Source organism: Physeter macrocephalus, chromosome 4 (assembly GCF_002837175.3).
Source record: "Physeter macrocephalus isolate SW-GA chromosome 4, ASM283717v5, whole genome shotgun sequence".
In the NCBI taxonomy this organism is placed as follows: Eukaryota; Metazoa; Chordata; class Mammalia; order Artiodactyla; family Physeteridae; genus Physeter; species Physeter macrocephalus.
In genome coordinates, this window is record NC_041217.1 from 119,050,401 (window position 1) to 119,122,489 (window position 72,089).

Genomic DNA, 72,089 nt, shown 5'->3' on the forward strand with positions numbered 1-72,089 from the left:
TATTTCAACTCACTAGGTAAACTGATGAATAGGCAAATCATTCACCATCTATAACATGAAACCTGAAACATCAGTGTGTTTTTGGTAGGTGGGGTCAAGAGAAATCAAACAAGTAAAAGATTTTAGGAATTATACAGTTATGCTCTTTTTTATATGGTTTGCTTGGAGCATCAGGCTATTTTCAGATTGCTAACTTAGCATTATGTGATAGAAAGAGATAGAGAATATCTGAGCACAAAATATGTTTCCCACCTTATACAAAAAGTAGATGTTAAGATAAAGAAACAAAAAACCTGGTACAAAATATACTAAACTTTAACAATGTTCCTGTGTTTTCCTAATTTATTATGTTTAAATTATTTCTTGAATTTTTAAAGTTAAACTTTTTTTGAAAAACAGAGTTATTTTATTTTTGCTGCTATTCAGAACTTAAAAAAATAATAATTTTGGTTTGCTCCTGATGCAATTTGTTGTTCTTGTTGTTTTGCATATGTTAGTCTTGGGCATGTAAATTGCTCTTGAACTGGTTTTACCAAGTGTGGGCTATTATGAAACAGTCACTCTCAAATGGTACTTAATGGAACTTAAAAGCAGAAAATAAACCACAAGTAGGGAGGACCCTTGATGGGCCTTGATTGCCTCAAAGCACTGTGCCTGCAGTGTGTTTGTCTGCACCAGTACAAGAGGTACAAATGCATGTGTTTGAGGAAGGTGGTATGGTGTGTGTGCCCGGCACACAGCAGAGTACACGAGTAGTGCTCATCTATTGCTACTATCTTAGGAATACAGAAACAATCTCTTTCTATCTCTTTATAAGACCCTTAGCCAGATACCAAAATTACCTTAATGTTAAGAACAGAAATAAGAACTGATCAAAAATGTTTCCCATTACATTCTACTATACATTCCCAAACCACTGAACAGCCTCATTAGGTTTATAACATGGTGATATTGGAGGGAAGACCTCTACTGATGCAATCTTCAAAGGGAAGATTAGCAACTATGGCAGTGCAAGCTATTTGGCTGTCATTTGTTCCCCAGCCAGCTTTTAGCTGAATTTACATTAAAGTGTGCCATGTGTATCTCATTCAAGTTCCAGAGAATTGGAATTCCTGCCAGTACCACCCAGTCAGCCCTTGAAGAAGTAGCTGCTTGAGCCAGGCTGTGCTTACATCTGTGCAGAACTGCTCCAAGAATTTTTCCCACTTGATTCCAACCATTTGACTATCAGCCACCTATGAGGTGTCCCAGTCCCCCAAGACCCCAGAGTACTGGTAATGGTACTCACAGATGCAAAGGCATGCTAACAGATTCTGCCACCGGATCTTCTCTCAGATTTGAAAAAAAATCAGCTTGATAGTTACTAAACTCTTTCTGGATGGGTGGCAATGTTAAAGATTTAAAAGTATAATAACTTGCCCCGGCCCTATACTTTCTCTTCAGCGTGATCATTACAAATGCTCAGTTACTTACTTATACCCCCATTAGACTGTAAGCACCATGAGAACACAGACTCTGTCTCATTCTCTACTCTATCCGGGGCCTGTCATATGGTAGGTGCTCATAAATGCTTCTTTAATAAGTGAATGAGATGAGGAAAGTCTTCACGGAGAGGGTAGGATTTACATTGTCTTTGGAAGGACAGTGAAGGTAGGTATAAGATATTAAAAAAAAGAAAGATATTAAGGATATCAGGAAGAAAATGGGAATTACAAAAGGGAGGTGGAGAGGGAGAAACAAGTCCCATGTTTTGAACATCGGTTGGTGCACTGTTGAGGCAGGAGCAGCAGGCAGGTTTTTGATGAGTGACTATAGCTGAGGCTTAAAATACAGCATAACAAGTGTCTGAGGCAGGGGAACAATGGAAGCCCCAGGAGTTGATACCACCTCAGAGAAAGGGTGTGAACCAGGAGGTAGGAGGGCTGGGGAAGGTTCTTGGTGTGGAGTCCTTAAGGACTGAGCAATAAGATTCAGAGATCAGAAGAGAGAGACAGAGACACACAGAGAAACGGAGACACACCAAAAGGTGGAATAAGAATATTCTTATCATCTAAGGATAAAGACCAATTTCTTTTTCTCCCTCTCATTCTACCAGCTGGCGGGGCCCCTTGCTGTTCGCCACCAGGTAAAGTCTTCCCTTGAGAAAGGGCTCAGTGGCGTGGTGCATTATCCACACCCTTGCTGCGTGCTCCTGCTACTTCACCTCTCTAAGACTCACCTTTCTCATCTGTAAAATTGGGGTGACACTTGCCTCTTGCAGTTGGGGTGGTAATGTCAAAATTTAATGCGATGTCATCTAAAGCACAAAACATACAGTACCTGACACATCACAGAAGAGATACATATATATATATATATATATATATATATACACTTTTTTTTTTCTTCCTCCCATTTAACACTTAGCCCTAGACTCAGAAGACTTAAGTTTAAGGCCTCACTCTGGAACTAAGCTAATGTGTGATCATGGACCTCAGTTTTCTCACTGAGGAAGACATGAAGGAATGGGCTGGTCAATCTCTAAACTACCTTCAAGTGCTAAAATTCTCTAATTCTCAGATTATAAAGAAGAATGTTTGGGAATCCCATATTTAACGATGTAATTTCTCATAAGAGGCAGAAGTCATGAACCAACTTGTCTTCATTTAGCTTCGTCAATTAGCTTTAAGGACTTCATGACAATGCTTTCAGATCTTCCTCCTCACACAGGCAGCGGATGTGTCTGTGAGACTTAATTCTTAAAAGAGTCACTCACGAGTGAATAGAGGGCTTTAAGTCCGTGAGAGAAACTCCCTGTTTTCCTTTGAGGCACTGTAAAGTTAAGTGTGACAGCCTCAGACAGAGACGCTGGAGTGAATAATGAAAGCACAGGTGGTGGCTATAAATGTTGGAAAGGGAGGCTATCAAATGCAGAGATGGAATTACATTGAAAGCACATTTCTAGACAAATCCTCATGGTGTTTGTTATTAAACTATGCTATCTCCAGAGCCATAGGCTTTCAGAACATAATAATTATGTCACAGACCAGACCCACAGCCCCTCTGGTCCCAGACTCTGCCTCAGGCAGGGACCCAAGCAACTGATGGTAGAAGCCCTCAGCAGCCACCCAGTGCCCACACCCCAACCTCACTACCACCAGATGGCTAGGACCTTCAGGATACTTCCTTATTCTTTGGATCCTGCCACAGCCCTCAACATGTGGTTTTACATAGAGGCAGCCCTCAGCAAATGCTGGATAAATGAATGAAAGGTGGGAGGTATCCCCCCAAAGTCCTCATCACTCTCAATAATGGCTAACAGATCAATGCCGTACGAAGTTATTTAACCCTTTTTTTGAATTTGTTTCATATTTTCAGCCTGTATGAGTTTGGATAATTAATGATGGAATGCTTCTGTTCATTTGTTCTCAACAGTTCTTTCCTGCTATGAGGCATTTCCCTAAAGGAGCCCTGGGTCATATGGGAGAAGTGGCAGATGCATAGAGATAAATTATAAAGCAGATTGTGAATCGACATAAAAAAAAAAGTAAACAAAGCATCACGGACATTTAAAGGCGAGGATGACTTTCAGGGAAATAGAAATGTTTTGAGGACTGAGTGGTATTTGTGTCAGGTCTTTAAGGAGTTAGAAGACTGAGTAACAGAAAAAATGAAAAGGAGGAAGATGGCGAAGTATAAAGCCTGAGCAAGGCATGAAGGTAGGGAGCAAAATCACATCCCCAAAGCAACTAGTTAGATTAAATGTAAGCTAGTTAGATAAATTAGATTAAATGTAGGCTAGCGATCATAGGAGTTAAGGCAGAAACACAGGTTGAGGTTTTATTATGAAGAGTTTTATTTACTATTGAATTATATAAATCATAATATTTTAGCAGGTAAGACTAGGATCAAAGCCTAGGAATACTAATCTGAAAATTGCATTAAAAAGGAAAACATCTGGACTTCAGGGCTCTCACTAGAAGACTACATGCCTTGCTCTGGAAAGTGTGGTAGGGGACCAGCAGCTTTGGCACCACCTGGGAGCTTGTTACAAATGTGGAATCTCTGGCTGTCCCGGACCTACAGAATCAAAATCTGCATGTGCATTAAAATATAAAAGGAGAGCAGAGAAGAGCCTGAACATAGGTGGCTGCTCAAAGATGACAGGGAGGAGATAGAGAAGAGAGATGTGGAGAGGCAATGCAGCACATCAGGGCATCCAGTGCATCTGAAGCTTTGCGCTGGGACCAAGAGAAATGGTGGTGTCATTCTCAGGAATGTCAGGAGAGGAAGGAGGTAGGGTGCATGGGATGACAGGTAAGCTGAAAATCTGCCTTCACATACAGAAGTCAAGGAGTCTGCAGGGAGCATCCAGGTAGACATGCCCAGAAGGCATTTGGAGAAACATATTAGATCACATGCAAAGTCCTCAGTAATAAAAACATTCAAATGAAAAATGTAAAAACATCACCTAAAGTGCTGGAATCGAATAGGAAGATGCCACAACTCAAAGGAAACACAGACATTATGTAGTCCAACCCTCTCCTGTGATAGTAGGACTCTTAAGCCCAGGAAGGGAAAGTGACTTGACAGATGACTCAGAGAAAAGAAACTCAGCTAAATACTGGTCACCTGACTGCCAACACAGGGTTATCCCACTTCATTGTTATTCTAACAATAGAGGCCTTGGGAACTAGGAATACTGTAATTGGGCTCAATGAGTTATGCTAGAAATCACAAAAGAATCAATGGAAGTCTTAGCAAATGGCTCAGCAAGTAAACTTCAGGAATTTCAGGGTTGTTTCAGAATACACTTAGTATTGACATACCAATTCTAATCTGGAATGTTTTTTATATGACAACCACATTAACTAGCATTTTTATAGACTTACTGTGTGCCAGGCACTTTTCCAAGTGCCTTATATATATTAACTCACTTATTAAAACAACTATATGAAAGAGGCACTAATGCACTCCTCATTTTACACATGGAGAAACTGAGGCATAAATACAGTCAATAACCCACCCGAGGTCACACTGCTAGTAAGTGGTAGAGCTAGGATTCAAACATGCAATGATTTTTTATTTTTGTATTAGAAGATTAGCCATATGTATTTTTCCTCCTTTTTATGTAAAACTATAAATCTTCCTGTGAGAATCAGTTCTAACCCTGCAGAGACTGTTGAGCTAACAGAAGTGCTTGGCTTAGGGTAATGCACTAGTCTGTATCCTCTTTGGCTAATCCTTGTGCAGTTTTGATCTAACACTGGCTTCTATCCAATGATGTTCATCTACTTCCATATCCTTTTTAATGCTTTTCAGTCTCATTATCTTTAGGTCATTTCCAATAAGCATCCTAATATGTTTGCCTCTCAATTTGTTTCAGTAACAGGAGGCAAGAAAAGACACTGCTTCTATTGTTTTCAAAGGATGAAGCCTTCTTAGTGGGTTTTCCTTTGTTCAGCCTTGGGTCTGGGTTATTTGTTCAATGGAGTTGAGTTTCCTTAGATAGAAACCAAGGGCACTGGCTGAGGTTGGCTCCCTTTCTCCACCCAGAGGAAGATGCTTCCAGCATGCCACCTGCACCTCCTTGTAGCATTGCTTGGTAAAAAGTGCTCTGACTGTGTTTCCCTTGGAAGATGCTGGCACAGCTCCTCTGAAATAAATCCTCCCAGCTGGAAAGAGCATGGGCTGAGGGCGGGGTACAGAGGTCGAGGCTGTCTTATGGGGACCTTCATTAATGGCCTGTGAGTTGTCTTGATTTTCCACATGTCTGACCAAGTCAACTTCCTGCCTTGGATGTCTTTCCTTCTTGTCAAATCCCAACTTTTCTGCTCTTCATTCTTGGCCTGGCTGTGTGGGTGACTGATTTTAATTTTTTTTGCTTGAAATGTACCAAGTGTTTGCCTTCTGGAAAGAAGTCCAGAGCAGTGTCAGGGAAGGGCTCAAAGTTTAATTTTCTCCAAATGATAAAACTGAAAGTCTGTTTTCTGCCCTTCATCCCTCTCATTTCTTTTCTTCTGTAAAAAGATTTTTTAATTTAATTTTTAAATTTTACATGCAATAAAATCAACCATTTAAATGTATGATTCTATGAATTTTAACAAATGTATAAAGTCATGTAACTGCCACCATAATCATTCTTTCCTTTTTTTTTAAACTCCAACTCTGGAGTTTAAGTATTAAGTAAACATGTTAATACTTTGTATAACGCAATAGAACTATTATTAGCACAAGACTTGGTGACTTTATTTTTCCTAAAGAGGACTGTGTTATTCATTAAGACATTGTAAACATTGCAGTGTTTTGTTTATCTCTAAGAGAAATTTCCAGTTCTTGAATATACAAATATAAATGAACAAGATCAACATTTTCATGGTCTAACCCATTGATTCTACCAAGTGTAACTTTAAATTTCTTTTTCCCTTTGGGCTATCATGAATAATGTTTTAATGGTTTGTTTTATAAAGAATCCTGATTTTATTACTTCATTTGAGCAGTATTTATTTAGGACAGGATAAATAAATGATATCTGGTTGAGAAATGATATTTACATCTCATAATGTGGAAAGCAATGTTGTGAAAACAAAATAAGCAGAGGTACACAAATGGAGTCAAGCTTGACTATCACTTCAAATCACAGTTTCCAGATTTGGGAAAAAGTAATGATCATGTGAGAATGTGGTTAAAGGGAACAATCTGTCTGCAGCTTTGTATTCAAAGCCAAAAAGATAGGGAGAAAAAAAGAATCTAATTAATGGAGAATAATCTGTATGATCCTAAAAGGCAAAACAAAGCAAAAGCCCAAAAGTCAATTTAGATACCTTGACTTTTAAATTTTTGAGTAAAAAAATTTTTTTTCGTTATTTATTGAAGAGTCTTTTCATACACCATCCATTTTTCTGTCTGGCCTCTCATTCTTCAAGACCCAGCTAAAAGGAATCCTTCCCTGAAAACTTTTTCTGATTCCCCATTCTCACCTGTGTTCAGCTAAACATCTCCTAGAGCACTGACATTTTATGTCACAAACATCTGTTGATAAGTCTGTCTTCCTCCTTGGGCTGTGAACTCCTTAAGGAAGGGGCCATGTCTATTCACCCTTATTTTGACAGAGGCCTAGCAAAGAGCCCAAATGTTAATGAATGAAAAGTAAATGGATAAGTATCACTGAGCAGTTGGTTAAATGGTCAATACCCACACCCGTTCAGTTGTGTTAGCTAGGCACAGCAAGGCGCTGGAGATACAGTCATGAACAAAATGGCTCTGGTCTTTGCCCTCAGAGAGCTTACAATCTGGTGAGGGAGAATAATAATAATAAATATCATCAATTTTAGAGAGGGTGTTTTTTTCTTAACTGATAGAATGCATTTTAAATTAAGTCATTAATATAGTTCCATTATTAATTTTTTATGACACTACTTATATTAGATATTACTCCAATGAGATTTTAGTTTCAGCAAAGGACTATTAACTGTGACATCAACATAACCAGAAAATATATGAGTGTTTTTATTTCTTGGGTTTTCTTGTTTAAGTTACTAAAGTTATACAAATAGTTATATATACAGCTCTATATAATTTTATTTATATATATATAGATATAATATTAGTGGAATCTAGTAAAGAGAGCAACGATTTGAATTCATAGATGATAGTTCTAACTCCAGATATGCCAATAAGCAACTCTGTATCTTTAAATGTTAACAGATCTTTCTCTTCTCAGCATAAAGAGCTCTAAAAGGGACGCTGTGAAGCCTAGATAATAACTGTAAAACCTAACAAATTTTAAAATACAATGATGTTACGAACTTTAGACACGTTACACAATTCCAGTAAAGGAGGATTTACTGAGTACTTCCTCTGTTAGGCACACTGGTCCAATTAACATAAATATGGGATTGGGGAAGAACAGCTACTTTGCAGAGAGGATAATGAGTTTGTTCTAGATTTTTCTATCCATTATTACTTGTTTAACTGCAACTTATTTGGGAGAAAGAGAGGGGAGGGAAGGTCCAAATGACATTTAGCTTTCTACTTTATTCTTTGAATTTTTGTAGGAGAATTTTGAGATACCTCTTGACATTATCCACAGCATCCACAGTTGAAGGGACTGCCCAATTAGAGTTAGGAATCTCCACCGCAGTTACATTTAGGGAAATTATAACTTATTCTTCAAGGTTTGAAGAAACTTTCATCTTGAGAACACATCATATAGAAAAGTTCTCAGCAAGAGTGGATAAATGAGGCCTTCAAACAGGTCATTTGGTGAAGAAGGTAGGCCTCTCAGGGGAGCCGCAGGAGGGAGAAAAAACAAACTTTAACTACCAGAGGGCCTTTAACTTGTATTTTTGTTACATACTGGAATTTAGCACTAAATTAAACTTACATGAAAATAATTTTAAAAATGAAACTACTACATCAACCTCATACCATTTACTCTACAAATTCCAGTGAAATTTGAAAATCTCTGGAAGGTTGGAGTATGATGGCCTTGACAACGAACACTTGCCTTTGACACCCAATCCATAAATTACATTGTACACACCAGCTGCATGTGCCACTTGTACTGAAATCAATAGAATGAGCTGCTAGTTCATGTCTCTTCACTTTAAGGCTTGAATTATATTTATGATGATATTTCTATAAATTAATGGTTTTCTTGGCTGCTCTAGTAACTTGCATTCAGATTATTCAAATTTTGATGGCAAATTCTCTCTTTAGAAAATGGTTTGATTAAATACAAGAAAACAAGAGGAAAGAAAAAGCATCATAATTTGTTAACTCATTGGTATTTTGTTTTCCTTCATCCCAAGAAAGAAGAAACCTGCTTATGTTTTGATAATGCCATTTATCTGTCAGATGGTGCAGGCAGGAGCCAGCTGTTTCCTATAAAGATATCTTGGGAAATAGGAATGGTGCTTTCTCCAATGGCAGATGCTATCTGACACCATTTCTAGAGGATAGTTCCTGTTGAAATGTTGTGGGAGGGTTTTCTAAAGAACACACAAAGATGTCAAAAATGGTTAGTGCTGATACATGCCAAAGTCAATGCAAAATAAGTAGAGAGGAAAGTAAAATCCTCTTTGAAGGAGGAAGGAAAGGTTCAGAAGATATTTAAAAGCAGGCAATGTTCACAATGTGCTGAGAGGGGGATTGGTAAAACTGTCTGGTACCGGCGTTGAAAGTTGAAACCTGTGGCCACAAGCACTGGTACCCAGATCTTAGCCAGTGTTTCCATAACAGAGGTTAGGGATCTGAGCTTGGTGATGGAAGGAAGAGAAAGCAAAGCTCAGAAGTCCTCACACGCTTGGACCTGGGTCATTTTACCTAGGTTGATCTTCCACTGGAGAACATTAAGAATTCTCCTCACACTCAAAGAGAAATAAAACCTCCACATATGGAGTGCTAGACCTAGGCCTGGGCTCCACAGATGAGCGGCAAGTCAAATGGCAGCAGTTCCAGGGGAGGGGGCCCAGGGTGGAGGGAACTGTGAAGGTCCATGAGAAATGATCATGGCGACAAGGAGTTCAGGGGACACAGGACAAGCCTCCATCAAACGTTTTAAGAGCTGTCATGTAGAGTCTTGGTCTGTGAGTTCCTGAAGGCTGGGCTAGAATACATAGGAAAAAAAGTCACAGAGTGTATAATTCATCTGAAGATAAGCAAAACCAATATGTTGGATAAGCAAAGTGCGTGGGTATAAGCATAAATAAAAGTTGACATTTTCTCACAGTCTCTTTAAACCTGCTCTTTGAAAGTAGTCTTTCCCTATCCTGGATGAAACCTTGGGCGAGCCCATGACTTTCTGTTCTCTTTTAGGTAAAAGAAAGTTTTACAGGGGCTTCCCTGGTGGCGCAGTGGTTAAGAATCCGCCTGTCAATGTAGGAGACATGGGTTCGAGCCCTGGTCCGGGAAGATCCCACATGCCGCGGAGCAACTAAGCCCGTGCGCCACGACTACTGAGCCTGTGCCCTAGAGCCTTCGAGCCACAGCTACTGAAGCCTGCACGCCTAGAGCCCGTGCTCCGCAACAACAGAAGCCACCGCAACGAGAACCCGCGCACAGCAATGAAGACCCAACACAGCCATAAATAAATTAAATTAAATTAAATTAAATTAAATACTTAAGAAAGGGACTTCCCTGGTGGTGCAGCGGTTAAGAATCCACCTGCCAATGCAGGGGACATGGGTTCAAGCCCTGGTCTGGGAAGATCCCACAAAAAAAAAAAAAAAAAAAAAAAAGAAAAGAAAGTTTTACAGCTACTTAAAGTCATGCCGCGGAGCAACTAAGCCCGTGCGCCACGACTACTGAGCCTGTGCCCTAGAGCCTTCGAGCCACAGCTACTGAAGCCTGCACGCCTAGAGCCCGTGCTCCGCAACAACAGAAGCCACCGCAACGAGAACCCGCGCACAGCAATGAAGACCCAACACAGCCATAAATAAATTAAATTAAATTAAATTAAATTAAATACTTAAGAAAGGGACTTCCCTGGTGGTGCAGCGGTTAAGAATCCACCTGCCAATGCAGGGGACATGGGTTCAAGCCCTGGTCTGGGAAGATCCCACAAAAAAAAAAAAAAAAAAAAAAAGAAAAGAAAGTTTTACAGCTACTTAAAGTCAGAAACATAGCCTCAAACCAGTAATTAAAGGTGACAGGGATGTGGAAGGGGATGGCCCTTCTCTGTTTCCCTGCCTCTTGTTGCTTCTCCTCCCCCAGCTTGCTCACTGTGATTTCTGACCTTTCCGGGTAGAAGCAAAGGAAGGAAGAAGAGATGAGCTGGGGAGGCTGGAGGGGGGGACGGCCGTACTTAGCTGCTCTGCTGTATGGTCTCATGTCCACAGTTCTCTCGATCTGGATGAATGTAATCTAGTCTGACAGTTGCTCCTTTCCCCTCTGACCCTAGAAATCTTCCTCCAGCTTCTCTTCTCCTGAGGCTTTAGTGCCCTGTGGGTGGCCACTGAACAAGATTTAAGAAACCCCCCACGATGGCTTGCTTTTACACATACATAATTTAGAAGTGCAGGCCCTGGCAAAGCAGCTGTTCAAGCAGTTCTTTCTCTCTTCATCCTCCCTTGGTTCCTGTGCCCACCAAGGAGAGGAGGTGAGTATCCAGCTTTCCAAGTGGACCCCCAAAGCCCGTTTCCCTCGAATTGAGATGATCATAAATCGTAAATATCATCAACCTTCCCCCACAGATCATTTCCAGTCTCCAACAGCTTGACTCTTTCATATCCTGTATGTTGCAGATAAGTCTTCTATTTCTCAGCCATAGTGGTCTGTCTCTTAATCCATTTTGGAATTTGGTGTTTATTGTCAACAGAAACCACAATGAGAAGAGTTCCGTGTTAACACCTTATGATCCAAGGGAGGACTTTTTCACCTAAATAGTATACTATTTCTCATGCTAAGTTGGGGACCGGAGTCAGTAGGCAGTTTCCAAGTGTCCAAGACTTTGGACTTGTTTTACACTTTTACGGCGGTGCCTCGGGGGCCACAGGTGGAGACAAGAGGGACATCTCGAGTGGTGATCAGCCTCCTCCACCCTTCAAGCATCAGCTGCAGAAGCTTCACTACTATGTTCCTTACATGCTGAGTTTTTGTGTAAGATTTCATTGATTTCAGTCAAATAAAAGGTGGCTTACCCAGTAAAAACATCTTGACTGGTGACATTCACTCATTTGCCTACTCTAAGCAAGACACCAATCTAGGCAGGTTTATCCCGATCCTAGGCGTCCAGAACTACTATCACGGTTAATCAGCAGCTTCTAATTCCAATTCAAAACACCTCTTTTTAGTTCAGCCATTTACTCATTGGAGGAACTTGGGGGAGTAACTGAAATTCTATGTATCTCAATTTTCTCATCTGTTAAATACCTGTTAGTATTGTTTTTAATCCTGTATGTCAAGTGCCTAATGTGATATCGCAATCATTGTTGGTACGCAGGAAATCACAGCTGTACAGCCTTTCAAAGCTTCCTTGGAAGATAATGTGCAATTGTCCCCCACAACCATCCTCTACTACGTCATCAGTTTGAAGAACTTTGCTCTGTGCCAAAAGGACACAATGTCCTCTCAATCCATTTCCTTCTCCTACTCCCTAAGTAAAAGGTTTAAACCTCTCAGAGAGTTTCCTTGAAGCCTTTATTATGGGTACAGGCATAAAGAGCCCATCTGGGAAGCTGTACCTAAACAGAAACCTGAGCAAACCTCATTACTGGATAGCCCCATAAATGTCCTCCCCACCTTGAATGGAGACCCGCCACAAGGCACTGGAAAGAAGCTTTATAAAAATAAAAGAATGAATAACTGTTGTATAATTCTGCTTGGAACTTGCAGTCACCTCTAGTCTACTAACTTCCAACATCTCTCAGGGCCCACAGGGAGTAATTTTCAATATCATGATTTCCAGATGAAGAATGGATCCTGTGACGGTTAATTTTATGCATCAACTTGGCTAGGCTATGGTGCCCGGTTGTTTGGCTTAGGTGTTGCTGTGAAAGTATTTTTACATGTAACTAATATTTAATCAGTAGACTTTGAATAAAGCAGATAACCCTCCATAATGTGGTGGGCCTCACCCAATAAATTGAAGGCCTTATGAGCAAAAACTGAAGTTTCCTGAAAAAGAAGAAATTCAGTCTCAAGACTGCAACACAGAAACCCTGCCTCAGTTTCCAGCCTGCCTGCCCTGCCCTGCAGATTTCAGACTCCAGTCTGCAACATCAACTCTTATTTGAATTTCCAAACTGCTGGCCTCCCCTATAGATTTCAGGCTTGCCAGCCCACACAATCATGTGTGCCAATTCCTTAAAATAAATCTCTCTATATATCCCACTGGTTGTTTCTCTGAAGAACCCTGACTGATAAAGATCCCATCTTGGTACTCTTCAGTACCCAGCACAGTGTTGAAGTCAATTTTCTTGAATGGCGTTGGTTATTCCTTGAACATGAACTAGAGCATAAGTGGCCACAGATTGGGCTGTACTGGGAAAAGCACTACCCTGGATTTGATTCTGCCCTGCCACTTACTACTGTACCAGGCTCATCTTCTGTACTCAGCCCTGCAACCTTCTCAGCAACTCAGCCACATAAAGTCCAGGTCATTCCCTCTGACACCACCTGTGGTCTCTGCCTGCATTGAGCCCTTTGTGGTAGAAGTCACAACGACTGCAGCACTGAGCTCCAGCTGACGAGACCCATGAGACTCTGTCTTTTCCAAATGGGTGCCCAGAGGGAACAGGTGATAAACTGGAAGTACAGGAAAATTAATGCCACATGGGACAGATGTTGATAAAAAGAAAGGAGCCAGCAGATAAATTGCGTGCTCTCCCTCTCCATGATGGGATTTGGGACTCAGTGGTTCTGCATGGAAAACCATGGGGTTCTTTCTCTCCAAAGAACCCCATGTGACCAAGCAGAATGCTCTGAATAAAAGCCCACAGTAAAGTACCACTTTGAATTTGCTTTCCCTCTGTCCTTGCCTCATTTCTTCTTTTCCTACATTTACGATTCACTGGAAGTGTACCCCACTCCCCAACAGTGTTGGCATGTAAGTTTTGTTTAAGTTTTGTTTTCTCAAGACCTGGGTGAAGACACTAGCTGTGTGACTTTGGTAAATCACTTGACCAATCTAAGCTCCAATCCCCTCATCTTTAATGTGGAAACAGGAAAAGTATTTTCTTCAAAGATGTTTTGAGGACTGGATAAGACAATGCACAGGTCTTGGGGACACTTTTGATAAATGACAACTATAGCTTTTGCTGCCCCTCGCAGTAAACGTACAGGAGCAGCCCCACATGGAGGAGGGCTAAAGCTTTCCAGTGATGCCTGTGACTGAGGGGCCCAATCTGTCTAATTCTGGGGCCTATTACTAGGAAGCCTGTTGCTGTTGCACATATAACCCAAGTTCTCTAATGATAGCAGAGCAGAATGCCTGTTCCATAAGGGCAGTTGGCTCCCAAGTGAAAACCATTCCCAGCACTCCTAACATCATTCACCTAGTATCCCTATTTCTGTAGGGAGGAGTAAAGGGTGGGGCAATTGGTCAGAAGAATATAGAAAAAGTTCCTTCACATGAAAACCAGGAATGGTGAAAAAGAAAAAAGAAAGAAAGGGAGGGAGGGAGGAAGGAAGGAAAAGAAAACCAGGAATGGTGAAGACACAGTCTATCTGCTACCATGTACTGTAGCACTTTATCATGTCCCACTTTGAATAAGGAGTTGTTGGGGTAGAGTTGGGAGGATTTCTCTAGAGGAAATGTCATTTATCCTGAAACAAGAAATAGGATGGATTTTGAATCTGAGATTTCAGGGCTAGAGTGCAGAGTTAGGGGAAGGAGCTGGCTCTAGGCTCCAGCATGTTGCAGACATGTCAGACATGTTGGGGAAAATGGCTATAGGGTATGTATGTATATATATATATATATATATATATATATATATATATATACACACACATACATGTGTATATATGTTCCTATTTTCTATTGACTGAAATATTTATGTTCATACTTTATAAAAACTAAGTGTACAAGTAATACACATATGTAACCACGTCATAAAATAATCTAACAGAAACAGTGTGTGTGTGTAAAATAGAGAAGCTATTGAACCAGGCATATAAAATGATTTAGAACCTGGCTTTATGGGGGCAGGGAGATTCTATAACTGAGTACCCCCAGAGTGGGGGATCAGAAGAGAGGCATCCTCTTCTCCTCTATACTGGGAGAACCCCCAGCGGCACCAGGGACAGGAGCAGGGGCCTGTTGTCACCGCCCTTCGTCAGCGCACAGGGGTTGTGCGGGGCTCCAGGACTACCAGGCTGGGGGTGGGAGTTCACGACCAAATCACCAGGCTTCAGTGTTTCAGTGATGTCATGTGGCACAGCAGCCAAAAGAATGGGAGTTTTCAACAGAACAAAAAGTGTTCTCTCTCCAGAGCCATACTAATAGAGAACTCCTTAGACTGAGGAAGTGTAACTGAGATTCTAGAAGTTACCATGATAGGAAGGAAGAAGGACACACTTGTAGTTAGGATGAGGTATCAGAGTTATTTCATTTCGATACTTAAAAGATCAGATCCTTTTTTTAAGTTCCCTGAGTTGGTAACTTAGGATGGTTTCTTATCTACACCTCAGTATTTTGGAGACAGGATAGCATAATGATTAAAAATATATATTCTGGAGCTAAACTGCCTGGATTTACAAGCATTGTGACTTGTGCTTCAGTCTCCTCAAATGTGAAATCAGGCTGGTAATAATGAACTCATGGGATGTAGGGAGGAGTGAAGAAAGCTAATGTATATAGTGCCTGACACATAATAAGTGCTCACTAAATGTCAGATAGTAATATTGCCTTGGTTTTTTTTTTCCCCTAGAGATCTTGCTTTCCCCAGTGGAAACGGAGGCTCCCAAAAGGTTCCCAGAACAGGCTGAGTATGCTTACAATCAACTCTTAATGATGGAGCCCTTTCTTCAAAAGAAAGAGACAGAGATGAAAAGAAACAGAATGCCAGAATTCAGAGTTTGATATTAGTGTTTCCAGCTGAGGGTTATTTTGAAGTACAAGCAGATAGTGTCACAAGGACTTGGGAGCAGCTCAGTGATCTCACAGAGACATCACTGGCAAGCACATTATTTAGCAGAACCTGGGTGTTTCTCCGAGATCCAGCAGGGGCCCCAAGCTAGATTATTTTTGTTTCCATTTCTAAGGTGAAGCTGGAAGGGAGGGGAACTTGGATTCAGAGAGTAAAATGAGGGCACTGAATGGGATGATCTCTAAAGACTGTTCCAGAATTCTGCAAGGCACTGAGTCTGCAATCATGACTAAAAGAAGGGAGATGAAAAAATATTCAAGGCAGAATTCAGGCAAATGCTCAGGAAAATATGTCCCTACCAAATTCCTGCTGAGCCTCAGAATACCCTTGTAAGGGAAATGATGGGACTTTCATACTCGGCGTTACGGAAAATAAAGTGAAGCACATAAAGTTAGGGGAAAAACTTACACTGGTAAAGATAAGCTTTTTTATCCAGCTAGTCTCTCCTCATTTCACCATGGCTTAAAGTTATGTTCTATCAAAGGAAGCTTTAAAAGAATTTGGATGGACACGCTCAACAGTGGCTATAATCAAATTATTCTTATTGTCTTTTCAAATCCCCTGTTCGAGCAATAGCTATTAGGCCTAGACTTACAAGGGTAAAATAATTCATGAAATATATTCAAGTGTGACTGTCAGAAGATCTTAGGACTAATGTAATGGTCCCACATGTCTCTAAAAAGCAGTCCAAATAGTTGTGATATGCAATATAGTTTGTGTGCTATAAGGTAATGAAATTAGACTGTAAAACTCCAGTTGATGGATAAGGATATTAAAATGGAATTAAAGTGTTGTTGCAAGAGAGGAATTCTTGGGCTTCAGGAGATGAAAGATGGGGGAGGCTTTGGCAAGTCCAGGGGTGAGACAAGCAGCTGCTGTACAAATCTCTTTGCTATTAATCTATCAGAGCAACCCTAAAGTTTCCAGTTCAGGATCTCTTGCCCTACACAAACACCAACAATTCTGCCAAGATGTTGGCTCAACATTCAATGTAAGAGCTGAAGCCTCTCAATTCGGTCCATTAGCAAAGCCTCAGATTCATCACGCTTCTTCTCTCTTAGCCATTCTGTGTCCCTAAGATGGTCTTTGTCACCCTGCTTATCATTCTTTCTTTGGAGGAAAGGAGGGAAAGGAAGAGAAATCTTATAAGGTATCCACTGAAATCTGAGATAAGATAGCAGTCTTTTCCTAGTGCTGGCTCTCTACTCACACCAAACTTCAGCATTTTAAAGCACAGCACAATTTTAAAAAGCAAAGTAAAATTGTTAATTGTTGAGCATTAATGCTATAACTCTAGCTTGGGCAATCATGGGGCACAGAGGACATCCCCGTTAACACTGATTCCCTTTATCTCCAGCTATCAGCCTCTTCGGGAAAGGGATTCTCATGTGAGAATGACCTCTGACAAGACCAACTATACTGGTTCCTTACCATTTTGGAAGAAGTGGTTACACGCATGCAGGTTAGCACACCAGCTAGAGAAAATATACATTAAAAACAAGAATGGGCCCCACATCACAGTCACTTAGTGACTCAGATTTCCTACCTGAAACTTATAAAACTGGCATGAGCCAGTGTCTCTGACTCACCAAAATGTCTGAATACTTGAAAATATGTGGATGTGGGGTACCAAGTACACTCATCCAGAGGACTGACTCACATTTTTGGCAGCTGGGTAATGCCAAATAGCATCTCGGTCAAAGATTTCATGGAATTTAAAAAAAAGTCAGCAAAAGTAATTTTTGGCGTAAACAAAACAGACCCAACTGTTTGTTATAATTTTGTGGACCCCCGGGGCTGATTTAGTTCTGAGTGTGCCTTGATTGGTTTGCTTCCAGGACACCTGCCTCACTTCCTCAACCTTTACTATAACATTGTGCAGTAAAAAAAAAAAAAAAAAAAAAAACATCTAAAAGCTGGGTTCAATTCCAGCCTACTAGGAAAGTTTTTTGGCCACCCTGAACCTCAACTGTATCATCTGTAAAGTGGGAATGAGAATAACTTACCCTGTGGTATTGTCGTGAGGAGTAAACACACAACACAGCTTTCCCCCTCACAGCAGACCCTCAATAAATAAATAGTAGCTAAATGAGGGCAAACACAGTGTGAATTAGCACCTGCAGAGGCAGAATCAGTTATCAGGAACCCGCTGTTTAAAGTCCTTCCTACTGTCCCAGGGCTTGTCAAAAGTGTGATCTCTGACCATTTGCTGCAGAAACCCTCAGGGTACGTATAAGAGAGACTTCCAGTCCCCATCCCAGATGTGGCAAATCAGAATCCCTGGGAATAACCATTTCTAATGTCTCCCTAGTCTTCAGATGATTGTTTAGTATCTTAAAATTTGAGAACCACTGAATTAGAGTGCTAGTTAAAATGTATTACTCTTTTTAGTCATTGGTTGGTAAAGAAATAGACGATTTATAAGTTTCAATGATTTTAAAGCACTCTCTGCAGTTCCTGAGTCCTGAGGTCCACAGATCCTCTGAAAGATTAGATAATATGGTCAACTGGGGGATGTTAAAAGCTAGTCAAGGTAGTTCGTAGGGAAGCTTTTTATTTTTCCTTGACTTGCTGGTCAACTGAGTAATTCTGGGCTATTATTTAGGCCCAATGGGCAGCACTTACCCAATTTCCTGGACTATTAAACACAGTTTTATATTATTTGCTCATTTAGCTTGCTTAATAAAACTCCAACTACTGTAGAAGATGCCTGGTCTAAAATCCACTTACTCTTAGACTCAATAGTCCTAAAGAAACTCTTGACCCAGAATCACTGAAGTCTTGAACTTACAGTTGAACAGAGAAAAATTGTTGAGCAGCCATGAGACAGTGGGCTAGTGCAGATACACGTTAGCACAAAGGTGAGAGTCTGAACAGCAAACACGAGCCATTTGGTTGGCAATGGATAAGTGTGGCCCTGGAGTATCTGCTGAAAAAGTAAAAACAGAGTTGGCAGAGCTGTCAGGCTACCACTGTTCATCTAGCAGTGAAACCAGGGAAGCACCATGAAGCCTGAAAAGTGAGCCAGTTTCACTGGCAAAGACTAGGAGCTCCCCCTCAGCATTAGTGGAGCCTTTATTAAATGGGCCCCACAGCTGAGTAGTGATATGGAGAATTTGGAGAAGGGCCATGAAGAGCAATCAAGATCAATCAGGCATCAGAGGAATAAATTCTTTGAGGGTTTGTCTTCCTTTAGACCACAGTGAAGGAGTCGTGGGCTGGGAGGGTGAGTGCAAGGGGGAGATTAACAGTGCATTTAGACGGCTAAGTGGTAGTTAGGAGTGAAAATATTTTTACTAAGAAGATCAAAAGAAAAAGATTGGGGTGGACTTCAGCAGAAATTGGACCTAAAGTTGAAGACCTGGTTGTGAGGGAGAGGGTTATTCTCTTTTAGCGTGTTAGGGAAAGCTCTAATGCTGCTTTCCCACTTCAGAGCACCCTCTCTCCTCCACCCCCCTCTTGCCTCATCCCCTCACTCCAGTAGCTGCCACCTGTTCTTCATTTAGGACCAACAATATGCCAAATATGGGGCTAACGGCCTTACATTTCCATCTCATTTAATCTTCACAGACACCTGAGTGGTAAAGACGTAGGCAAGTGGGTGGATTCTAGAGACATTTCAAGAGTAAAAAACAGCATGTGTTGAATTGGTAAGTGATATGCCCAAGGTCACATAGGTAATAAGGCTGGACTAGGCTGGAGTTGGAACAAGGCTCTGACACCAAACCCTGTGATCTTTCCTTAACTACAGTGAGCCATGCCACAGGTTCCTGAGAAAGGGATTTCCTGAACCTGAGGCCAAAATATATAGTTTCTAGCATGTAAAACTTACGACTCAGTTGTGTGTCTGTGTATGTATCCTGTATGTCCATGGCCTCTTCTCTTCACATACCAAAAGAGAGGAGAGGTGACAGCAGATTATCCAGAACACAGATAAAGAAACAATTACCAACCCTCTATCCAAACGTTTTAGCCCACTCTGATGACTATTAGAGTGAGGTCAGCTGACGCCTAGAATTAGTTACCATGGGCATGGTGAAAGGTAAATGTTATGTTTTAAGCTGTACTAGGTAGAGGATGGGAGGAGCCACTTAACAGAAATGAAGAGACCCTGTGGCCACATTTACACAGCAAAAGCCAAGTGGAAGATTGAGCAATTACTCAGTAACTGCAGGCTGGGGAGTCAGCCAATTTGGGTAACTCCGATAAAAACATGTGCTTTGGATGCTTTCTCTTGCCTGAATTACTCGATAATGGTCCAACTGTCTGTTCTGCTTAGTTGAACAGAACAAGAAACAGGTCCATCTGAGTCAGAGACCTTCCGTGGACCATGGTGCAGCCAAGGCTGAGGAGCCAGCAGGGGAAGGCTGCCCACAGGAGCCCGCCTCCAAGCTGGGACAATGTAGTGAGCCTTGATAAAGAGCTTGTTCTGTCAGTGCCTTCTGCTAGGTTCTACAGACCCTAAAACGAACAGTCTTTATTCTGATGTTTCTCAAAGTCTAGTCTTGAGACAAACTTGAGAAAGAATAATTGTAATAATGCGTGTGAAGTATAGAGGTAGTCTTTTAGGAAATGATAGGAACACAAAGGCGGCAACTGACCTGCACTGGGATGGGCTGGGGAACAGTCAGGGAAGGCTCCCTGGAGGACAAGATGCCGGGGAGGGGGGAGTCCTGCAAGATGAAGACTTAGTAGCTAGGAAGAGAGAAATGGAGAAGGGAGAGGGAAGGCTAATGTGAAAGCTGGTGGCATTTTTTCCTCTGGTGATAGGAGTTTACCCCAAAATAATATTCAACAGATAATATTCAGGCTTTACTATGCAGCAGACACCTTACTAAGCACTTTATAGGCATTGTCTTATTGCATCTTCACAATAACCATTTGGGAATGGCACTGTTATAATCTTTTTCTGTTTTGTGTATGAGAAAACTGAGGCACAGAACAGTTCAATAACTTGCCCACAGTCACACCAGTGGGGTGTGGCAAAACCAGCACTTCAGGCTCTATGACTTCAGAGTCTTTGCAATGCTTCTCCCTGTCTTGGTTTTGTCTGTAACATGGCTTCTGTAGCCCTCGGTGCTGCCATGCAGTTTCCACACATGTCCATGACAGATCAGAATAAACTCATGCTTCACTGAGGCCAGAAGTCTGCTCTCAGGGTAGAACTCTAGCAGGCAAATGACACACAGAGGCAGCAACTTCGCCTTTGACCTGCCTGCTCAGCACCGCCTCAACTCTGCCCTCTTTGCTGCCTGGCACCTTGTCCCCTGCCTTATGTGAGCTCAGGATGCTCCTCAGAACCCATGAATTCCCGGCAGACTCATGCTCCATCCACTTAGTTTCACAACAGTCTCCTTCCTTCCATCCTAACAGGAATACAAGCCCATCGGAGGGTGGGATCTATGTCTTGGTTAGAATTTTCCTGATTCCTCTCTCATCTTCCTTCCATTACTGATCTCCTACAAGTGCCGTGCTCTGCTAAGGAGTCTGTGAAGCCAGCTTTGCCCACCAAGACTCCTGAGACATGTTTTTATCATTGTCATAAAAAGCACCAGACCATGTTCTGAAAGATAAATGATTAACTAAGAATTGCACATGGTCTCACTTGGAGGAGTTTCAACCAAAGATGAAATTTTGTGGTTCAGAACCATGCTGGCAAAGTAACAGACTTATTCCAGTACATCTCAAAGAAATGAGCTAATAACTAGTAGTGGTTCTCTAGAGACTTTACCCTTGTTCCAGGAAATACATATTCTGAAATTGAATTTGTAGCAATGATTTCCGTTTTCACATATAGCATCATCATTCCTTTAGATTTAAAAACTATTTTTGGAAACATTCACATCACCTCTGCAAGATAAATAATGTATAGATTTTATCTACCCAAATCACAGAAGGTGACACCTCTACTTGCCTGAAAAGCTTTCTAAGATGAAGAAGGGATTCATGTGGACAATGAAAGATGTTTTCCATTTGTACTGAGGTTAAGAGGAAAACTTCATTTGAGAACATGGAACTCATTACCAGTATAGATGCTCCACCTCTGACTTTATTTAAAGAAATGGATAGGGCACTGTCCTTCTGGGGTTGCTTGGGGTTGGGCAGTGCTTGCCAGACTTCTGGTGCTCTAATAGCCCAGCCTCAGTTTGCCTGATCTCCTGCTACTAGCCCCACCCTACTAAATTAATAGATCATGTTTTTACCATGTCTTTTCCATTTATTATCTCACGTTAGTCTCATAAAAATCTTCCTTTTACTGTTGAGGAAACAGGCATCCAGGGAGGCTAAGTGTCCTTGTTCTACAATTCACTGGTGTCAGAAATTGCTAAAACCGGGTGTCCCACATCTTAAGCTAAATGGTGTAAAAAGAATATAAAATGCAAAAATATATAAAAAAATATTTGCTGAAGGAAGAATATTTCGAAAATTTAAGAAGAGTTCTTTTGGAATTTGAAGTTATTCTAGGATGCTCAAGCATGAGTATTATGTTAATTATTTTCCTACCCACCTCATTCAATCAATGAATTCAGTGAATGTTTACTACATTACACTGAATGCAATGGGAAAGCAAGTCCCTCGCAGGACTCACGATCCCTTACTTCTTAACATACTCCCTCCTTCTGTCCTGTGATATCCCCCACCACACGCGCGCGCACACACACACACACACACACACACACACACACACACACACACACACATTAACTTTCTTACAAAGCCTTGCTTTATGTGTTCCCTTTTGCTTCTGGGCCCTTGTATAGATGCATCTCTTTGCTATCCTTCTCTCCTCCCTCTTTTAGGTCCAGGTGACTGTTCACTTCCATCTACAGGAAACCTTCATACAACTCGGTCCACCCCTAAACTCTGCTCTTAGCCCCCACCAAGTACAGATCCTTGGTAGATCCTTAGTAAGTACTGTTGATACAATTAGAGGGAGAAGGGCATTTCCTGCAGGGGGCTTCACATCCTCTGAGCCTATGAAAGTCTGTCTCCTTGGAGCTGCTTATGAAACTCAAGCAACTGGGAACCACCTACAAATTTATTCTCCTGAGATCTCTACAGAGTTATAAAAATAATCTGATGCTCTGGAGAACTCCTGCATATTAAAACTAAAGGCCTGGGCTTCCCTGGTGGCGCAGTGGTTGAGGGTCCGCCTGCCGATGCAGGGGACGCGGGTTCGTGCCCCGGTCCGGGAGGATCCCACATGCCGCGGAGCGGCTGGGCCCGTGAGCCACGGCCGCTGGGCCTGCGCGTCCGGAGCCTGTGATCCGCAACGGGAGAGGCCACAGCAGTGAGAGGCCCGCGTACCAAAAAAAAAAAAAAAAAAACTAAAGGCCTAAATATGTTAATCAAAGTTCCCTAAATTTTAATTCTCTCATCTGCTGAATGGGGACACAATGATGTACAGAAAAACATTTGAAAAGCATGAAGGGCTTTGTTAAAAAAAAAAAAAAAAACCAATAAAATCATCAACAAGGCTAATAAAATATGTTATAAAGAGTTCCAGGTGCTAAAGTAAAATATTTGATGTCAAGTAAATGATACCTCAGCTGAACAAATGCTAAAGAATGTTCACTTAGCCATGTACACAGAACTGAAGGAAGTAAGGTCATAAAAGTGGTTGCTTGTGTTTAACTTTACCCCTTTTACAAGAAACTAGATCTCTGAAATGTAAAATTTCTTATCAAGTAATAAATAAGGCTTTAAAAATTATCTTTTTGACTATCATATTGGAAAAATAATTGATATTAATTCCACTGGTAGGCAAGATGGACAAGTGCTCTGGAAAACACCTCAAACACTGCTGGTGGAGATGTAAATTAGTATAGCATTCTGGAAACAATTAATGAATTTCAAGGGTCTTAAAACTATTCATGCACATCTATTCCACTTCTAAGAATTCATAGTGGTGAAATAAGAATATGAATAAAAGGGTAGCGGCTATCTAATGCTCATCATGGTGTTACCTAACATATAGTGAATGCTTAAAGTACAGAAGTTAAGAAGATGGTACCTGGAGTCACTCTGCAGCTAGATTCAAATCCTGGCTTTGTTACTTCTCACTGATATACTGGACATACTACTTTTAATTTCCACAATCGTAAAATAAGGGTTATAGTAACAAAAACTGTTTCATGAGGTGGTTGTGAATATTGAACAAAATATATTTAAGGCCCTCAGGACAAACTGAAAGTCCTCACAATGTTAGATTATGTTCATTATAATGAAAAATTAAAAACAATCTACATAATTGTTTTTTCCAAGCAATGTAGTGCTATGTATCAATTAAAATGATGATGTAGATGAGTAGTTCACTTTGAAAGATGATTATTATATTAAAGGGGAAAAGCAGGCTATAAAATAGTTTCTACTATGTGATTGAATCCAAGCAGATATTTATTAGACATTATCCAGTGTACTTGTTTTGAATTCAGGTCCATTTCTTCTCTAAAAATTTGGTTGTATTTCAAAAGAGCAAAATCAAATAGTGCTAATTTCAGTTCCTTTATCTCCTGGAATGGAGATCATTGAGAATTTTTCCTGGGCTAATATACTTTTGGTACTTAGTGTATTGCAATCCAAATGACTTCTGTTCTAAATAATAAAGTAGAATCATTTCTTTCACTAACAGGTAAAGTCCTTCATGCCACAACACAGTCCCAAGATCCGATTTAGTCTCATAAAGCTACTAGAGTAATTATATACATAATTTACCAAGTCAAGAAATACTACAGCTATAAGTTTTCAAATGCTTATAACAATTTTTAACAGCATGAACTATAATTCTAACAATATGTATTATGAGATATTCAAAACACATGTACTTTAAAGTAATGTGGAATTTAAGAATGACATTTGCATAATGTACAATTACTGCTAAATGTTAAAGCTACCCTGTTTTACTAAGAAGAATCACTTAAGGGTATTGACTTAGTGTGACTTCACTTTTAATGTCTGAATTGGTGAATTCAATTGATTGCACAGCAAGAAAGTTATCTTTACCCTCTTACAGCTCATGAATCTCTGAATGCCTAAGAGATAACTTATTTGTTACCCAGGTCTTTGCTAGTCCAACAATAAAACGTCTTCCTCCAAGCCTCACAATAGTCATTTGATCACCCTCTAACTTCAAGCAAATAAGTACTGTGCCTAAATGCTTACACTGAGTATTACTAATATATAAATAATTCAGTTTTTCCCTAATTTAAAGTTATAAATTAGGACCTCTGACTTGCACTGACAGAAATGATAACATAGTCATATATTTGTATCACATGCAAAACTTTTTTAGTATTTTCTTATCTATCATATTTTATTATTAACAACTTTATATGTTCGATATATAAGTCTCATTCATTTTGACAGCTTTGAACCTTTCTGTTATGGAAATTTTACTTCAACTTTGGGCATTCATCCTTGGAACTAAAAAGGGTAGTGATGTGGTTCGTAAAATTTCTCTGAACACTCAGAGGGTGGTGAGCATAGGAAAAACACAAAAGAGAGAGGAGAAGGAACACTCACAATCAAGCACCTCCCAAGCTAAATGGTGCCAATTATATGCAGCTGGGAAATGCTATAAGCTGCTAACAGTGCAGAGGTTGGCTAGACTACAAGTGCTTTCCTCCACATCTGGTAAAGGTAAAGCTGACCTCACCACTTCGTGCCTGGGACAGGTAAACAAAAACACAAGGAGATTAGCATCAATTTCACAAGATCGGATGGAGTGACTACTGGCTATGTTTTTTGTTTTTTGGCCAGAAGGATTCTAACTGGAGTAGAAAGTTTAGAAAAAAACAAAACACTTTTTTTCCTCCTTTCTCCCATTGTGAAACTTAGGATTGTTGCTTCTGGTTTGAGGTAGATAGTAAGTTACTGACATCCACGTGACTGCTTTCTGGTTGCTTTTATGATTACTAGAATAGAATTACAAATACTCCACTATTACTTCCAGTCCTCAGCCAGATGTGAATCCGCCAAGTTAAAGACGCAAACTCAAGATTCTTAAGATTTTTTTTCTCACTACCTTTTTTTTCCCTAATTGGTATATAAAAGACAAGAAGTGAGTACTGATTAAATTCTTTAAACCCCAAAATTAGTGAGGGTGGCACTACTTACTTTTGTATTTCCGAGACAAGTGTCCACTGCTACATAGGATAAAGTCCTGAGGTTTAGATTTCAGCTCTCAGAATCACAATCCCTAAAGAGGGTTCACTAGGAAGAAAAAGTAAAGAGTCTCTGCTCTAGAAGTGTTGATCACAAACTCCAAATATTTCTAGTCCTCCTTTTTCAACCCTGAAGAAAAATATTCCTATGGCCCACATTTCATTTCTGATTTGGAACACCCCAAAATGTCATTTTGAAAAGTGCTCTGCCTTTTCTTTCACATTAATTTTATTAGATAGTTCAAAAGGGACAATCTGCCAAATTAGATATTTTCATGTATTCTTTTGTTGAATAAGTGCAATCATCTACAAATAAGTTTTCTATTAAAATGTACTCACAACACAGCTCAAAACAAAATGACTTTTTAAAATTAAGAATTTTTATATTTGAAAGAGGCTAAAGTCAACTTACTGCTGAAAACACACACACACACACACACACACACACAAAGGATTAATTGGTTGAAACTTTCACAAGAATGGAAAATGTTTAATAAACTTAGAATGATGGGCTTATTAAACTATAGTGTTATTTACAGCCATAGTTCATCAACCACAAACACAATAATGTGTTTGCATGGCATGCTACAACAGAAGCTTTATTCAGTTCATTCAGAAAACATTGGCAAAATAAATTTCAGTTGCAAATTCACAGATACAAGCTTCAAAGTATAAAGCTGTATATAACAAAAAATACAGGTAATATTTATAACAATAACTTACAGATACAAACTAATGATACACTACAATTTCACAAAGGATTGTAAACATCTTGCACACTTGTCAGTCCTTTCTTTTAGGCAAAGTGCTCTCTTGATGACAAATAAATTAACAGATACACACTCGAGTGAACTATTTCCATACAATACAAAAAAAAGTTTTGAATTGTTTTCTTCTTGTAAACATAAGTTTTACAAAAAAATGAAGAATCAATAAAAGTGTCTTGCAGGCCAACTACAGATACATACCTAGGCAGCAAAGTGATGTTGGAAATGCTTTGGATGTTAAATAAAAAATTAACATTAATATATTTTCAATGGTATTTTATACATAATAAATGACAAGTTTATATCCTTAATCATTTCTATCCCTGAAAAAAGGAATTAGGTATGACTTATTGGCAGTTGTGTCATTGAATGGGGTAACAAGGGCTGGAGTCCAAGGGTTGTTGGTGAATGAGCTACAAAATAGAAAGAAATTTGTGGATCAGTTTTGTAGGGTAAATAAAACTGATTTAAAAAACAAACAAAAAACAATCAAAGGCAATGTTCTCTCACTACTGATTTTACAGCTGAGGGCACCAAGCTACACTCAATCCACTGACCTCAGCAGGAGCATTAGCTTATTCAGCACAGTGAGTATAGTATTAAATGAGAATCCAGGAATTGTTTACCCCAAAATCTTTATTTGGGGTCACAAGCTTTTGTCACTTTACTGTCCTCCATCCATACCCCATTCACTGCACTTTACCCTGCAGCTAGAAACACATGAGCTTTGCCTGTATAGATGTTGCTAGCTTTCATACGAAGGTGCCTCTATAGGGTGACCCCTGCCCCAAATTCTCATTTATGAATGCTGAGCTGCCTCTTCCCTAAACATACATCAAAACACATTTGACTTGGGCAACACTACAGTCATTCATGTGAACACACACAACTTTAATCCTAGTGTAGGTAAATGCGTCAATGGTACAGGCTCTGATTTTTTCTTTAATCAAACCTTAAAATGAACTTTCCACTCTCAGTAAGAACTATGTTGCTTCAAACCAAATGTCCCTCTAAGAGCAATTAAGAAAGCTGGACAAAATTTTTAGAAATCTGTTGAAGGCATCTGAAAGATACCCAGGTAGTGAGAACTTGCAAAGTCAAGTCCCAGAGAAGGAGAGAAATAAAATGAGGCTACATTTCCTCCACAAGTTTAGTAACAATTTTAAAAGAAAAGGAGTGTGAGAGGCTGAGACATCTAGCAAAGTTTTCAGGAGTTAGACTTTGGGTGGTGGGGAATAAATATGAAAGATCAGGGACCACTGAAGAGAAGCCCTCGTTAAAAATGACAGACACAAAACAAAACAAAATGTAAGCTTTTTTGGGGATCCCAAAGGCTACTTCCAAGGAGTAGTGACCCCGAAATACACCAGCCCTTGTGAGGACTGATGCCTGATTGGATATACAATGGAGAAAAGACAGTCTCTTCAATAAGTGGTGCTGGGAAAACTGGACAGCTACATGTAAAAGAATGAAATTAGAACACTCCCTAACACCATACACAAAAATAAACTCAAAATGGATTAGAGACCTAAATGTAAGACCGGACGCTATAAAACTCTTAGAGCAAAACATAGGAAGAACAATCTTTGACATAAATCACAGCAAGATCTTTATTAATCCACCTCCTAGAGTAATGGAAATAAAAACAAAAATAAACAAATGGGACCTAATGAAACTTAAAAGCTTTTCCTTTGCTGTGCAAAAGCTTTTAAGTTTCATTAGGTCCCATTTGTTTATTTTTGTTTTTATTTCCATTTCTCTAGGAGATGGGTCAAAAAGGATCTTGCTGTGATTTATGTCATAGAGTGTTCTGCCTATGTTTTCCTCTAAGAGTGTGATAGTGTCTGGCCTTACATTTAGGTCTTTAACCCATTTTGAGTTTATTCTTGTGTGTGGGGTTAGGGAGTGTTCTAATTTCCTACTTTTACATGTAGCTGTCCAGTTTTCCCAGAACCACTTATTGAAGAGGCTATCTTTTCTCCACTGTATATCCTTCCCTCCTTTATCAAAGATAAGGTGACCATATGTGTGTGGGTTTATCTCTGGGATTTCTATCCTGTTCCATTGATCTGTATTTCTGTTTTTGTGCGGGGAAAGCAGCAGGGGGTGGGGGTGGAAGTGTGATGAATTGGGAGATTGGGATTGACATGTATACACTGATGTGTATAAAATGGATGACTAATAAGAACCTGCTGTATAAAAAAATAAAATACAAAAATTCAAAAAAAAAATGACAGACACAAAACAAAACAAAATGTAAGCTTTTTGGGGGGAATCCCAAAAGGCTAGTTCCAAGGAGTAGTGACCCCGAAATACACCAGTCCTTGTGAGGACTGATACCTGATTGGATTAAGTTGATCTTCCTCTGACCTAACCGCCTGCCAAAGGCAAAACTAAATCCTCTCTGGTGGAAGACATTAACCAGAGCCTCAAATTATTTCTAGTTTTCATACCTAACATCTGAAGTGCAATAAAAAAACAACAAGGCAAATAAGACATGACTTGAATGAAAACAAAGAGGAAAAAACAATAGAACAGACCCACAAAATACTGGAGTTGTCAGATATGTCCTTTAGTGTAACTATAATTAATATAACAATTTTGTTAAGGAATAAAGTGATAAAATAGGTAATTCTGGCACAGAATTGGAAACTATATAAAAGAATGAAATGGAAATTCTAAAAATTGAAAACACAATAACTGAAATTAAGAACTCAGAGGATGAGTTTTACAGCATAGACAGAGAGAGAATTAGTGAACTGGAAGATAGGTCAGAAGAATATCTAGACTGGAACATGGAAGGTCAAAATGCTGGAAAATATGGACCTTTTCAATAAGGGTAGAAACAATACTTGAAGAGACAAAATCTGATGCTTTTGCATAGTGAAATACATCAAACTACCTATTCAAGAAGCATATTTAGGCACACTACACTAAAACTGAAAACCAAACATAAAGAGAAAAGCTGGGGGAAAAAAAGAGATTCACTTTTAAAGGAGCAAGAATAAGACCAACAGCTGACTTCAACAATAAGTGGTATCAAGTTAATTAACTATCTATATTCTAAACAATGGAAGCAAGAAGATAATGTAATTCACACTGCCAAAGTGCTGAAAGAAAACAGCTGCCAACCTAGATTTCCACATACAGAGGAAAAACCATTTACAACGGCATCAAAACAAAAACTTATGAATAAACTTAACAAAAGATGTGCAAGATTACTAAACAGAAAACTCTAGAATATAAGAGAGCATTTGAAGATGACCTAAATAAATAGAAAGACAGACTAAGATCATGGTATGGAAGACAATATTATTAAGATAGCAGTTTCCTACAAACGGATCTAATAGATTATATCAAAATCTCAATTGTTTTCTCTTTTTTGGTGGAAAAATTTATGGCAATACAAATGAACAACAAAGTAGGACAAGGTTGTACTACTGGATATCAAGAATATAGGCCTAGCATTATTAAAACAATTAGGTATTGATATAAAAATAAATAGACCAATAAAACAGAATAGAGGGTACAGAAATTGACACATAAATTATATGGACACTTGATTTATGATAAGTGTGGCACAGCAAAGCAGCTGAGAAATTGGTACTTTCATAAGCATAACAAAAACTTTGCTCCTTATTTTACACCACATAAAAATTCAACTGTAGATGGACTGTAAATCTGAATGTCAAAGGTAAAACAAAGTTAACGAAATTTCTAGAAGATAACATAGGAGAAATATCTTCATTATCTTTGAGTAGGAACAATTTCTTGAACAGGTCACAAGAAAAGCACTCCCCATGAAGGAAAAAATCTGATGAAATGAACTACATTAAAATTAGGAACTTGTGCTCAATAAAACATACTCTTAAGAGAGGAGAAAAAGCAAACCACTGAATAGGAGATATCTGCAACACATATAATCATCAAAAAACTTATTTATATTCAACATATAGCCAAAACTAGAACAAATCAAGGAAAAAACAAAACAGATAAGCCAATAGACCAACAAGCAAAAGACATGAATAAGCTCTTCACAAAAAGGATATACAAATGCCCAATGAAAAAATGCTCAGTCTCATCAGTGATGAGGGAAAAGTAAATGAAAATAATGAGATAACACTACACATCTAAATTGGCTAAATTAAGAAGTCACACCATACCAAGTATTAGCGAGGATGTGGAGCACCTTGAACTCTCATGTGCTTCTGGTCTCAGTGTAAACTGGTTCAACCACTATTGGAAACTTTTTGGCAGAATCAACTAAAATTGAACATATGTGTAGCCAGGACCCTATGTTCTACTCCCAGATATATAACAAACTGTGAATTAATGTGCACCAAAAGGCATGTACAATAAGGCCCATAGCAGCATATACATAACCGGAAATAACGCAAATGTCTATCAACCCTAAAGTGGATTGTGGTATATTCCTACAGTGGAATTCTGTACAACAATGAAAACAAACAAATCACTGATTCTTGCAACAATACAGACGAATCTCACAAACACTGTAGCTGAAGGAAGTGAGACACAAGAATACATTCTGCATGGTTCAATTCATATAAAGCTCAAAAACAGGCAAAACTAGAACATGATTTTAGAAGTCAACACAATATTACTTTGGAGGAAGAGGATAATGATTGGGAGGGGACATAAGAGAGGCTTCCAGGGTGCTAACTGCGTTTTACTACTTCATCTGGGTAGTACTTACATGGATATGTTCATTTTATTAATTCATCAAGCTGAATACTCATGTGTGCACTTTTCTATATTTATGTTTTGCTTCAATAAAAAAGTTTCTTTAACAAAACTCAGTAAACCCCAATCTAAAAATCTGAGTGTGAATACTTTCTCTGACCATAGGAAAATAAATTATTTAAATATTTATCAGGTGAAAACAAAAAGAATGTTTTTCCTAAGTTAAAATCAAGCACTATGAGTCATTATCAATATTTGTGTTTTAGCTGTAAGGTGAGCGTTAAACTTGTCCCTTAAAAGGCAGTCACAGAAATAAGAATGTTGGGTAGTTCTTCTCCCTACTACACCCACCCCCGACAATATTTTTCAGCTACTACTGAGGTAATAGTTCAAAATGTGAATAGTATATCAATAATATACTATTAGAAGGTACCAGTAATTGATTGCTTGGGAGGCAGCTGTTAAATATTAGGATACCTACCATCCATATAACTATGCAGCGCAGTTAACATTGTCCCATCTTGGGGCACATAGGCAGAATAAGCCATTTCTTCTAACATGGGTGGAGACAGCCTGGAGGGCGGGACTGCTGTGACTGGGGCAGAGGAGGAGTGATTAGGACTGACGTGTTTCTTGTGGCGTGCTCTACAGTTCTGAAACCACACCTGAGGGAGGAGAAAAGCAATGTAGCTATGTCACATTATCAGTTGAGTACATTACCAGTTCAGTTTACCAAGGAATGCAACCTCACTCTACCATATAAGCGCAGCATAAATCTAAATAAGCTTTCTAAAAAAGAATTCTGTAGACACAAGAGAAACAATTTTGCACAGTTATCAATGGTCATTTTCTTTGCCCAAATAGTAATTATTTGTTGATTTACTTAAAAACTGATTCTATACTAAGCCAGCATCTTCCAAAATAAATATGGGGTAAGGGATTCAAAATTCCAGAAAAGTTTCCTTGGTTTTACTACTGGCATTTGGGACAAAAAGGAAAACAGAAAAAGCCCTTTCATCAGAAAAGTTTTTAAAATGCACTACTAAATGTATTCTCAGACACCTGCTGGACTTATTTTAAATCTTTTTTCAAATGACTAAAATCCCTACTGAGAGCTTAAAGCTTTCTACAGACCTCTTGATTCAGTTATTCCAGTCACATTGTAACCTGCTGAGTTCAATTTCTCTTAGTAAATACATAGGCTATTCTCTAAGAAGCAGGTTAAGATCAGGCTTATAATAAGAAACAATTAGTGATATTTAAGCAGAATAAAATAACAAACACATCCACTGGTGAAACAGTTCACCAGATGTAAAGAGCTAACCAGCCTGTCGTCCACTCTATCACAGAAATAAAGGAAGCATATTCTGGGTAAGCAGAGTTTTACGTGGAGGTCAGGGTAAGTAAGGCTAGATTGCCCAGAATGCTTCCAGTATCTAAGCCACCTGCATTTGAACTCCCTGCTCTTAGATAAAACTTGCCTACAGAGTGTTTCTCTATTAAAATAATATAGTATTTATTTGCCATTACTCAGAACAATTCTGTCATAAGAAGACAGAGAAGTGGAGGGATAAAATCTTTAAGGAAATTAGGGTAAGAACATTTGCGGATCAGGGGAGAAGGCTAGGGGCATAAGTCTCTACCTAGGGCTGGTAGGTAGGTACTTGACGGCACTACGGAATCAGGGCTGAATAATGTGGAACAGAAGGAAGCTGCAAAAAGATTTATGTGAAAAAGTTGCCCTGATCTCAAAAGGCACACCTTGTCCTTGGGACTCACAAACAGATGGCTGCAAAGTATAAACTCAAGGGGTTAAAACCAAAGGAACAGAAACCAATAATACAATGGCGTCTGAGCACGTGGCTGAGTGGTAGCACCTGAGGTATATTTCAGGAACAAGCTTAGGCATGTATCAAGGAAAAGGAGTGAGAAGTCACAGCCTTCTCCCCCATCTTCTGGAGCGTTAGTTAGACTTTTAGGTACCTATACAGAGACTTTACCCAAAGTCTTCAGTCACAGTTCCTCCACAGGCTCCTTAACAGGTGCCACTGCTGTCACCCACCCAGCCAAGAAGACACACTCACACATTCTCCTACTTGTAAGCAGGAACTGCTGTCACCTGCCTTTTCCCCTGACAGTGCCCGGAAGACAAGCACCCCAGAGGACTACACATAACCTAAAACACATGGCGCTATGATTCCCAGAGTTTCTTCAAAGTATCTTATGTCTCCAATAAATTATATATTGGATGGAAACTGTTCAGTTAAAAATCTCAGACTTTGTAAATAAAGATGAAGAAAGCATGATATAAACAGTAGAATGACTACCTTAGTGCTAATTCAAATAGCTCCTTGGAAAGATCAACATGTAATTAAGCAGAGAGAGGTTTGAAAACACAAAGTGTCATGTAACTTGCACAGCAAAATATAGTTGAAGATTCCAGACATCAGAAAACAACTTCTGACATGAGGGCTACCTAGCTTCAGGAATAAAATACAGTCCTTTTGACTCTCCTCACTGACTTAAAATTTCCTCCTTCTGCTTTCAAACCTCTAACAAGGGTTAAAATTTCTTATGAGCAACATACTCTTTTAAAAAATTTGAGTTCTAAATTGTAAAATACATAAGCTGAAAGCAGGCCATGTAGACATTCTGCAAAAGAAAAGACTAATGCATAAGATGAATCTCTTAGAAAACCCAAAGAGTCAAATATGAGAATTTAATGTATGAAAAAGATGGAATTTTAAATTATTGGGAAATCAGTATTGGCATAATATTGATTTAGAGGAAGCTGGCTAATCGTTTGGGAGAAAAGAAGTAGAAAAATCCTTACTTTACAACATGTAACCAAAAGTCAATTCCAGATAAATTAGGGTTTAGGTGTAAATAATTGTGACCATAAATGTTTAAGGAAACAAAAGCCAATGTTGATATACTCTCTAGGTGGAGCCAAAGCTATGAGAAAAAAATATTGAGATTTGAATATAAAACAATGTAAAATTTCTATGTGGAAAAAATAAGTGAAAGAGAAACTGATGAACTATGAAAGTTTAACTATGATAAACACTAAAAATCAGTACGATAAAGAGAAAAGAAAATAACCCAATAGAAAAGAGCGCTAAAAAAAACAAAGTTTATTTTCAAAATAAGCACACATGTTAAGGTTTACTGACAATAAAAGAAATACACATGAAAACGATGACATTTTCTGACTGCCAAATTGGAAAGGATGTAAAAGAATGATAGTTTTTAGAATTTACGTGCGTTGGGGAAAGGGAAATTTCACACATAGGCCCTGGTAGAATAAATTGGTTATGAACTTTCTGCAAGGCGATTTTTGTACTATCAGTCAAAGGCCCAAAAATGTTTTATCTTTTGACTCAACAATCCCACTTTTAGAAATTTATCCTACAGACACTACCGAACAAACGTGCAAGGTATACACACAATGTTGTTCACTATAGAATTTTTATGATAGCAAAAAATTGGAAATAAACTAAATAAATTGTGCTATGCTCAATATGTGTAGCAATAAAAATGATGTAGATCTTAATATGGAAAGAGAACTTCAAGCACGCTGACTGGAAGAAATAGCAATGTTTTATCATGTTTCTGTAAGATACACAATTCATAATTCACCTCTCTGAAAGGGTATGTGAACAGTGATTGTATCTGGATGCAGAGTGTGAAAAGTAAAATCACCCATCTTTATTCTGTGATTTCAGCTCAATGATGATCTGCTCTGTTATAATGTCTCACTATGCAGACTTTAGCCAGTAAAGGTGAGACCTGTACTTACACCCTGTATAAGAACATTACTTCTACCTAATCTTTGGGTAGCCTAGTTTGCATATTAGAATCAAGGCCTAGTAATCAAATCTCTTTTCTTTAACTCTTCTAAAGTGTGCCCAATGCTAGGAAGTAGGCTGGGCGAAGAGGTTATGACTACTATTTGAGATCACTGTAATTAATCCTTCAAAAATACTGTGATGGAATATATATTTGAATTGCTAGTACTCCTTCCTTTGCCATCTTATCAAAAATATTTAAATTCAATCCTCACATATTAAAAGCCACCATCCAACAGCATATTCTCCAAGTTCTAGTGCTTGAAATGAAGTTAACTTGCTCATAATACTCGTGACCTAAATACCTGGAAATTACATAACAGATGTCTGTCTGTGGTCCTTACTTCTTCAAATAATAAGAAAAGCTCTCAGAAAACCCTCCATTTTCCTTTCCTTCCAACTTCAAAATAATCTAAACCATAATAATCATGAATCTGACTTAGCTACAGCAGTCACTGTCATCGAATGTATAGAGTCTTAGATTACAAGGACCCCCTCAGACCATGAAGTTTGAACTACCTCAACAAAGGAAGCTTCACTTCCAGGTACAGGGACTCACTACCTCGATGGTAGCCGATGTCATTTTTGTAGGCTTACATACTGAGAAAATTCTTGATAGTGAGTGAAATCTGTTGCTTTCCTACATTCCCTTGCAGACACCCCATCCCGCTGCCTGTGGGACAGCCTTTCACAAACATTTAAAGACACCTATTCTGTTTATACTATTCCTTCCCTTACCATCTCCGGATCTTTTTTCCAGGTAAATATCCCTGTTGCTGTTAATACCAGCACATAATTTCTAGACTTTCATGACCTTAACCTTCCTGTAAAGGGAGCACTCTTTTCACACTGGTTCCCTGTTAGTCCCTTTCTAAACTTTGGCACTCTGAAACAAACACAACACCCTGGACATTTGAAAAATACTGAGGTCGTGGGACTTGCCTCTTCAGAGAGCCTCATTACACTGCACTCAACCAAATCCACTGGGAATCTAGGTCTTTGCAGAAGATACAATATCATCAGGTCTTTCCCACTGACTTCTTGGTATAAATGATTTTTTAATTATGAAATACTTCAGGCTTAATAAACTGAAGAAATACCTGTTTACCAATCACCCAATTTAAGAAGTAAAACATTATATGTGCAGTGTTGGACTTAACCTTTTTTCTCCCCAGTGAACTTCATCTCCATAATTATGGTTACTAGCATTATTAATTCTTTACACCTTTTTAAACCTTAAATATTATTTAAAATTATTTTCTACTTCCCTGATCTGAGGGAAGTAGAAAATCTTGACACAGTTGACCACTTCCATCTTGAATCCACCTAACTCCTTGGCCCTCCACGATGCTTCTACACCAGATTCATTCCTTGATTCTGACTGTAATGGTCCAATTCAAACAGCTCTCTCCATAAAGTCCGTTCTTCCCTTTTTATTGTCCGTGATCTCTTTCTAAAGAATCTTACCCAATTTATGGGATTGGATCTCTCTGTTTGAGTCCTGTTCATCCTTTAAAATACCTGTTTATGTGCTCAACTGCTACCATCATTGTCTGATTATCACAGCTAGAGGGGAATTCATCTCCCTCCCAACTACCAAACCCGTTTTTTAAAAAACCTTTATTTCTGTCAATAGCACCATTCCCATGGATACTTTGAACTTCAAATTTAAGAGTCATCTGTGATGTCTCTCTGCTTCCCCATTACAGTATCCAGGGACTGATACCTGATTGGATTAAGTTGATCTTCCTCTGACCTAACCGCCTGCCAAAGGCAAAACTAAATCCTCTCTGGTGGAAGACATTAACCAGAGCCTCAAATTATTTCTAGTTTTCATACCTAACATCTGAAGTGCAATAAAAAAACAACAAGGCAAATAAGACATGACTTGAATGAAAACAAAGAGGAAAAAACAATAGAACAGACCCACAAAATACTGGAGTTGTCAGATATGTCCTTTAGTGTAACTATAATTAATATAACAATTTTGTTAAGGAATAAAGTGATAAAATAGGTAATTCTGGCACAGAAGTGGAAACTATATAAAAGAATGAAATGGAAATTCTAAAAATTGAAAACACAATAACTGAAATTAAGAACTCAGAGGATGAGTTTTACAGCATAGACAGAGAGAGAATTAGTGAACTGGAAGATAGGTCAGAAGAATATCTAGACTGGAACATGGAAGGTCAAAATGCTGGAAAATATGGACCTTTTCAATAAGGGTAGAAACAATACTTGAAGAGACAAAATCTGATGCTTTTGCATAGTGAAATACATCAAACTACCTATTCAAGAAGCATATTTAGGCACACTACACTAAAACTGAAAACCAAACATAAAGAGAAAAGCTGGGGGAAAAAAAGAGATTCACTTTTAAAGGAGCAAGAATAAGACCAACAGCTGACTTCAACAATAAGTGGTATCAAGTTAATTAACTATCTATATTCTAAACAATGGAAGCAAGAAGATAATGTAATTCACACTGCCAAAGTGCTGAAAGAAAACAGCTGCCAACCTAGATTTCCACATACAGAGGAAAAACCATTTACAACGGCATCAAAACAAAAACTTATGAATAAACTTAACAAAAGATGTGCAAGATTACTAAACAGAAAACTCTAGAATATAAGAGAGCATTTGAAGATGACCTAAATAAATAGAAAGACAGACTAAGATCATGGTATGGAAGACAATATTATTAAGATAGCAGTTTCCTACAAACGGATCTAATAGATTATATCAAAATCTCAATTGTTTTCTCTTTTTTGGTGGAAAAATTTATGGCAATACAAATGAACAACAAAGTAGGACAAGGTTGTACTACTGGATATCAAGAATATAGGCCTAGCATTATTAAAACAATTAGGTATTGATATAAAAATAAATAGACCAATAAAACAGAATAGAGGGTACAGAAATTGACACATAAATTATATGGACACTTGATTTATGATAAGTGTGGCACAGCAAAGCAGCTGAGAAATTGGTACTTTCATAAGCATAACAAAAACTTTGCTCCTTATTTTACACCACATAAAAATTCAACTGTAGATGGACTGTAAATCTGAATGTCAAAGGTAAAACAAAGTTAACGAAATTTCTAGAAGATAACATAGGAGAAATATCTTCATTATCTTTGAGTAGGAACAATTTCTTGAACAGGTCACAAGAAAAGCACTCCCCATGAAGGAAAAAATCTGATGAAATGAACTACATTAAAATTAGGAACTTGTGCTCAATAAAACATACTCTTAAGAGAGGAGAAAAAGCAAACCACTGAATAGGAGATATCTGCAACACATATAATCATCAAAAAACTTATTTATATTCAACATATAGCCAAAACTAGAACAAATCAAGGAAAAAACAAAACAGATAAGCCAATAGACCAACAAGCAAAAGACATGAATAAGCTCTTCACAAAAAGGATATACAAATGCCCAATGAAAAAATGCTCAGTCTCATCAGTGATGAGGGAAAAGTAAATGAAAATAATGAGATAACACTACACATCTAAATTGGCTAAATTAAGAAGTCACACCATACCAAGTATTAGCGAGGATGTGGAGCACCTTGAACTCTCATGTGCTTCTGGTCTCAGTGTAAACTGGTTCAACCACTATTGGAAACTTTTTGGCAGAATCAACTAAAATTGAACATATGTGTAGCCAGGACCCTATGTTCTACTCCCAGATATATAACAAACTGTGAATTAATGTGCACCAAAAGGCATGTACAATAAGGCCCATAGCAGCATATACATAACCGGAAATAACGCAAATGTCTATCAACCCTAAAGTGGATTGTGGTATATTCCTACAGTGGAATTCTGTACAACAATGAAAACAAACAAATCACTGATTCTTGCAACAATACAGACGAATCTCACAAACACTGTAGCTGAAGGAAGTGAGACACAAGAATACATTCTGCATGGTTCAATTCATATAAAGCTCAAAAACAGGCAAAACTAGAACATGATTTTAGAAGTCAACACAATATTACTTTGGAGGAAGAGGATAATGATTGGGAGGGGACATAAGAGAGGCTTCCAGGGTGCTAACTGCGTTTTACTACTTCATCTGGGTAGTACTTACATGGATATGTTCATTTTATTAATTCATCAAGCTGAATACTCATGTGTGCACTTTTCTATATTTATGTTTTGCTTCAATAAAAAAGTTTCTTTAACAAAACTCAGTAAACCCCAATCTAAAAATCTGAGTGTGAATACTTTCTCTGACCATAGGAAAATAAATTATTTAAATATTTATCAGGTGAAAACAAAAAGAATGTTTTTCCTAAGTTAAAATCAAGCACTATGAGTCATTATCAATATTTGTGTTTTAGCTGTAAGGTGAGCGTTAAACTTGTCCCTTAAAAGGCAGTCACAGAAATAAGAATGTTGGGTAGTTCTTCTCCCTACTACACCCACCCCCGACAATATTTTTCAGCTACTACTGAGGTAATAGTTCAAAATGTGAATAGTATATCAATAATATACTATTAGAAGGTACCAGTAATTGATTGCTTGGGAGGCAGCTGTTAAATATTAGGATACCTACCATCCATATAACTATGCAGCGCAGTTAACATTGTCCCATCTTGGGGCACATAGGCAGAATAAGCCATTTCTTCTAACATGGGTGGAGACAGCCTGGAGGGCGGGACTGCTGTGACTGGGGCAGAGGAGGAGTGATTAGGACTGACGTGTTTCTTGTGGCGTGCTCTACAGTTCTGAAACCACACCTGAGGGAGGAGAAAAGCAATGTAGCTATGTCACATTATCAGTTGAGTACATTACCAGTTCAGTTTACCAAGGAATGCAACCTCACTCTACCATATAAGCGCAGCATAAATCTAAATAAGCTTTCTAAAAAAGAATTCTGTAGACACAAGAGAAACAATTTTGCACAGTTATCAATGGTCATTTTCTTTGCCCAAATAGTAATTATTTGTTGATTTACTTAAAAACTGATTCTATACTAAGCCAGCATCTTCCAAAATAAATATGGGGTAAGGGATTCAAAATTCCAGAAAAGTTTCCTTGGTTTTACTACTGGCATTTGGGACAAAAAGGAAAACAGAAAAAGCCCTTTCATCAGAAAAGTTTTAAAAATGCACTACTAAATGTATTCTCAGACACCTGCTGGACTTATTTTAAATCTTTTTTCAAATGACTAAAATCCCTACTGAGAGCTTAAAGCTTTCTACAGACCTCTTGATTCAGTTATTCCAGTCACATTGTAACCTGCTGAGTTCAATTTCTCTTAGTAAATACATAGGCTATTCTCTAAGAAGCAGGTTAAGATCAGGCTTATAATAAGAAACAATTAGTGATATTTAAGCAGAATAAAATAACAAACACATCCACTGGTGAAACAGTTCACCAGATGTAAAGAGCTAACCAGCCTGTCGTCCACTCTATCACAGAAATAAAGGAAGCATATTCTGGGTAAGCAGAGTTTTACGTGGAGGTCAGGGTAAGTAAGGCTAGATTGCCCAGAATGCTTCCAGTATCTAAGCCACCTGCATTTGAACTCCCTGCTCTTAGATAAAACTTGCCTACAGAGTGTTTCTCTATTAAAATAATATAGTATTTATTTGCCATTACTCAGAACAATTCTGTCATAAGAAGACAGAGAAGTGGAGGGATAAAATCTTTAAGGAAATTAGGGTAAGAACATTTGCGGATCAGGGGAGAAGGCTAGGGGCATAAGTCTCTACCTAGGGCTGGTAGGTAGGTACTTGACGGCACTACGGAATCAGGGCTGAATAATGTGGAACAGAAGGAAGCTGCAAAAAGATTTATGTGAAAAAGTTGCCCTGATCTCAAAAGGCACACCTTGTCCTTGGGACTCACAAACAGATGGCTGCAAAGTATAAACTCAAGGGGTTAAAACCAAAGGAACAGAAACCAATAATACAATGGCGTCTGAGCACGTGGCTGAGTGGTAGCACCTGAGGTATATTTCAGGAACAAGCTTAGGCATGTATCAAGGAAAAGGAGTGAGAAGTCACAGCCTTCTCCCCCATCTTCTGGAGCGTTAGTTAGACTTTTAGGTACCTATACAGAGACTTTACCCAAAGTCTTCAGTCACAGTTCCTCCACAGGCTCCTTAACAGGTGCCACTGCTGTCACCCACCCAGCCAAGAAGACACACTCACACATTCTCCTACTTGTAAGCAGGAACTGCTGTCACCTGCCTTTTCCCCTGACAGTGCCCGGAAGACAAGCACCCCAGAGGACTACACATAACCTAAAACACATGGCGCTATGATTCCCAGAGTTTCTTCAAAGTATCTTATGTCTCCAATAAATTATATATTGGATGGAAACTGTTCAGTTAAAAATCTCAGACTTTGTAAATAAAGATGAAGAAAGCATGATATAAACAGTAGAATGACTACCTTAGTGCTAATTCAAATAGCTCCTTGGAAAGATCAACATGTAATTAAGCAGAGAGAGGTTTGAAAACACAAAGTGTCATGTAACTTGCACAGCAAAATATAGTTGAAGATTCCAGACATCAGAAAACAACTTCTGACATGAGGGCTACCTAGCTTCAGGAATAAAATACAGTCCTTTTGACTCTCCTCACTGACTTAAAATTTCCTCCTTCTGCTTTCAAACCTCTAACAAGGGTTAAAATTTCTTATGAGCAACATACTCTTTTAAAAAATTTGAGTTCTAAATTGTAAAATACATAAGCTGAAAGCAGGCCATGTAGACATTCTGCAAAAGAAAAGACTAATGCATAAGATGAATCTCTTAGAAAACCCAAAGAGTCAAATATGAGAATTTAATGTATGAAAAAGATGGAATTTTAAATTATTGGGAAATCAGTATTGGCATAATATTGATTTAGAGGAAGCTGGCTAATCGTTTGGGAGAAAAGAAGTAGAAAAATCCTTACTTTACAACATGTAACCAAAAGTCAATTCCAGATAAATTAGGGTTTAGGTGTAAATAATTGTGACCATAAATGTTTAAGGAAACAAAAGCCAATGTTGATATACTCTCTAGGTGGAGCCAAAGCTATGAGAAAAAAATATTGAGATTTGAATATAAAACAATGTAAAATTTCTATGTGGAAAAAATAAGTGAAAGAGAAACTGATGAACTATGAAAGTTTAACTATGATAAACACTAAAAATCAGTACGATAAAGAGAAAAGAAAATAACCCAATAGAAAAGAGCGCTAAAAAAAACAAAGTTTATTTTCAAAATAAGCACACATGTTAAGGTTTACTGACAATAAAAGAAATACACATGAAAACGATGACATTTTCTGACTGCCAAATTGGAAAGGATGTAAAAGAATGATAGTTTTTAGAATTTACGTGCGTTGGGGAAAGGGAAATTTCACACATAGGCCCTGGTAGAATAAATTGGTTATGAACTTTCTGCAAGGCGATTTTTGTACTATCAGTCAAAGGCCCAAAAATGTTTTATCTTTTGACTCAACAATCCCACTTTTAGAAATTTATCCTACAGACACTACCGAACAAACGTGCAAGGTATACACACAATGTTGTTCACTATAGAATTTTTATGATAGCAAAAAATTGGAAATAAACTAAATAAATTGTGCTATGCTCAATATGTGTAGCAATAAAAATGATGTAGATCTTAATATGGAAAGAGAACTTCAAGCACGCTGACTGGAAGAAATAGCAATGTTTTATCATGTTTCTGTAAGATACACAATTCATAATTCACCTCTCTGAAAGGGTATGTGAACAGTGATTGTATCTGGATGCAGAGTGTGAAAAGTAAAATCACCCATCTTTATTCTGTGATTTCAGCTCAATGATGATCTGCTCTGTTATAATGTCTCACTATGCAGACTTTAGCCAGTAAAGGTGAGACCTGTACTTACACCCTGTATAAGAACATTACTTCTACCTAATCTTTGGGTAGCCTAGTTTGCATATTAGAATCAAGGCCTAGTAATCAAATCTCTTTTCTTTAACTCTTCTAAAGTGTGCCCAATGCTAGGAAGTAGGCTGGGCGAAGAGGTTATGACTACTATTTGAGATCACTGTAATTAATCCTTCAAAAATACTGTGATGGAATATATATTTGAATTGCTAGTACTCCTTCCTTTGCCATCTTATCAAAAATATTTAAATTCAATCCTCACATATTAAAAGCCACCATCCAACAGCATATTCTCCAAGTTCTAGTGCTTGAAATGAAGTTAACTTGCTCATAATACTCGTGACCTAAATACCTGGAAATTACATAACAGATGTCTGTCTGTGGTCCTTACTTCTTCAAATAATAAGAAAAGCTCTCAGAAAACCCTCCATTTTCCTTTCCTTCCAACTTCAAAATAATCTAAACCATAATAATCATGAATCTGACTTAGCTACAGCAGTCACTGTCATCGAATGTATAGAGTCTTAGATTACAAGGACCCCCTCAGACCATGAAGTTTGAACTACCTCAACAAAGGAAGCTTCACTTCCAGGTACAGGGACTCACTACCTCGATGGTAGCCGATGTCATTTTTGTAGGCTTACATACTGAGAAAATTCTTGATAGTGAGTGAAATCTGTTGCTTTCCTACATTCCCTTGCAGACACCCCATCCCGCTGCCTGTGGGACAGCCTTTCACAAACATTTAAAGACACCTATTCTGTTTATACTATTCCTTCCCTTACCATCTCCGGATCTTTTTTCCAGGTAAATATCCCTGTTGCTGTTAATACCAGCACATAATTTCTAGACTTTCATGACCTTAACCTTCCTGTAAAGGGAGCACTCTTTTCACACTGGTTCCCTGTTAGTCCCTTTCTAAACTTTGGCACTCTGAAACAAACACAACACCCTGGACATTTGAAAAATACTGAGGTCGTGGGACTTGCCTCTTCAGAGAGCCTCATTACACTGCACTCAACCAAATCCACTGGGAATCTAGGTCTTTGCAGAAGATACAATATCATCAGGTCTTTCCCACTGACTTCTTGGTATAAATGATTTTTTAATTATGAAATACTTCAGGCTTAATAAACTGAAGAAATACCTGTTTACCAATCACCCAATTTAAGAAGTAAAACATTATATGTGCAGTGTTGGACTTAACCTTTTTTCTCCCCAGTGAACTTCATCTCCATAATTATGGTCACTAGCATTATTAATTCTTTACACCTTTTTAAACCTTAAATATTATTTAAAATTATTTTCTACTTCCCTGATCTGAGGGAAGTAGAAAATCTTGACACAGTTGACCACTTCCATCTTGAATCCACCTAACTCCTTGGCCCTCCACGATGCTTCTACACCAGATTCATTCCTTGATTCTGACTGTAATGGTCCAATTCAAACAGCTCTCTCCATAAAGTCCGTTCTTCCCTTTTTATTGTCCGTGATCTCTTTCTAAAGGATCTTACCCAATTTATGGGATTGGATCTCTCTGTTTGAGTCCTGTTCATCCTTTAAAATACCTGTTTATGTGCTCAACTGCTACCATCATTGTCTGATTATCACAGCTAGAGGGGAATTCATCTCCCTCCCAACTACCAAACCCGTTTTTTAAAAAACCTTTATTTCTGTCAATAGCACCATTCCCATGGATACTTTGAACTTCAAATTTAAGAGTCATCTGTGATGTCTCTCTGCTTCCCCATTACAGTATCCAGGTCCTTTTCTTGTCTCTCTAGCATCCAGTACCTGCCATCAGTGTTCAGTCAATAAAATGTTTTCAGATGAATTCTAGGCCACTACCTCAGTTAAATCTCTTTTCAAAAAATCACTATTTTGCTGGGCATCACACCTAATCTTTCAATCTCTATGCAGCCTCTCCCAACTCTAATTATTCCCACGTACTGTCACCAGACCTTTCTTCCTAAAATCACGTAAAATCTCTTCCTAAAATCTCTTCCTCCTCAGAAGAGAACTCTACATGTACAGCCTCTCCAAGTTCAGCTCCAATAATTCCATCCCCCACAATTTGCAAACATAAATCTTATCTGTCAACAGATTTGCTCTAACTCATCCTTCCCTAGTTTTGTTTACATCACTCCCTCAACAAAGGCCATAGATATCCCCCCTCTTGCCCACCCCTCCCCCACTCACTCACATACACAATAATAGAAAAGTAGAAAAAAATTCTGGCCTCAGAACCAGATTTAGCTTGGAATCACAGTTGTCTTTTTAGCCTGAGGAGCCTTAGGGTTGCTCTGAGCAATGAATGAATGGTCAACAAATGGAAGCCTAGACCAAGCAGGCTAATTATCAGGTTTAAAAAAAATTGATTAGAGTGTGAAGAGACCTAAAATGGGAAGCTAATGCTTTGACATTTCTTCACAAAACAAAACAAACAATGACACCAACAAAAAACAAAACAAACCCCCCCCCAACAATTTACACTTTTAAAGACCTAGAATAACTTGATTGTTTGTTTTTTTGATACTGAGCTCCATGAGCTGTTTGTATATTTTGGAGATTAATCCTTTGTCTGTTGTTTCATTATGCTAACACGCATATATGGAATCTTAAAAAAAAAATGGTACTGATAAACCTAGTTGCAGGGCAGGAATAAAGATGTAGACATAGAGAATGGACTTGAGGACATGGGGTGGCAGGGCGAAGCTGGGGTGAAGTGAGAGTAGCATCGATATACATAAACTACCGAATGTAAAATAGTTGGCTGGTGGGAAGCAGCAGCATAGCACAGGGAGATTGGCTTGGTGCTTTGCGATGACCTAGAGTGGTGGGATAGGGAGTGTAGGAGGGAGGCTCAAGAGGGAGGGGATATGGGGACATGTGTATGCACATGGCTGATTCACTTTGTTGTGCAACAGAAACTAACACAGTATTGTGAAGTAATTATACTCCAATAAAGATCTATTAAAAAAAAAAGCTAAACACAGAATTACCATATGATCCAGCAATTCCATTCCTAGGTATATATCTAAAGGAATTGAAAGCAAGCGTTCAAACAGATACTTGTGTGCTGATGTGTATAGCAACATTATTCATAATAGCCAAAAAGTGGAAACGACCCAAATATTCATCCATGGACAAATAAAATGTGGTACATACATTGGAATATTATCCAACCATAAAAAGGAATGAAGTACTGATACATGTTACAACCTGGATGAACATTATGCTAAGTGAAATAAACCAGATACCAAAAGAGGGGAAAAAAAAAGACCTAGAACTTTTAACATCTCTTGATTAACCTTTAAAATAATCACCTGTATCACACGTCTGCTCAAGCCTGTCCTTTCTGCCAGTTTCTGGAGGGTCTGTGCATCTGGGTTGTTGTCCTGAGCAAATTGTGCTTGCATAACCTGTTTTTTAAAAAAGTGTAGGTAGTAAATAACTAAAAATAAGAAGCTCGATCTTATGCATTTTGATGACAGGAGAGATAAGACATGCACAAGAAAATGGGATACTTGGATTTTATTACTTGAAAATCAATATGGGGAAGTATGTATAAAAAAAGAATACGTATTGTGTACATTTATGCACAAGTTGCTATGTTGAAATCTTAAAAAAATCTATTTCAACATAAAAACTTGTCTCTCAACTATGCTGTTAAAAATAAGCTCATCTTTTCTTCCATTCTGACAACCCACAAATAAAATGCATACTAGTATAAGCCTCTTTACTATTTTTTCCGTTTTGTTAAAAATTGCTAGCATTAAAAAAATATTTTTTTTAATCTTCAGCCTCTACTGAGCAAAACAGGTTCAAGGCCCCTACCACAATTTTTATCAGTCTGTAAAAGTAGACAGTGCAACAGATGGATTCCACTTAATTGTAATGACTCCATCATTAATTGTTTTGAGCACTTGCTCTATCCAAAGGAACATCTGGGATCTTAAAAAGAGAAACTCATCAGCCCATTGAATAAGAATTTCCTGAGATCTAAACATTTATAGATGGAAAAGCTCCCAAGTGATTCTGGTCTCAACTTCCTAGGAGAAGATATACGCATGCCAATAATTAGCAACAATACAAGCTAAAGTGAGAGGTGAGGGGTGGGGTTGGGGGGGGAGGGAGGAGGAGTACCAGAATAAAAGCACACGCCAAGGGCTTTGGATTCTTTCAGAAAAGGAAATCACAGAAATCAAGTGGGATATTTGAATTTTATTACTTAAAAGTCAATAGAGGGAAGTATTATAAAATATAAAGAAAGTATTGTAAGAATGAGAAAGGGGAGTCTGGCACCCAACATGATTGTGCATGTCTGTGGGCATGCGATGGGGGTAATCTACTTAAAGACCTTAAGTCCTGCTGACCTCGACACCGTTTCCAGGAGGCAAGATTAACTGCATTCTCCACTATGCTCCTCATATAATACTATCTTTTGCCACTGGGTAGCTAACTAATGTGTTAGCAAGTCGAGCTCTCTAGAGCAGACAGTGAGTTTCTTGAGGGCAAAGGGACTGTCTTATTCTTCATATCCACAGGAGTTAATTCCCCTTCCTGTCACACAGTGAAGACTTTGTGACGGAATGAACCTCGACAATGTGAGGAAAATCTGAAGACAGTGTGGAGAAAAAGACCGATGTTGTTCCAGGAAACCTTATGAAGTTTAAAAATTATATAATTTTTTTCAGTTAAGTTCTCGCTGATAGTGACTCTTCAGAATAAGGTATTCCTGGCTTCCTATCCAACTACACTTGTCCACACACTCGCTGTAAACAGCACATGTAGTTTTGCTTTAAAAAAATGGGCAGAATCAGCCTAAAAGTTTATAATCTCGCCCAGCTCACTTCTTTCTTCCTCTCCTACTCCAAATGTGTTAACTTTAATATCTTCATGTGCAAATAGAGTTGTGTTTATACATAGTTGAGCATGTAACATCCCAAAGAGAAAAAAGAATGAACAAATTAATTATGTCTTTGTTTTTTAATTTTTCAAGCAGAAAAGCTGAACAGATATTTGAAGATTTGTTTGTAAGGCCATTATTGATAATTTATAAAACAAAACCAGCATGCTTTTCACAAATGCATTCAAATTCACAAGTTTAATAATGGAAGTAAATTACATTTACTAAAGCAATTTCTCATTAAGGAATAAAGGAAAACTTAAATCAACACTGATGGTTTAAAGCTGGAATATGCTAATGGAAAAGTAAGATGTGTTCATCACTGTTTAGTCTCACAAAAGAACCCTTTTAATTTTAACTTGGTTTCATTACTCTCTGGTCACTAATGATGCCAAAACCCACCCTACTCCTTTTCTGAGCTCTTTTAACATGGTCAAGGAGCAAGCCTCTGTAGACACATCATTTTAAGGCCAGAATGTCTACCAGAAATGTGAGGAGTCTGCATAGTAGCAGCTGACCAACTTGATCTGAAAGTAGATTAAAATAGGTGCTAACCCTGGCATGTTTAACATTAATAATCATTGAGCAAATACTTCCAATTACAATAAGCAAACCATAGTATTGCCGGAACTTTTAAAATACAATTTATACAAATGAGACAATATTTGAAATATTTTTGCTAACACAAAATAGTACTCTATTCTGAAAGTCTATTTTTTCTTCCCATAAGCTTCTAAAGAAGAATTTGGGAAATTTGTTCCTCCCATTTTAAGTCTTATAAGTCCAAACCAGGTAGTCTATGAATAGTCTTGACTTACTGATCACCTATATTTTATTGTTTTGCTAAATTCAAGCACTACTTAAATATATTCAGCTTTCTGAAAAGTAGGACAATTTGACAATGAGGTACAATGAGGTACACTGCCTGATTTATTAGAGGTTCTGGCAAAGTATAATGATTCAACTTATCCTAGATTCCTAAGCTACAAAGAACACTTGAGGACAAGGATTGTGTCTCGTTTCAGCCATTCCTGGCACAGATAGATGCTAATAAATACTGAATAAATGAGAACATGCTTTGAAAGTATATAATTTCTGCTTTCATTTTTAAAAACCTATGATTCTGATATAAATTTTTAAAACATGATTCAGATCACATTTTCATATAATAATGCATGGCTTAAACAGTTTATGCACATTTGCAATTTAAAACTATAAGGCTATCTACAAGATTCAGAATCTCACTCTTGTTTTAGCTGCCACTGCCATTAAGTGGAGTTTTGTTAAGGCACAGTTCTACTCATGGTCTCCTGGGAAGCCAAGCAAAATGAAAAGACCAGAGGTTTGGGGAGCAGGGTCCAAATGTCTTCTCTGCCATTCCCTTGGTGGTCTGCCCTGGGGGAGTCCCTACACTTCTTGGATGAGACTACCTATATCAAGGAATTGTAAGAGATAAAAGAAGATAATGTAGAGAAAATGTCTCGCATAAGACTTGGTATTCAAAGACCTCCACAAATATTATTCCCTTTCTATTTAATTAGTGCCTCTATCTTCCTATATGAGATTGTATATCTACCTAAAGTGGTTTCAAATTTTCACAGTTATCCTTTTACTAATACATTTTTATATCAAACTAAAGCTATCAGCCTTATGATTATTAAAGTTATAGCCAGGCTTTCATGGAAACAGAACACTTTATAAACAGAACATATTTAGAGAATATATTTTAACTCAGACACCTTTTAACTACTGGGTATTTTGCTGCCAGGTCTCCCACAGTTATTCATATCTTCTAACCTAGGGCTTTACGTGATCTTCATTACAACCAAATGAGGCACCCAGAAAAGCAAGGTTCAAACAGATATCTCTTTCAACTGCCTTATCTTTCATTTCCTACTTACTGACCATGCAGTCTATGCCTAAATTAAGAAATCAAAAACAATCTTTTGGAAATTTTTTAGAATAGATCTAGATTTTAATGCTAGATTGCTTCCAATGCCATTAAGTTCCCTTGGAATATTTGTGTCATATCAAGGCTTCTTTCTTAATCATTCTCAAAAGAAAAATCCTCTCTTTTACTGCATTCATCTTAAATACTGCCAAGTATTAGAATACTATAAGTGATTTTTCAAAATATTACCTTCATTTCTTAACATTGTATAAATATCCTTTCAAGTCTGAGCTAAGATGGATACTATGTGTAAAGCACCCAGCCATATATGGTAGGCGCTTTACAGATGTTACCTCACTTTAACATAAAACAAATACTTCAGTCACATTAATCTTTTAGAAAATGTGATTTCTTTATCTGAAAAAAATGCCAGAAAGAATCATTGTATGCATAGACTTAAATATAAAGCAAGGAGTAATTATTTCATTACTTTCATGACAATTTGCATAAATAGAACTTATGACAATTATATTTAGGGCAACTAAGTTGAAAATAATCCCTCCCTTTTCAGGGAACATAATGAACCTTTAGCATCAAATAGTAGAATTACTCCCTCTACCCTCTTTAAAAACAAGAAGGGTCTACTTGATTGGAGTCAATCGGTAGACTCCTATTTATGGTAAAGCGTTTACAATTCTTTCCTACTCTGAAAATGTACAATCTTGTCCATTAAAAGACTCAGTGTGGTTTGTTAAAAAGATGAACACGTTAGTGTCCCACAGACCCACATACTGAGCGTCTCTTTCTGTTAAGAGTCCCCAAATATTTTAACTTCTAGCGCAACTACATGTAGTAAGGTAAATGCCTGGGTTAAAGTAATTTTTATCAGGAAGTCAGAACAGATCAACATTTTGTTTCCACTTTGATGTTAATGCTAACAGACCCCAGGGAGACGAACTTGAATGACGAGTTCATATCACATCATGACTCTCGAAATATTGATAAACAATATTTAGGGCAATGTTTTCATACATCTAACAAGTTAGTTTTCACAAAAAGCACAGGCTAAGACAGCATAGAGATTGTTTTTTGTTTGGGTTTGGTGGTTTTTTTGTTTGTTTGTTTGTTTTTTAGGTGGGGAAGGGCTTCAGAAACTCATAAATTCATTCTCATGTCTACCTGGAGCTGATCTGCTGTAAAGCTTGTTCGAGCTCTTTTTGCTGGTTTTGGATGATTGACATCTTGCTCTGTGAGGAGGGCGCCTTCGACACTAATCCCATTACCTGCATTTAAAAAACACACCATTCATACAATAATAGGTTGTTGTATGAACAATCATACAATAATAGGTTTCTTGCATCTCTTGGCTTGGTATGAAACTGTATACATCTTCTAGTTTGCCAAATCCCTTAAGTTTTAGAACATACTAGAAACATACTGTGGAAACAATATTCCATTTGTAGGCTTGTATATTTAGTCAAAAGTGCACCAATTTGGAAGTGCACATCTAAGGCTCATCCTTACAAAGGCAAATACAAGGAAACAAATGGTTACAAAAAGCAAAACAGAACCCTAAACTCAAGGCTGCTTCCTGAGAATATGGCACAAGGCGAATACATATGCCATGGCTTTTCTTGTAAATAAACAGATGGAGACCATCACTAACAGTAGAGGGCTTAATGAGTTTCACCACAATTACACTGCACAAAGTAATGCTTTAAGACGACCTTAGGAAAAATCGTTATTGTCCCTGTGTTCACTGTCCCAAAAGATTCAAAAGTATTTTAAGTATATATTTACCATTTTCCACTTCTCTTTTTAAATTATCCAGCATGCAGTCATAATGCACTCTGCAGAGGACTTTCTCTTCCACCAAAGCAAACTCCTCTCCTGTGGAAAGTTGCCTTTTGCAAGAAAAGCAGGCAAAGCACGCCAAGTGATAGACATTCCCCTTGGCCCTCCGGACCCAGTCAGTAGAATGGATGTGCCTCCCACAGCGAGAGCAGCGAGTTCCATACCTTCTACATAAATAGAAGGGTGGGAGGTGAAGATTTTAATGCTTGGTGAGATATTCATCAGTCTAAGATTAAATTAACACATTATTTACTCATTGGATTAACCCAAGTATTTAAATCTTTTGAAAAGGAAACAGGAATCAATTATTTTTTTAAAGTCATATGGTACACAATCGAGACTTGAGATGGGATCATAATTCAAACCTGTTTATAAAACAAAAACTTCTCATTGTTACTCTAAAGGAGAAAATAATTTTTTTTCTTTTAAAATAAATGACACAGGAGTTTCAGTATCTTTCTTGTAACAAATATCAGTGCATTTATAAATTACCTAGAGACACAACATAAGACACACACACACACACTCGAGACTGAAACCTAAAAATACAAAAGCATACCACTGAAGATATAAATTATGACGTCTTAAAACCAAGTTGAGATAATTAGAAAATGCTCTAAACATTTTTTTAAAGTTAAAACATTTTAAATTGATATTATCAAAGAATGAACAGAACAGAAATTGTTCACTGTGGTGTGAGGAAACCTCAGAAACCTCAGTGAAGGAAAACTCAGAAATGTTTCCTTTGGTGAACAAGCTGTTGCAATACCATCCACAAGAGGAGGGGAAATATTACCTAAAACTTTTAGACACATATCTGGACATTAAATGCAAGTTAATCTTAACAAAATGCCAGATGTAAAGATTTCTTTTTTCTCTCAGTCCTAGTGACCAGACACTCTCTGTCATATCTCCTACCACAATTGCAGTCATAACCTGGCATATCCACATTAAACCAGATAAGTATGTGTCTGTGTCTATTCCTTAACATATCTTTAGAGGTATTGCCAGTTTTTAAGTTAATCTGAAAAACTGAATCATAAAAATTAATTTCAGAATATAATAAAATATGAATTATAAAAAAATCCTGAAGAACTAGACTTTCAATAAGTCTCTGAAACCAAACATTTCAAGGGGCTTTAAATCACCAAAAAAAAAAAAAAATTAAGATTAGCATATCCTCAGTGAAAGAGGAGGCAAACTGCTACTATTTTTGAGGAAATAGAGAGCAAACCTGATGAGAAATATATGTTTTGGGTAATTATAAAATTCTATTACTTTATAAAATAAAGGACTCTGGATTTCATGAAGTGCTTTAAATTACCTAGCAATTTTATTCAAATCAATCACTAAACTCTCTTAAATCAGTTTTTGAAATCGAGTATAAATAACATAATTAGTATTACAAACTTAACTATGTACTATTAACTTCCCAATTTCACAATGAACATTCTTCTTCGTTTGGAAAAGCAAATAGGGAAAAAATGTGATAATTTTAAAAAGTCATGCTTAAGGATGATTTCAATTTCGAGATAGCTATCCATTAAGAATTAAATTCTATCTTAAAAGAAACTTTACATTTAAACTATTATAAAGAGACCACGTGGAGAAAATGTTACATTTAATATCCTAGGCAAATACAGTCTCACAAAACAAAGATCAAAGAACAGACAAAAGAAACAGGATTTTTAGGCAGAATACGTAAGTAGACTTGGTGTATTTCCGATACTGGAATGGTCAGTTCTTCTGAATAATATGGTTTAATCACAGTTTCCAAACTGCTGGCATTTTATAGGTATATTACGAGGGGTCATTCTATAGTAAATTGGAAAAAGCACAACAAAACCTTGATTTTTTTCCCCCATAATTATTTCATTTTTGTCTTGCTACTTCCCCTGAACAAAGGGCTTTGTTATAATAAGTCATCTTATATTTCATACTTTATATCTCTGCACAGCAAAGAAAGTTCCCTGTTTTTAATACCTAAAACTTTCATTCGCCAAAGTGGAAATAATTATTTAAAATTAATTTTTGTATACTGAGTTCCTAAAACACATAAGCATGCTGATTTTATTTTAATACAAATTATACCTCAAAAATATGAAGCATTCTCATTTTGAAATCCATTGTATAAGAAAAAGTGGGCTTCAGTAAATAAAACTGGACAAGAAAGGCTATTTACAAAATTCTCTTTGTGTAATACCTTCTTGGAGTATCTACTTCCCAAAAAAAAATTTCGGTGTACCTGAAATAATCAAGTTTGCAGAAAATGTCTTTGTCTTTAATATAACAGCTGGTATGTCTTCCTAAGGATGTCCTGCAGACACTACAGGAGAGACACCGAACATGCCAGCACAGGTCATTCACCTGTGAAGAAGAAGGGGTTAGGATGAGAAGGCATTCTAATACCACACTTAAGAGTATGCTTCATTGGTTTTCTGTACCAGGCAATTTTAAAAGCTGGCCCCTTAATATTTTAACACATGCTCTGAATGTTTCTATCTAAGAGGTGTCATTTACACAAATATGTATCTAGATATATTCTCTTTTAGACCTCAACCAGAAAATCACAGTAGCATATTATACACTTTGTGCTTAAGTTTTTAAATATACTTTTGAAAAATTCAGGTTTTTTTTTAATTGAATGTTTATTCAGCTTTTTTTTTTGTTTTTGCTTTGTTTTGTTATCGAACGTCTATGAACACGGAAAATTTTGGCCACTTTAAAGTCCTACGTATTGGTTTTATATTTTTTTCCTTGACCAAATTCTTCCCACCATGAAACATGGTACCTAAAGAATTCAAGCCACATCCCTAGTTAAAGTGAGAAAGAAAATAGAAAAGAAGCTTTGTAAGAAATACTTACCCGTGTAAAGAAGCCAGGCAATCCATTTTACTTACAATACAGAAATTCCTAAGGTAGATTTAAATGTTGAAATGGCCAAAGCCCTGGCTCCTGTCTAACATTAAATAATCAAAACATAAAGCATTGGTAACCCTATTTTAATGATTTAGTTACTAGAGAAAAAAAATAAATCTATTATAAGCGGTTCTAAAAAGGCACCCAACTATTTGCCATTTATACTTCAGGAAGTAAGACATTAAATGCTTTGATTTAATTTAATAAATCACAGCACTTTATATTCTATATAGGAGCATGAAACATTGTCAAATCAGGGGACAAATCATAAATAGCCTTACCTTAAACTGTTGCTATCATAGTATAAGCGGCACATCTTCAGCCTTCAAAAACGAAGATGTTTATTGAATTGAATTTGCCTGTAATGCAGGCTCCTAAATTTTGCTCGTTAAATGGACACAAGAACTAAGCTTATGCTTAATTAAATTTCATTTAAAAGAACGGCAATGATGCAAAAACACCAGTTATACTCTACAAATGGATCTAATGCCTAATATAAGAATTAGGAAATGGGAAAAATGGGAAATTGTGAAATACAGCTTTTGCTACACTATTTCATAATAAAGACTGTCTTGTCCAATGATTCTACCATATTAGCACTACTGTTCAACATATTTTTCTGTGATATGAAATATAAAAGATCCTTCGAAGCTGAAGAAAGTTTCACTGGCTTCTAATTACAGTTTTGTGTCTCTTTCCAAAGCACTAATGAAAGTATCATTTTAGTGAAATTTTAAGTTTTGGTCTTGCTATAAAAGAACTACATGCTCACCATACAAGAAAACGGAAAATAGCAATAGGAAACAATAGGAAAAAAATTTGAGGAAATCAAAATTAAAAAAATTAACAATGGTGAATGCTGTCCTATTAATTAGAGATGCATTTTTTTTCTATTTTTTTCCTCAAATGGGCCCAATTAAGTTAAAGTGTAGAAATACAGGTTTCCTTTAGTATTCCACTGTTTAAGGCCTTCTGCATTTTGATGTTATCCAGGCTTTTTTTTTTTTTTTTTTTTTTTTTTAAGTAAGGCTAGATGCAGGCTTCAGGACAGAGTCATGGCCATTCTCTAGTTCCCTAAAGCCAGATGTAACGCCTGGTTTGCCACCTTTCCTCAAAGTTTACTTAAAAAAAAAAATCTCCTTCATCTTCCATTTCTTTTCCAGAGATGAAAGTAAGGTGAACAGAGAAAATTCTGGCGACTATAAACCTTTCCTGATGGCTAGCATTGATCCAATCTCTGTATGTATACATATATAGGACCAAGCCAGAAAAAATCACTCAAACGACAGGGCACTGAAGTATTAGATGGGGCAACAGATGCATCTAACTCCTCTCATTTTTTTTGTTCTAACTCCATTTAACTTGCCTCACAATATGGTGCTTTTCTATATTAAACAGTTATACCCTCAAATATTCTATTAGGTCTAACAATTATTTTTTCACCAGTGACTCAAATTGAATTCAAACTTATCTGGAAGAATAAGCACACAAAATGGGGACAAAAAAGTTAAGAACTCAGTTTTTAATCATAAAGTGTCAAACTTTTGTTAGAACTAGTTTCCAATATAATAAGTAGCAGCTAGTTTTCTTGTACATATACTAATATGTACAAAAAGGGGTGGACTAAGACTGTACGTAGAAGAGTTCATTTAGAGGACTCTGGTCCTACTACAAAGGAAAGCTTTAAAAGACTTCAGATAACTTCGATGTTAACATATAAAAGATGAACACTAGAAATGATTTTATCTATTTCAGAGGATATGTTGAGTCACTTTATAATAACTTTTTCCTTTATCCTCTCTGCTGTGTAGTGGATCCATTATAGATCCATCAGAAACATTCTTAAAGATTAAGCTAATTATTGAGAGGGCTCATTGAAAATAAGAAACTAGTTTTGATCCAAAAGATGGTTTTTAAATATCCAAAAAGGCTCAGGTGTGGAAACACTGAAATGGAAATCTTAAGAATGCAGATTTAAAGAGAAAGCCAGCTTTAAGAATCAACCACCAATTAAGTAAATTAGTCATTTTTTAAACGTTTTCACCAAAACTCCTTTTGGTGCTTTATCTGGGTTATATCTACAGGGTATCATTCCAACTCCCCAGATAAAGCAGCTTTGTATGTTGAGGGAGAAATTTAAAGAAACTCACTAATTTGCTTTTTGAATTCATATTCTCCATAATGAATTCTTTTGAAAAACTGGGGTGGGGGGGATGTGAGGAGAATAGAAAGTGAACTGGTTTGCTACTAAATCAGTGTAGGAGAGATCATTATTTTAAATAGTGGTTTTAAAAAGCTATTGAAGTTGAAATTCCATGGTATTAGAATTAAGACACAGGGACTATGATCCTTCATGCAATGACATGGGTAACTAGCCTGCCAGAATTTGTACCCCAAAACTCCCCCACAATATCTTGAGAGAAGTAAAACAAATCGAGACAGTCAACTCTCAAACCACTACTTGAAGTACTTCATCCCAAGTATTTTTCTTTCTTTCTGTTTTGTATAAATTTACATCAATTTCCATTTTTTTCCACTAAGCACTGGAGATGACATTAAAAAAAAAATCATTGGGTGGCCCTGAAGTATTAAACCTTAATGAGAGGAGGAAGATATTGAAAATGGTTTTCATTTAAATGCTACTACGGACTTTTACTCTGGAAAAGCCTCAAGTTAGTGTAAATAAACATGACTGTAAAATATCTATCCAGAAAAGACCCTTTAAGGCACTTGACAGTGGTTCTCACCAAAGGAGACACTGAAAAGGGGAAATCGATCAACACATACAGACCAGGAGTCCTCATAAGCAGGCAGACGTGTGGGTGTTATTGGGGGTGGAGGGACCATAACCCGAGGATCAGTAAAAATAATAGGGCAGGACCCTGTTTCCAGAATGGGTAAGCGTTTCCCCACTTCTGTTCCTCTACAAGTAGGTGGCTAACTCCAGCACATCCACCCAGGGTATCCGCACGTCTAGACCAGGATGGGTCACACCTAAGCAGTTTTGCAACAGCGGGTATTCTAAGATTTCTTCTCCCATTCTTTCCCACCGCATGAGTTGCCCCTGTCTGGGCCATAGTGCTGAGAAAGTCTACAATCTCCAGCGAGAACTTGAGTGGAAAAGAGAGGGAAAATAAACTTTTCTCTTCTCCCAGAGCTCCCGGGGAACCCCGCTGCCCCTGGGCCTCGCGGCTCCGCCCTACCTTGAGAAGGTACTTATCCACGATCTCCAGGCCGCAGCTGTTGCACACACACTTGCCAGGGGGGCAGACGGAGCCCGAGGCCATGGACCGGGGCGAGGACGACGGGGACAGTGGGGCCGAGGAGGAGCACGAGTCCTCGTCTCCCACTCCCTCGGGGCTCACCTGCAGGAAGCCACGAGGCTTGGTCTCAGGCGGTTCTAGACCCCTCCTTCTCTCCCCATCCCACAGACCCACGGGGGCTCCCTCACAGCCTCCCCTCCCTTACCCCAAACCACCCCCAGTTCCTGAGGTCCCGCTTCTCGCCCTCTCCCCCCGGGTCCATGCTCCCACCATGCCCCCGCCGCGGCTGCAGACCACTGACCTCAAGGACCTGGGGCGCCTGGCGGCCCTGCGCAGCCTGCCACACTGGCTCAGCTTCTCCCCGCCAGCCCCAGAACCCCTCTCCACCCGCTCCCCGAGGGGCCAACTGCGCCCGGGGAGGAGCGCGGGGACAGCAGCCCTTCGTCCTTGGGCTGCCTCCCCACGGCCCGGCTCGCCAACCCCCAGGTCCCTACCCACTCACCAGTCCCTCTTCCCCGGCGCCTTTCCGAGTCCTCCCGGCCGCCAGGGCTGCAGTCCGCCCGCACTCCTCCGACATGAGCCCCTGGCACTGAGGAGATGAGGGCGGGGAAGTGGGGAGGAACAGAGAAGAGAAGTTCAGAGCCGGCACGTGCGGCCCAGAGCTTCAGCTTCTCCGCACGCGGGGCGGGCTAATGAAGGCCCACGGCGCTCCGGGCCGCACGTGCAGCCGTCTGGGCGCCTGGGCCCGCGCGCGCCTGGCAGGCCGACGCCGACGCAGCCTCCCTTGCAGGCAGCGGGCGGTGGTGGCGGCGGCGGCGCAGCCTCAGCGCGCGACTAGGCGGACACCGGAGCACCAAGGGCTCGCCCGGCGCGCTGCAGCGCTCTCGGGGCTCCGGGTCCCCGCGCTCACCGTAGCACGTTGGTTCCCCGCCCCCCTGCCGGGGGTAACAAGTTTATAACAATCATCCCGGCACAAAGCGGTTTCTTTCTAGACGTCAATCACAGTGGAGCGGGGATCACCCGGCTAAAGGGGGTGCATGGGGGTGGGGTGAAGTGGGAGAGAAGAAAAGAGGATTTGAGGAGGGGGTGGGTGTAGAAACTTGATTTCTTTAATAGCCTCAATTAAAAGAGCAAGACATATATATTTTTAAAAGGGGGCTTTTTGAATTGGATAGCCCGAAAGGTGAAGAGGTTTAATAGGATACTTGAAAGCTAATTACAGTGGGATTTAAGAAGCCTGGTGTTTGTTCCGATGACAATTTGAATGAAAATGCTTCAGATTAAACCGAGCCAGCAGCTCTTTCGTAAACTTACTGCAATTAGAGCTGCGAGTGATTTATACTCGTTTCTTTAAGGTGTAAATTGCCACTTATTGCTCGGTAAGTCAACATTTGAGCTACTAAAGGATTATTTTTAGCTAGCGCAAAAAGCGGGTCGAATAATGGAAAATATCCAGCTGAATTTAATTTGTGTCATTAAAAAAAAAACAACTCACCCAACGTCGGTCAGAATGTTTTAAAGCAACAACTCGCATTACTCAAGTGTTTCCAAGCCTTTGTAGGAGTTTTGTTCTTAAACGAAAACGCAGCCGCTCTGGGCTTTTTCTGCCTTCGTTTACGGAAACTCTAGCTTGGGGGGCGGGGTGGGGGGTCCTGGAACTCGAACGGCCCACACTTCTGCATTTCTGTCTCTTCGCCTCCCTCTTTCCCTCACTCTGGTAGCACCAGAAGAGGTACTGTCCGAGCCCCCCGGTCCCTCGGGCTCTCCGCCGGGACCTTCGGTGCGCTCCCTACTCGGGACCCAGCGCCGCAGACACAAAGAGTTTAGGCAGAAGAGCCCCGAGTTCGCCGAGTGTTCCCCGCCAGCGTCGGCGCGAAGACAAAGTCAGCAGTGCCCAGTGCGGGTCCGGCGGAGGCGCTCAAACAGGCTGCAGATGATTTTCAAACCTAAAACGCGAGATACCCCACGCCTCCTGCCTCCAGAGTGAGGTGAGAGTTTCTCAGTTTCCCCCCATCTACTCGAAGAATGGTGTCACTCGAGAGCCCTGGGGTTTGTCTTCTTTCGGTTTTTTAAAGTAAAATGGCCTTCCTAGCCCGCCCTAGGATCCAGAGGCCTTCCTGGAGCCACGTCTGCTTCTATTTCGCTGTGGGGCCGCGGCAGCGCGGACCGCCCTACGGCCGGAGAAGCTCCTTAGGGCCGGCAAGCATTCGCCGGCGGCTGGGAGCGGGAAGCCGCGCCTCTGTTCCTTCCCACCCCACAGCCGCCTGGACCTCCCGACTCACTCTCCCGACCGCCCTTTCACCACTGCAAACACAACAAAAGCACGACTCACATGTACCCGAGAGCGCCTTAGGCTTGAGGCTTCGTCTCCCAAACTACGGTGTCCATGGCCTCAGGTTAAGTGAGCTTGTGGGGAGGGGAGGCAATGATTACTGACTAGCGCTACTACGTAAGAAAAAAAAAAAACTGCCAGGTTTGAAGATGAGGCCGTTACAGGTAATTTCTGAACCTCATTTAGGAGCGCAAACAGCTCGCAGGAAACTGCGATTCAGCTGGTCTGGCCAGGCGTCGGGTCGCTCACCTTCTCGGGAGGAACTGCCAGCTCCGGCACGTCCTTTTCTTCTAGTTTACACACAAACATCTGCTCGCTTTTCCAATACATGGCACTGCTAGGGCTGCTTATCACATACCAACTCCAGAGGGTCAGAGGCTGTCCGTGTCTGCCGATCTGGCCCGCCTCCCCAGCCCCAGCGCACTAATAAAAGCTGACACCGAGAAGAGAAAGAATGCTACAAGTCTTCGTCCAAAGAGGCCGCTGTGACCGTAACCACTCTGATGGACTGCTCTTAAGATTGTTTCCCAACTTCATTGAGGTCTGTCCCTCTAGGAAAAGGAAAAAAAGAGTTTTGTTTTTCCAGAGGGTGGAACCTTACATGAAGGGAGGGAAGAGGGTGTGGGGGGAAAAGTCTTTTCCTGGAGGAATAGCCTCACCTCATTAAGAAAAACCCGCCTTCTCTACAAGTCAAGATCTTTATCAGGACAAGCCAACTTACTCCAGATTTAGTATTAAAGAAGAAGAAGAAGAAGAAAAAACAAAAAACCAAAACATTGGGAATGGCCTGTTAACTTTTGACTTAAAAAAAAAACAACAAACTCCTCTCTGCATTTGCCGTGGCTTTTTGATTCTCACTCCCCAACCAAAACCTAAACAAAGATTCAGGTTACATCTCTTTCTGCAGCAAGCTGAAGGGGAAGCGGAGGTCTGGGTGACTTGAATGTTTCAGTCATTCTCCTGAAACGAGCAGCTCCCCTGTCTAGCTGAGGACAGCGACGGCTCCCTGGAAACCTGGGGGCTGACTTATCTAGAGGTTCGCACTCCCTTTGTGGAAAGTTTTCTTATTAAGATAAAGGAACATCTGAGCAGCACAAAAGCTTATGATTTGCGACTAGATTTGAAATCAAGGCTACAAGAAAGACAAAAAGTATGTTGCTAATAGTATTGCTCTTTCATCTCATCCTAGGCAAAATTTAAGCCATAGAAGCGGCCAGCTCCTGCCTCAAGTTTTGGCGGCGTGTTTGTTGGGGTAGAAGGGGGGTGAGAGGGGGGTCTCAGAACACCGTAATTTTGATTAGGATTGGAGGGTGTGTTTAAATAATTTATTTATGGTATAAACTTTACTTCAGTATGTAGTGTACAAAGAGGAATTTGGTAAGGATAACCATTTTTATTTCCAATTTTCCCTTTTTGAGAAAACAAAGCAAGCTTCTGAAACAGTAATATAAGAATATTTAGGAGTATGTTTCTTACTGGTCTTTAACAAAATCATATGATGTTGCTTCGATAAGATATATATGTTTATAATATTGTCTCCTTGCCTTATTGTCTAGAAGAGGAAGATCGAAGTGCTCCCGCCCAGACCCGTCAGCAGCAGGCTAGAGGAAGGGCAGTGGGCAAAGACAGGTAGACTTTCCTGTGATGAAGTGAGCCCATGTAACAGCCTGGGACCAAGCAACGACTGCAAATTTAGTTTTTCCTCCATTACATTTTTCTCCCATAAACACGAGGGTCTCTAGAGCATTTTCCTAACGCCATTGTTTTCTTTATGCACAGCTGCGCCCACGTTAATATTAGCTATCCCCCTGCAGGTCCTCTCTGGGAGTTCTCGCTTAAATTTACGCAGTGGGGGGAGGGGGACGCTATGATTAATCTGTGCCCTCTTACAGAATTGAAGGCTTGGAGTGGACCGACTTCTCGAAAAGCTAACCTGTGCTTGGAGAACAGAAAGACTTGTGTTTCTCATCAAGTGCAAAAATTAGTATTTTTAAAAAAATCCACGTAATGCATTTTCCATGAAATAGCATCGGTCTCGAGATGGCTCTTCTGAATGGAAAGAGTCGTGTAGAATGTTGACTACCAGGCTGTGTATAGAGCAGGAATGAAAGTGGAATTAAAAAACTCAGTTCCGAGATTTAGTTACAGTTTCTATGCGTGAGGGTCTGCAAAATGAATCTGGGGTACTATTTGGCAGCTATCCGGGAGAATAAGTCGCGCGGGTCATTTGGAGATCCGGGGAGAGCTGGAGTTGTTTTTGGAAGTAGGGCGGGGGCGCGGGCGTTTATGCGGTCTTTCTAGCCTCCCCCCCCCCGCGCCACCTCGCCTAATCAGGCGGCTCTCAATCAGGTTTTCAAAATACTAATCTTGATCTAAGAGCTCCTATCACTGCATAAGTGGAGGAAATGATTCATTTTTAGAGGCTTCTGGGCTTGGGGTAGAAGAATGGTAGTCAGACGTAAGAAGACCTAAAAGACTGGTCTGGCGGCCGCTTTACTCCTGGCGCCCGGCACGACGCGGACTTTTCCCGCGGGGTAATTGCGCGCACCCAGCCTTGCTCAGTAGGCCTGCAGGTGATGAGTTTCTGAGTCCCAGGCGGTGTAGGCCTTTGGCTGGAGGTTGTGTGTGGAGGCGGGAGGAGGAGGATGATGCGCAGGTGTTTGCTATGAATGTCAGGGCTAAGCTTCCCTCTCGTCCTCGACCCAACCACCCTGTGACCCTTTGCCAAGGGCAAGCATACCGAGGGGTCATTCCTGCACAGTGGCCCCAACTCCTCGGAGCTCGCGTCACACCTCTTACCCAGGCTCCTCCTCGGCTCCGGAAAAAGAAGGGTTGGCCTGATGCTTTGCAGAGTACCTCTTCCTACGTAAGGTGCTGTGCTAAAAGTCAGTACTCTTTTTGTCTTCGTAATGAGGGTTTTTAGCTCGAACTCCAACTGAGACCAATTTTGGTTCAACAAGGACAGACCAAAAAAACATCATTATGTGTGTCTGCAGGTGGGTGAGGATTCGCCGCGTTGGGGCGGTTCCTACCTACTAACTTGAAATTTCTGGAATGCCACCTCTCCTTAAATGAAAATCTGAGACCTTAAGCCCACCCAGGGGGCAACCAACACCCCTGGAAGGCAGGGCTCTTTGCAGGGGTGGGAGAAAGCAAGCCAGAGACTTGGGAGTGCATCCTGTCCCGGGCTTTGCGGTGCCCAGCTAGTTGGGAGGCGCAGGGTGTCTCCCTAAAGCCCGAGGGGGTCAGGGAAGGGGTCTGGGTAGAGTCAGGCCTTGATTGGAGGTCCAGGGCTGGAGAGCTGGAACACCAACCCGCTCTGACCCCCGCAGCTTCCACTCACGGCGAAGAGCTGCCTAATTGGGCTACGAGCAGCTGCGAAATTTGTAATTGCCTAATAAGCCTTCCACCTCGGTAATTCTTATCCAAAGGCATAAAACTGATATTTTCACACTCGGCTTGCACCGCAGGAGCCGTTTATAAACATCCTTCATCAGTGGGATGAAATTAAGCCTGCATTGACAAGAGGTCTCTGGAACTCGATATTTTAAAGCAATAGATCCGAATTAGCAAATTATTACTTTAAGTAGGGAAAGTCGCCACAAACTTGACTATTGAACCCATTGCCTCTGAGCTCCTCGCGGTGAGTAACCACATGTTTGACGGAACTTAACCTGGAGTTTCCGCGGTACTCAAGCAATCTTCAGGATCTCGCTTCCTGAATCCGCGCCCGCCCCGGTTCCCAGCCCTCCCATCAGCCTTTGAGGATGCGCTCGAGTCAGACCTGTGTAGACTTGGGAGAGACACTACCGGGGCCCGGACGAAAACGCTGTCAAACGGGACGTGTCCAGGATTCCTGGGCCTGCAGGCGCAAAGCCAGCGCCAGCGCTTGGGGCCCTGCACTTTCCCGACCCGGCGGCTCTCGCTGACCGCACCCCTACCCCCAGGTACCCGCGCCGGGGGTCGGCCAGAGGACTGTCGGGGCGTGGAGGTGGGGAAGACCTCTGCGCCGGTAAGAAGACATAGCTTGTGGGTGATTCTTGCAGTGACCTCTTTACCCGTAAGCGGGAAAGCTCTTAGCCAAGAGCCCTCTGAAACTGCGGAGGTCACGCTTGGTTCAGGGTATCCTTTGATTTTTGCCCACCTCGTTTAACCATTATTAATATTGATCTGGAAAGGGACGGAAAGAAATAGCTTCCAGAGGTTTGTTTCCCCCCACACACACAAATTTGCCCAGCTCAGAAGCCCCCTTAGAGATCGAGGAGTGGGAAACACGCTCACCTTGGGACTTACCGGTCCCAGGCTCCTTTTCAGACCTTGTCACCCAGTTTCCGAGGAAAAGGGAAGGGCACGTTTATTCATGCCAGCGGAGGTCGCCCAAGGGTGGCGAGGGCCTCCGTCTGGGACCCACCAGTCTCTCCCCCACTGCGGGCCGAGGCTGGAGGGGCTTCCCGGCGAGGCTAGCGTGCTCGGCGCGGGACAGCTGGAGTGCACGGCGCTCAGACCCAGCGTCCGCTCTCCGGCCCCGCCGGGAATCTGTTCCGCTATATGCTGTCGGATGCGCCCGCTGGGGCCAGTTGTCACCAGCAGTTCTAGAAACCCAACAACCAAAAACCGAGTCCTGCTTCCAAGAGGGTTGTACGTGTAGATTCGGTGTTCCTTGTCAGGCGGTGCGCTCGACCCCCTCCTCCCCCTTTCCCTCCTGAGCTTAAGTAAACTCGCCAGGTCCGCTGCGGCAGGAGAGAGCGGAAGTGTTTCTCGCCTGATAGGACGGATGGTAAGAGAGAGGGAATTAGAAGCCATATACAGCCCGAAATTAGGCAGGGCGCGCCTGGGACGCTCCCGGGCTAAATGCTACTGCGCAAAGCGCAGGAGTCCACTACACTCTTTACTCGTTGTGACATTTCCAAGCCGACAGTCTCGCCTTAAGCACGCCTGTGGTTTGGAGCTGCTGATTTTATATGCATTTTATCGTTCAGAATGAGCAACAGGGCAGGACCAGCGGAAACCCGATTCTAACCTATTTCTACAGACCTCTGCCCACGCAACTCTGTAAGTGCCAAACTACGAGTTGGAGAGAAACAACAACAACTCACTAACTCCCTTCTCCCCGGCGTTTTCCTACACATCCTAGGCCACCAAGCTGATCTAGCTTGGAGCTCACTAATCTAGAAAGAGGACGGAAACCAATCCCCGCAGGCTTCCCGTCCTCCACTCCCCGCCCCCGCCTCGTTTCCCAGGGATCCCTGAGAGTTAACTAAAACTCAGCAAGGGAGGCAGGAGAGCCAAACTTGATCCGAGTGCAAAAACGTGGGCGCCTGACGGTGTTTTTTGGGTGGAGTGGGGAGGGGTAGTGGTGGCAGGGAGCTGTGTGAGCCTACCATTCGCAGGCGTCGATCCGGTTTTGATAAGAGAACTTGCAGCTCCGGTGGTTAGCCAGTGTGAGTGCACCCATACCAGCCCACGCAGCTCTACCCGCAACCTCAGTGTCGAGGTTTCTCCCTCGGCAACACTTCCATGTCCCATTGTTGCTTATCTGATGTATCTTGTAAAATGATAATTTTTAAAAAGCCTGAGGAATAATCTTGAGCCATAATTTTTCAACTTAAATAACTTTTTATATGGATTTCTGCCACGGGAGATTGGTTCTTGTCATTGTGACAGTGTTTTCTTCCTCTCCTCCCCTTCTCCCTTCCTCCTTCCCTGCCTGCCTGCCTTCATGGGAGATCAGGGTTTAAGAGCTAGGCAATGTGTTATACTAAGAGCACGGTTTTTGAAGTTAGTCAAACCTGTACTGGATTTTCGAGTAATTTATTTAACAACTTAACAACTTGGTTTTCTCATCAGTAAAATGGGGATGACAAAACTAATGATGTTGAATGTGTACACCGACAGACACAGTAGGTTCTCAATGAATGCAATCTTCCTTTCCTCCGCATCTTCCTTCGCCACCCTACAGATGTCCGGAAGCAGAGGCGTCACCAAAGGCTTCATTCCCCAGGTGAAGGGGACAGGCCATGCTCCTCAGCACCGACCTTGATTCCAGTTGACCATTTCGAGTAGTTCACCTGATCTGGTCGCCAGTGCCGGAGGAGCCTCTCAGTGCTGCAGGGCCTCTGGAGAAGAACGCACAGCTGCGAGCCACCTCTAACCGTGGCATCTCGGCCCGAGGACGCACCCGAACAACTTCTCCTCCCACTGCTTTATTTGGGGTTTAATCTGGCGCATTTAAATGCTTGGCATCCTGCCTTCTGTCAGTTTGTGCAAACTTCTGAATATTGTGAAAGTGGCAGTACTCATAGCTGTTGCTTTTTGTCAAACGCCCCACTGGCGCCGAGTAGCGTAATCGTACTTCAGTAACTTGCCTAAGGCCATTTTACCAGACTGAGCCGGAATTCGAACCCAGAAGCCGAATGCTAAGGCCCGACTTTCCTTCTTTTCTGAAAGCCCGCGTCTTAACCATTCCGCTATGTTGTCCTCTTTGGGGTGAGTTCAGAAAAGGACAATTTCATTCAATGGATTCATTTACCCCCACTGCAGATGGTTTTTTACGTAGTCGACCTGGATTGCGGCTCCAGTGCAGGTGGTCCACCTGCCAGCCCCTTGCCCCCGCCCGCTTCCGGCTGAGTTACAGTTAGCGGGCAACTGCCTGGAGTCGGGTATCCAGCGGGAAAGAGCTCCCTCCCCCCCAACTTTACTCTGCGGTGCCGAGGTTTAAAAGCATAGAATGGTTTGGAGTGTCTAATAAGCCAACTACAAAGGGGAAAAAGCAGTCGAGCTTTTAAATCGGTGGTAAAATCTTTCTCCTTTTCTTTGCAAATTACAGAATCCGATGACTAATCATCAGCGAGTGGATCAAAACCCGGATTGAACAAGTGACCACAGCTCTCCGTACCTCCTGCGATGCAAAGGCCGGGCGCCCACTTCCGGAACTTTCCTTTGGACTTCCACTAAAGTGGAGTCTACAGAAGCCTCGGTGCCCTGCTCCGGCTGTGCAAAGGTCATCTCGCCGCACCCTCTATCACTACTCCGGACAAGTCTTTAGAAATAGTTTTCCCCGAAACAAACAGGTGAATAAAGTCGACCCCAACAGATCTTACGCAGCTCCAGGCTTCAGGAACTCCAGAGGCAGGAACCATGTGCTGTTCTGACTCTCTGGGACCTAGTTCAGTGTCTGGCACCAAGCAACAAAGGATGGCTTTTTGAATGGGAAAAAAGTATGTGCTGGCAGGTACAGAGGGTTTCACGCCTTTCTCTGTATTGGTAGTTCTAGCTTCCTATTACTTTACATTGGCACCTTCTTGCCCAGGACCCAAAATCTTTTAATCCCTTAAATCGAAGCGAGGAAGTGCACAGATATTCTGAAAATTTAAATTGAGGGAATTGCCGGGCTCCACTTTTCTTCTAGGGAGAGGGTCTTATAACGGTTCATTTTGCACCTTAACTGTCCTTCAGACCTCAGTGTTTGCAATTGGAAGCCTATCCTGGGTGCTTCAGAGACCATCCAGGTCTGAGCCTCAGTTATAGAGGAGAATGCTAACGGGATTAGGAATTGGAACATATTGGACCCCAGAAGCCCGGGTAAGCCTCCATGGACTCACTCTGACTGCACACATGGAAATGTTATGTGTGTTGGCCTGACATAAGTTGACGTAAGTTTTGGCTTGCCCCAGGGCAAAAAGGGAGCCTGCGGTGGACAGTCAGGATGGGAGCTGAGGTCACTGAGAGCCAGATGCTGATGCTGTCAGCCTTCCCTGGCTTGGAAAGGAGATGCACCCCAGTTTACAGTCTGCAAAATTACAGAAGGTGGAGGAGAGGTGCGGGTGATGGATAGTCTTAAGCTAGGTAGATCCCCCTCTCTGTGCCACCCAACCCGTCTCAAGCAAGGACCGCTCTAGAGCAGGAACAGTAGCCATGGGACTCTGCAACTAGGGTCCCGAAGTCCTGGAAAAGGGCTGGAAGAGTTCTCTTGGCCTGGGATGACTGCACCAGCCCCGTGGTGTTGAATTTACTGCGACACCAAGAGGAAAGCACTAGGGCTTTATCTTGAAGACTGGGGTCTCTTGGTAGACGCACCAAGGTTTGCAAACTCAGCCACAGCCGCTGCAGGCAAAGAAACGTGGGGGGGGAAAATCCCTTTAAAAGAGTGTAATCCCTTCTCATTTCCTTCAAATACCCGCCCCTTCCTCCGGAGGGACTCAGAACAGCGTTTTTTAAAAGGGCACCTACATGTTGCACTACCTTTCAGGAATAACGCCTTGACCTGCTCAGCACTTAGTTTGCTTTTATTATTGCTTTTGAGTTTCAAAGTCACCCAAAACAATAAGCAGACGTTTCTGGTGAAGGTTTAAATAAATACAATGCCTTTTCAAGGTTTCTTCCTCCTCCTCCTTTCAAAATACTTCTGCCCTAATAATTAATTTTAGGGATATTATGGCAGAAACCTCTCGCATTATAAAACATACATGGACTGATCTGGAAGTCTGTCTTTTAAAGGTCAGGGTGCAAAAAAATTAGGCAGTTAATAAACTAAGCCACAATTCCTGATTCTTTACACGGTCCCCCATCCCCAGCCAGGCCGAGATATCTTTTTTCCTAAAAAGGCTTTGTATTTTTAGAGACGAATATGTGCATGTATGTAGATACTCTTCTATAATAAGAAATACCATTTACTGTTTAGCTTCACCTAGATTTCACATATGTTGTCACGTATATTCCTCACAATCATCAAGGAGGTAGATACTATTATGCCCATTTCACAGGCGGCAAGCCTAAACCTCAGAGAGGAGACTCAAGTTCTCAAGGCAAATTAGCAAGAGTCGGGATGCAAACCGATTCTAAGGTCTTAACCATTGTACTATATATAAAGGATATTTGGTGAGCCTGGCAGAGTATGAAGCCAAGTGCCCCCTTCTGGCTGGTTGGAAGTGTGGCTCCTCCCTTGCTTCTGGAGTCCCAGAAGCTTGAATTCTCTTAGGAGCTGGCGGGGGGGAGAGGGGGACGGCAAGGCTTGAGGAGCCCGACTGCCGCCGCTGTCAGTTACTTAGGGCTCAGAAGCGTGCGTGGAGCCCGAGGGGGGAGGGAAGGAAGGGCTAGAGGGGCGGGAAGCTGCCGGGGGAGGGGAAGGAGGTAGATCTCATGCTGGGCGAACACTTTCTCATCGCCAGGTCGTAAATATTGTTGTATTTCCTTGGTAACCCCCAAGCCCAAGGCGCAGGCCTGCAGGCAGCCTCCCGAGGGGGCTGAGGCCTTTCCCTGCCGGCACCGGCCTGGGCCTGCTCGGCCGGCGCCTGCCTTCGGAGGCGACCTCCCCAGAACGGCCCTGGAGCTCCGCAGGTCCTCGCGGCGTTCGGGCCGTGGTCCCCAGCCCCTTGACCTTGGTCAGAAGCGGGCGGCGGCCCCGGGGCAGGCCGGGAACGTTCCGGCCGCGCGGTGCACCTCGGGAGGCTCCGAGGCGGCGCAAGCAGGGAGGGCGACGAGGGCGAGCGCCCCAGCGAAGTGCCCCGGTCCCAAAGCAGGCGGGGACCCTGCGTGAACCCCCACATCACTAATATAAGCTCCGGGAGAAGGCGGGAGGAGGGTGGCCCCGGTTCCGAGCGCCCGAATGCCCACCGCAGGCCAGGCTCTGAAGTCAGGCTGGTCCCCCTGGTGGGTTTGACCACCGCCCTCCTCGCGCCCTTTTCCGTGGGCGACCATAGGGCGGAAGCTTTGGTTTCAAATGCGAAACATTCGTCTCCTGGAATCATATCTGGATTCCAGAGGATGTTAAGACTTTTCATTCCCGAAAAAGTCAGCACCTGGAGGAGACCCAAGGCCCAAGGCCTTCTGCCCCTCATCTGTATCTGCCCGTAAATAGGTAGGTAATTCTTATTCAACCCTTCCAACCCCCAGAGGGCACACCTTATTAGCATGTCACAGAAAGCTGTTACAGGGGAGGAAAAACCTAAAATCCAAGCCTGCAACAAACAAGGCCGTGGGGCGAGGCCCGACTAGGTCAGAACAACGTGTGCCTTTACTGATCAGTAAAGTGGATAGGCTCTAAATGCCCGGGTCGGGAATGCAGGCTGGCTCGGGACAGAAGACCAGAGAGTTGCGTCATGCACTGGTTTTCCTCCAGGCATGGCGTCTACGCCGGCAGGCCAAGGCCCTGGTGATCTAGGCCCTAGGACTTTGAACCTGACCTGCATTTGGGAGGGGCAGGTTCTGGCCTCAGGGAGGCGTTTCTAGGGATTCGAGTTTCTTATACTTGGTCCTAGTTGCTGTGCCAGCCGTAGACGCTTGGCCCTTGGTACTTTTAATACTGCTGTGCCATGCTTGGGCAAATACTTGTAATGAGCAGGCACTTGTGTATAGCTCTGATAAAAGGTGTTTGTGTGTGTGTGTGTGAGAGAGGGAGGGAGGGAGGGAGGGAGGAGGAGAGGGAGGGACGGGGGTGGGGGGGGAGAGGTTTTTCTGGGCTGATGAGAATATTTGCAGTTCCAAATGATGGATAGGGACTCTTAGATCCTCTAAATTTCCTAGGTTAATGCAAAAACCTATTTCCTTTTTATATGATCACTTTTTAAAAACATGCATGAAAAATTATATTCTTAATTTCGGCCACCCTGTTAGAGGTTTAATACCAACCATAAGAGGAAGCCAAAGGAAAAATATTTGTATGCCTACCTTGGTCTGGAAAAATATCAGTAGCATTTCTTATTTGACAAGGAAATGAGTTTGCTCACTCTTTTTCTTTCCCTTTCTTTTTCAGTTGGCACAGGGATCGTTTTTATTATATATCCCATGTTTATTGTTTCTGTTTGGTACTTTGGTCATTTGCAGCACATCTGTTTCTGATATTGGTCTTGTGTTAAGCACACACTATTGTGTTAGTAAGATTTTACACCATCTGTTTAAGAAAATTCTTGCCAGTGCTATTTGATGCCCAGTTGAACTTTAGCCAGACTTCTTCATTTTATAATGTTCTCTCAGTGCTGAGCGTATATATAATAAACTTTAATGAAATTGTGCTTTTATAGTTGCTGACAGACATCAGAAACACATATGCCCAGGTCAACAGCAGTTTAGCTAAATGTTAGATAGGAGGAACAATATTAAGGTAGTAAAGATGTTGAAAAAGAAAAATATTTAGAAATAAAACTATTAAATTTAGATCAAATAATCATCCAAATAAACAACTGCTACACACACACACACACACATACACACACACATACACACACACAAGAATTTTGATGTGGCTAATGGGAGTTAATGTGTATTTCTGATGATTTATGTATTTCTTCATTATATATGTTAAACTTGGCAATTTGTATTTTTGACGTTATTCCCAAGGGTGTAACAACTGGTTTAACAAAATGTAATAAAGTAGAATAACATTATAATGTGACTATATAAAATATATACTAAATTATATTAAATACCTACAGATAAACTTAATAATTGAGCCTAACTAAAATGATATATCTATATATACATATAGATATTTTATGAGGTCACTCATAAAGGTTTTTCACTGTATTATCAAGAGGTAACAGGAAATGTTGCCCACATCTGACCTCTTTAAAAGTAGAGCTGCTATTTAGGGAATTCCTTGGTTGTCCAGTGGTTAGGACTCCGCACTCTCACTGCCAAGGGCCCTAGGTATGACCAGAAAAAAAAAAAGTAGAGCTATTTATGACAATTCAAAAAAAATTAAAGTATCTATATTTGATGGCTAAGCATATATATCTAATTGTGGCATAAGACTGGAATTGGCTTGAAAAAGTGAATACTGGCTGTATGTTTTCAAATATCTTTTCTAGAATGCTACACTCCTATTGATACATTGACCTATTTTGTTTACATCCAATGCGTATACCCCAGTGTAAAGCCTTAAAAATGGTAATTCCACACGATACTTTAGTTATAAGCACAGAAATATAAAGCTTGACACTTGGGTTAATAAACTTCTGACATTCATTCCTGAAAATCAGCATTCTT

At 40.3% G+C, this 72,089-nt stretch overlaps 1 protein-coding gene across 1 annotated transcript; it reads right to left on the reverse strand.

Annotated features, from left to right (window-relative positions):
* Positions 1-26,311: 26,311 nt before the first annotated feature.
* Positions 26,312-60,583, reverse strand: LHX8 (LIM homeobox 8). The gene is made up of 9 exons (XM_007115337.2): positions 60,357-60,583; positions 58,278-58,364; positions 57,716-57,877; positions 53,839-53,960; positions 51,540-51,760; positions 50,919-51,022; positions 46,266-46,361; positions 39,620-39,803; positions 26,312-26,915 (listed from the first exon to the last, which is right to left on the reverse strand). The coding sequence occupies exons 1-9, from the start codon at positions 60,435-60,437 to the stop codon at positions 26,839-26,841; spliced, it is 1,134 nt and encodes a 377-aa protein (XP_007115399.2). The 5' UTR covers positions 60,438-60,583; the 3' UTR covers positions 26,312-26,838.
* Between the last annotated feature and the right edge of the window lie 11,506 nt (positions 60,584-72,089).

Excerpts from the sequence above, each read along its gene's own strand:
- LHX8 (XM_007115337.2), bottom strand. The coding sequence starts at position 60,437 with ATGTATTGGAAAAGCGAGCAGATGTTTGTGTGTAAACTAGAAGAAAAG. Across the intron at positions 58,365-60,356 it reads TGGCAGTTCCTCCCGAGAAG|TGCCAGGGGCTCATGTCGGA; the intron begins GTGAGCGACCCG and ends TCATCTCCTCAG. Across the intron at positions 26,916-39,619 it reads GCTGCATAGTTATATGGATG|CTCATTCACCAACAACCCTT; the intron begins GTAGGTATCCTA and ends TCTATTTTGTAG.